The sequence below is a fragment of the Solanum lycopersicum genome, chromosome 7 (genome assembly GCF_036512215.1).
Source record: "Solanum lycopersicum chromosome 7, SLM_r2.1".
Lineage (NCBI taxonomy): Eukaryota > Viridiplantae > Streptophyta > Magnoliopsida > Solanales > Solanaceae > Solanum > Solanum lycopersicum.
In genome coordinates, this window is record NC_090806.1 from 19371170 (window position 1) to 19443258 (window position 72089).

A 72089-nucleotide genomic window follows, 5' to 3' on the forward strand; every position below is an offset into this window, starting at 1 on the left:
ACGGCCCGTCAAGGGTCTTCGTTCCAAAACACTTCAACTCTGAAATCTGGGCACTGGGATCGACTCTCTGAACTTTGTGAAGGACATGCAAGACGGACCGTCGTAGATACGACGGACCGTCACAAGCTTCACTACTGAACTTAACTCTCTGAACTTTGTGACGGAACTGCAGCACGAACCGTCGTAGACACGACGGACCGTCACAATCTGCGTAACCCCGACTGGATCGGATTTCTGCTAAAAGTTTTAAAGGGGTGTTTTAGACTATTCATGATTATAATGATGGAATTAGTGGGGTAAGTTTAATAATTTATTTACTTTGGGGTTAAAGAAGTTAATAAGGGAGCAAATAATGGGTTACATTATCATCTTTTATAATTGATTATAAGATAATTAGAGTAAAAGAAAAAGAATCTGGAGAAGAAAAATAAAAAGAACAGAGAGGGAGAACGCGCGAGAAAGAGAGAACGAAGAGGAAAGCAAAGGCATTGAGAAGGTAGCGTGCTTGATCAAGATTCTTTGATAGAGGTAGGTTATGGTTTATTTCTATGTGATAGATAAACTCTAAATAGCGATCGATATGTATTGGGTAGTATTGTAAAGTGTTCTATATGCTTGATTGTGTGTTTGTATTTTGTGATTATGTAATTGAGGTGGTCAGAATGATGAGACTGTTGAATCTTTAATCTTAAATCCTCTCTATTAAGATGGCTCCTTGACATAAAGAAGGCTTGATGAACTAAATAAGGAGATAAATGGATCGGGCGTCACGTTTCGACATGGTAGTATTAGGGGATCGGGTGTCACGTTCCGACACGGTAGTATTAGGGGATCAGGTGTCACGTTCCGACATGGTAGTATTAGGGGATCGGGTGTCATATTCCGACACGGTAGTATCAGGGGATCGGAGTGTCACGTTCTGACTCAGTAGTATTAAAGGATCGGAGTGTCATGTTCCGACACGATAATGATAAAAAGAATGAATCTTGAATTATGTTAATATACTCAAATATAAAGAACCTAATTCCCATATGGGTATGGTGTGGAGGCTTGAGTTCTCATATGTGTGCTTGGTGTTGTTGTCAATGGTTCTTATACTTGTTGATTGTCACCTGTTAAGTATTATGGTTGATTATATATTATTGTTAGTATATATTGTTTTCTATTTTGAGTTGGCCGATGATACCTACTCAGTACGTGTTCCTTGTACTGACCCCTACTTGTGATTTTCTTCTTTATTATTTGTGGAGTGTAGCAAGCATGCCATCGACTTCGACTCGTCCTCAACTCTTGCCATTCTTAAGCACATCAGATTTCAGGGTGAGCTATTATTCCTAGCTCGTGCTGGATTCTCTCCTTCACGTCGTGATGTCTTGAAGTTCGGATATGGACCATCTTTTTACTATTTTTATCTTCTTAAATACTCTTAGATTTAGAAATTCGAGGATAGATGTTCTTGGTGTGATGACTTCCAGATTTTGGGAATAATAAGTATTTAACTTTAGAAGTTGATTTAATTGGTTTCCGTTAATGAGTTTTGGAGCTTCCGCATTATCTTAACTATTTATAAATGTTTTACTGGTAAATGTTGGGGTTTAGATTTGTTGGTGTGCTCACCTAGGAGAATAAGTGTGGGTGCCACTCGCGGCTCGTTTTGGGTCGTGACAATATAACTACAGTTACTTAGTTTACATGTATTTATTAAATAATTTCTTTTAATTTAATTGTGGTTAATGAATCAAGTTCATAATTTACTTTAGAAAATATATTAAAAATAAGTTACTAGGGTTTTCACTTTTAATACATAATTATTATAGAGAAAAAAAGGGAGACAGAAAACGTATCTACATTTCATCGAGTGAAGAGGAATCGCGTGGTGAATTAGGTAAACCATACCTCAACCTATAAATTTGAATGTATAACTATATGTATATTTACCTATTATTATAATAATTATACTTGGAAAAGAGAGGAAATAATTTGAATGTTTTGAATTTAAATATGTAAATTTTCGTTGTAGCTGTGTGATTTGAAAAAAGAAAAGGACATTGGTGTTCAATGATTAAATAATGGCTGCATAAATATTAAGGATGATTATTAGCAAATCACTGGTATTGTTTGGGAGTATATGACGAATGCCTATTTTAGCTTTTTCGAGTTCATGTGGTATTTGGTAATTTTATATTCCTTTCTCCTTTCTTTATTTATCGTTACTAATAAAACAATAATCAAGTTATAATTTAAGTCTTGACCAATTGATATAGGTAATTAAATATTAAGTGTAATATACTATATGAAATAAATAGATTCCTGATATTGGAGATATTTAAACTTGTCTCTAGACTTGAAATTAAAAAATTGTGAGAATTGACATGTTAATTGGTATCAAGATTAGGAGGTTGATTATACATTAGAGTGAGTTTTTGGGTCTAGGTTAAACACATAGTAATGTATGTGTTGTTAGTTTCAAAATATTATCATGATTACGTATTTTGATAGATTGCATTGGTTTAGAAGCTCAACGAAAAGAGGAAGACTCGAGTTTCGAAGTGAATTGTTGACTAATTGAGGCAAGTGAATTTCTAAACTCTTGTTAAGTGTAAGAAATGTGTGTATTTTCCTTATGGTATATATTTGGGAGTAATGATACTTGGTGATGGTTGAATGTCAATATTGATTAATTCTAATGATGAAAAAGGAATAACAAAAGGCAACGTGATTAATTGTTTATGTGTGATGTGTTGAGAAAGGTTTGAAAGCTTGTTGAATCATTGTTGATGTGATATCATGTTTGTGTTGTTGTGAATTGTGCAATGCTATGAAAATGGTCATCTCCTCATTATTTGTGTGAACATGTCATTTGTATTATTATGAGACATGGTTGTGAAAAGTATTATGTGCATTGAGAAAGAATGAGAACTGAAAGAGGATGTATCATTTCGAGGGACGTATCGCGCACCGCGATGGATACTATATTTCGAGGGACGTATCGAGCGCCGTGATGGTTACTATTATCAAGGGTCATGTCGTGCACCGCAACAGATGCATGGACAGATATGTCCCCCATGGGTCCCGGACTGAGAGACAGCGGGTGTGTATCACTAGGTCAAACATGCACCATTATACTTGACATTGAATTCCATTGCATTGCACATATTTGTCATAAGTGAACTTTATATTGTGTTTTGTTGATCATGTGAATGCCTTTCTATGGAACTTGTGATTGATGAATACTGAGTTTGTTGTTGAGGATATGTAATTTGTCAAAGTGTTGTTGTTGAGGATATGCAACTTGTCTAAGTGTTGTTGTTGAGTTATGTAATTTATCTAAGTGTTGTTGTTAAGTTATGTAATTTGTCTAAGTGATATTGTTGAGTTATATAATTTGTCTAAGTGTTGTTGTTGAGTTATGTGCTATTTAAACTGCGAGCTATTAGGTTGGACTGAATTTTATGCAGGTTGTAGTTGTGGAGGTTCGGTTGGGGTGGTAGGAGTACCCGTATTTCATCCCCTTAGCTTGTGTTTATAGGTGTACTTGTTGAGTACCTTGTGGTTTGGTACTCACCATTGCTTCTACAATTATTTTTGTAGGTTACTATGCCCAGACCTTTGTGATGTATTCTCTTCTTTTCCGAGGCTTCTTGGAGATTTGTGAGGTAGTTGTTTGTTATCTCAGCAAACCTTCTTAATCCTGTTTATAATTTTGCTCTACTCTAGAAACAATATCATATGAGACTTGAGTTTTTCATTTGATTCGATTGAAATACTTTAGAGGTTTGTACACGTGACAATTAGTTTTTTGGGGTATTTTTGAGTTTATTATAGATTTTTCGCATTTTATTGTAATGGTTGAGTTTTAGGCTGATTTGTCTTGATGGATAAGAAGAGTGTGATCACGTTTATTTTTGGGTCATGACAATAGTTTGCTTTGTCGGTGAATTTTGTGACACATTTTATTATTGTCATCGATAATAGAATACTTTTTAATGTGGTATTAATATCGAAAAGTATTTATTAAAAAACTTGATTTCTAACTTCCACAACAATAAAAACAATCATGAAATCAAATTTATTTCTATATACAATAACAATTATCATAATGTTATATTCTAAATATTAAAAATATTTATTAATACATTGATTTTTAACTCCACAAAAATAAAAAATAATCATGAAAGCAATTTTTTTCTATACACGATAACAATTGACATAATGTTATATTCTAAATTACATTAATAATTATCTTTGATATTACACTTTGAATATCACATTGTAAAAGAAAACTTTGAATCTCACCCCCCACAAAATAACCAATATACTTGGATTTTTTTTCAAGTTATTATTTATTTTTTAATTTTTTTTCTTCCTCTATATTTCTCAAGCCCTTTTCTATTGACATTTTTATTTTTTATTATTTTTTTTATTTTTTAACTAAACATATTTCTTTCGTTTGTAATTTTAATATTCCTTAAAATTTGAATATTAATTTTTTTATTGTCAAATTTTTCCTGTCAAATAGTTTATCATATTTGATACTAAGAATATATTCTATATAATTTTTCTCTGTTAAATAGTCAAACATTGTTCATTCTTTTAGTCACGTAATTTTATATATCTTCAAATTAATTTAAAAATAATGATACATCATTTTAAAGATTATTTTAATAATCAAGATACGAATTTAATGATCATATTCTGTAACAAATATTAAAAATATGTTTACGCAATAATTCTTTAAAGTATTTTTAGGAACAAAAATAGTAACTATTCAAACTCATTTTATTTTAAATTGGTTCAAAATTTTCTTTCAAAAACATGTCAGAACAAGCTTAGCATTTATGACTATTTGAAAAAAGTTAACTAATAGAAACTCTTCATTTTAATACAATTATAAGAATATCTTTATGGGCCTATTTTAAAAGTAAAGACAGCATGAATTCTTCTAGATTTTCATTTTGGTCATTAATTATACAATTATCATTTCACCCTTAAATAATATTAAAATTACTAAAATATCCTTATTTAATAGATATTTTTGGTTTAATGAGAATTTCACACTGTAAAAAAAATCTATAAAAAATGTAGGTTCATATTAAATATCACATCATTATTAGGGTACATATGTCATTTAAGAAAATATATTTGATTGTACTGTTATTATAAATCTTTTATCACTTTTTTTTATGCTTTTTTTGTTTCATTTTATGATACTAGTGATTTTAGGAAAATCAACGAAATTTTTCATATGGTTCTCACATATTTTTAGTTGTTATTTTACTGTGACTCATTGTACTTCTTAGTTTTTAACATTTTTTCAAATAATATGTAACTTTTTTTTGTTTCGATAAAAATAAGGGAGTCAACCAAATTTCATTATGTTTTTTAACTATGTTTTTTATAAAAATGTCTTAAATTGTCACGTTGCGTTTTTAAGCTTTATTTTTATGTAATTTTTGAATATGTAACAAATTAGAAATTAATATAAAGAATTGTAGTTTTCAAATCATTATATTTCGTTTTTAACATACAACTCCCTCCTTTTCGATTTATATGAACTTATTTTTTAATTTCATTTCAAAAAGAAAATAACTTTTGAATTTTAATTTTTTTTATATAGCATATTTAAGATTACAAAATTAAAGCATTTCAATAAACTAAATATAAATATACATATAAATTTTAGTTTTAATTTTCATTGATTTTACCTATATTATACTTGATATATAATTATTAAGAGTTAAGTGTAATCATAATTTATATACTTTTATATAATAAATAGATATTGCAATCGCAATGACCCGGACAAACAAAAGTATTCTTTTATAATTTTAAATAGTCATTTGACTATAATTAATTAATTTGTGGATAATTTATTTATTGTTAATGATAATGAATCAAGTCGCAAATATTAAAATAGGTTAAGAAGAATTACTACTTTTAATACATATTCATTTAGAAAAGAAAATAAAGGGAAGGAAGAAAAATAACCTGTAAATCGGCAGCACAAAATGAAAAACATAAATTTATCAGGTAATCGTCTAAACTTTGTACTATTTATATAGGATGGATATCATATCATTATATTATTAATGTTAGTATAGTTGATTGTTAGTGAAAAAAAAAAGGGAAACAATTAAGTGGGTTTTTAGTTTGAACAATTGAAAAATAGTTTACTGCATATGCCTTTTTATTTAAAGAAAAAAAGGACTTTACAAATCATTACGTAATGATTAGTCAATGATGACTAAAGTAGAACATGGAATATGTGTCATATCAAAGTAAGGTTTGAAACAGATTTTGTTTATAATTTAGTTTGCTGAAAAACATTGTTTGTAATTTAGTTCGCTGCTTTTTTTTTCCTTCTCAGTATTACCATATTATGATTTAAGTGTTGATATATTGGTAAGGAAATTAAATATTAAAGGTAGTGTATTATGTGAATATAATCAGATTTAGGATATTGAAAAACTTGGAACTTAATCTTAGGCTTGAAGCTTAAGAACTTGATTTTAGATTTGGGTGACTTTTGGGTTTAGGCTAGACTTATAGTAATATGTGTAACGACCTCTTAGTTGTTTTGAGCAGTAGAGTTTATTTCTGGTAATTACAGTCTGAGTCGACGGATCCCACGACGGACCGTCATGGGTACGACGGACCGTCGAGAGGGTCTCGTTCCAAAACACTTAGATTTCTGAAATTTGGGTACTGAAATCTACTCTCTGAACTTCGTGACGGAATGTCAGGACGGACCGTCACAGGCGTGACGGGCCGTCACAGGCGTGACGGGCCGTCACAAATCCTTTAGTAAAATTTAGTCTCTGAACTTTGTGACAGAAGCAGCAGGACGGACCGTCGCAGGCACGACGGGCCGTCACAGACTGCGTTATCCCAGGGTGGGTCGGATTCCTGTTAAATATTTTAAGGGGCGTTTTGGACTATTCCTGCTTATAATTATAAAGTTAGTGGTTTAATGTTAATAATTTAATTATTTGGGGGTTAAAGGAGAGAACCTTGAAACAAGTAGTGGGGTATTTTATCATCTTTTATACTTAATTATACGCTAATTAGCTTAAAAGAAAGAGGGTTTGAATAAGAAAAAAAAAGAACAGAGAGAGAGGGAGAAACGATCGATTGAGAGAGAGGAAGAACACATCTTTGGGAAAGTAGATTACTTTACTTCAATTTTTCGGTGGAGGTAGGTTATGGTTTTTATGTTATTGCATAGTAAACTCTTAATAGTGAATGATATGTATTGGGTAGTATTGTAAACCCTTCTATATGCTTAATTGTGTGTTTGCATGATGTGATGATATAATGGTGATGAAATAAGCATGATGAAGCTATTGACTCCTAAATCTTGAAAACCTCTTGTTAATGATGATGCTTTGGTATAAGAGAAGGGTTGATGAACTAAAAGAAAGAGGTTAGGGGATCGGGTGTCACGAACCGACACGTAGTATTAAGGGGATCGGGTGTCACGAACCGACACATAGTATTAGGGGGATCGGGTGTCACGAACCGACACGTAGTATTAGGGGGATCGGGTGTCACGAACCGACACGTAGTATTAGGGGGATCGGGTGTCACGAACCGACACGTAGTATTAGGGGGATCGGGTGTCACGAACCTATATGTAGTATTAAGGGATCGGAGTGTGACACAAGAGGAATAAAGAGAATGAATCTTGAATTACCTTAATATACTCAAAATTTAATGAACCTATTTCCCAAATGAGCATGGTATGGAGGCTTGAGTCCTCATGGGTATACTTGGCGTTATTATCAATGATCTTTGTACTTGTTGTTACTACCTGCTGAGTATTGTAGTTGATTTTATGATATTATCTGATATATATTGCTTTCTATTTTGAGTTGGCCGATGATATCTACTCAGTACTCGTGTTTTGTACTGACCCCTACTTGTATGTTTTCCTTTTGTTCATTGTGGAGTGCAGCAAACGTACCATCGTCTTCAATTCAATCGCAACTCTAGCCAGTCTTCATCACGTCAGATTTCAAGGTGAGCTAAAGTTTCTAGCTTAGACTGGATCTTCTTCTTCATGTCTTGATGCCTTGAAGTTCTGGCATAGACTAGCTATTATTTATGTTTAGTTTCTTAGATACTCTTAGCTTTAGTAATTTGAGGATAGATGTTCTTGTGATGACGACTTCCAGATTTTGGGGATAATAATAAGTATTTGAGTTTTAGAAGTTATTAATCTATTTCTATTAATTAGTTTTAAGTCTTCCGCATTGTATTCTGTTTATTATGGTTAAATGTTGGGGTTTAGATTGGTTGGTTCGCTCACATAGGAGGATAAATGTGGGTGTCACTCACGGCTCAATTTGGGTCGTGACAAACTTGGTATCAGACCATTAGGTTCGTTGGTCTCATCACACAAGAACGAGTCTAGTAGAGTCTTAAGGAACGGTAGGGGGACGCCTTTACTTTTCTTTGAGAGGCTATAAGACTTTAGGAAAATTCCATTCTTTCTTTCTTTCGTGCTATTACTTGGATCCAATTGGTATATAGGTGATACAAATTGGTATCTGACCATCTTCACTCTATTTCGCAGATGGTTAGAACTAGAGCAACAACTACGCCAACACCAACACCGGCAAGACAAGATGCGTCTGAGCCAGCCACTGGGGCTGTAGCTCGAGGAGGAGTAGTGGCAAGAGGCCGTGGAAGAGGTTGTTGGAGGACGTCCTCTAGAGGAAGAGGACAAATACCTGGCCCATCTAGTACTAGGGCGGTGACTCCTCCGCCGACTGAGGAAGTAGAAAGAGAGGGGGAGGAAGGAGAAAATGAGCAAGTGCAGAATGAGGAATTACCACCCCAACCTACCCCAGAGATGATTAATCAGGTTCTTGCTTATCTTAGCGGGTTATCTGATCAGGGCCAGACCCCTCCAGTGTTTTCTTCCACAGCACCTCAGGTTTTGGGAGTACAACATGCAGCTGATGTGGCTCCCCGCATGGATGCCTCATTGGATATAGGCACGTTTCCTCGGTTGAGTACGGGTCCTATAATGACAAGTGATCAGCACGAACTTTACAGTAAGTTCTTGAAATTGAAACCTCCAGCCTTCAAGGGTACTGAATCTGAGGATGCTTATGATTTTCTGGTTGATTGTCATGAGCTACTACACAAGATGGGCATAGTAGAACGATTTGGCGCCGAGTTTGTGACCTATCAATTTCAGGGGAACGCCAAAATGTGGTGGCGGTCACATGTTCATTGTCAACAAACAGAGCATCATTCTCTAGTTTATTCATGGAGAAGTATATACCCCGTACTTTGAGGGATAGAAGGAGAGATGAGTTTCTAAGCCTAGAGCAAGGCAGGATGTCGGTTATTGCTTATGAGGCTAAATTTCGTGCACTCTCAAGATATGCCACCCAGCTTTGCTTCAGTCCACAAGAGCGGACTCGCCGTTTTGTGAAGGGGTTGAGGTCAGATTTGCGGATTTCAGCCTTACAGGTATCTGCTACAGCAAAATCCTTTCAGGAAGTGGTAGACTTTCTGATAGAGGTGGAGGGAGTGAAGCCAGATGATTTCACCATGGCATCAACTACTAAGAAGTTTCGTAAGGGAGGTGAGCTTAGTGGTTCTTACTCCAGAGGGCAGAGTTCTGGAGGTTATACAGCCCGACCTATTCAGTCTTCACTGCAGGCTGTAGCTGCGGGTCCACCGCAGACCGGCCAATAATTCTCTAAGTTTGGAGGTTATCCCAGACTCTGTAATTCTCACAAAGACCTATGCTTGAATCCAGAGAATGTTATGGATGTGGAGAGACTGGACATATTAGGAGAAATTGTCCAAAACAGAGTTACAGACCCCCAATGATCAGAGGTAGAGGTGGTCATGGAAGAGGCCGTCATTCGGGAGGAAGTGGTGGCCGAGGTAATGGTGCTCATCAAAACGGCCAGGGTGACGGGAAAACTGGGCTTCTGCAGCACAACATGGTAGGGGCAACAGGCAGACAGGTGATAGGGCCCATTGTTATGCTTTCCCTAGGAGGTCTGAAGCGGAGACATCTGATGCTGTCATCACAGGTAATCTTTTGGTTTGTGATTGCATGGCTTTTGTATTGTTTGATACTGGATCCACATTTTCTTATGTATCTTCCTCATTTGCTAATGGTCTTAATTTACATTGTGAATTGCTTAACATGCCTATTCGTGTTTCTACTCCGGTGGGTGAGTCTGTGATAGTTGAAAAGGTGTATAGGTCTTGTCTTGTGACTTTTGTGGGGAGCAATACTCATGTAGACTTGGTTATCTTAGAAATAGTTGACTTCGATGTAATTCTGGGTATGACTTGGCTTTCTCCAAATTTTTTAATCTTGGATTGTAATGCTAAAACTGTGACGTTAGCCAAGCCTGGGACAGATCCGTTAGTGTGGGAGGGTGACTACACTTCAAATCCGGTTCATATCGTCTCCTTTCTTCGTGCTATGAGAATGGTTAGTAAGGGTTGTTTAGCTTTCTTGGCAAACCTCACGGATGATACTATCCAAGTACCTTCAATTGAGTCGGTTTCGATAATCCGCGAGTTTTTAGATTTGTTTCCGGCAGACCTTCCTGGTATGCCACCAGATAGAAATATTGACTTCTGCATCGATCTTGAACTGGGTACTCGCCCCATTTCTATACACCCTTATCGAATGGCTCCCGCTGAGTTAAGGGAGTTAAAGGCCCAACTTCAAGAGTTGTTGAGCAAAGGCTTCATTAGACCAAGTGCATCCCCTTCGGGTGCTCCTGTTTTGTTTGTGAAGAAGAAGGATGGAAGCTTTCGGATGTGCATAGACTACAGACAACTGAATAAGCTAATGGTTAAGAACAAGTATCCTCTTCCTCGCATTGATGATTTGTTCTATCAGTTACAAGGCGCTTGTACCTTCTCAAAAATCAACTTGAGATATGGTTATCATCAATTGAAAATACGGGCAGCAGATGTGCCCAAGACTGCTTTTTGGACCAGGTATGGGCATTATGAGTTCCTAGTAATGTCTTTTGGGCTTACGAATGCTCCTGCTGCTTTCATGAGCTTGATGAATGGAATTTTTAAGCCATATCTGGATCTCTTTGTCATTGTATTCATTGATGATATACTGGTATACTCAAAGAGCAAGAAAGAACATGAGGAGCACTTGAGAATTGTGTTGTAAATGTTGAGGGAGAGAAAGCTTTATGCCAAATTCTCTAAGTGTGAGTTTTGGCTAGATTAAGTGTCCTTCTTAGGGCACGTAGTTTCTAAGGATGGAGTGATGGTAGATCCATCTAAGGTTGAAACAGTGAGGATTGGGTAAGACCTACTAATGTGTCAAAAGTAAGGAGCTTTGTTGGTTTAGCTAGCTACTACCGCCAATTTGTCAAGGGGTTCTCTTCTATTGCTTCCCAATTGACAAGCTTGACTAAGAAGAATGTTCCATTTGTATGGTCGGACGAGTGCGAAGAAAGCTTTCACAAACTCAAGACTTTGTTGACTACTGCACCCATTCTCACCTTGCCAGTGGAAGGTAAGAACTTCATTGTTTATTGTGATGCATCTTATTCGGGTTTGGGTGCAGTGCTAATGCCAGAGAAGAACGTAATTTCATATGCTTCGAGGCAATTAAAGATGCACGAACGCAATTACCCGACCCATGATTTGGAGTTGACCGCGGTAGTATTTGCATTAAAGCAATGGAGGCACTATCTATATGGGGTTAAGTGTGAACTCTATACGGATCATCGTAGCCTACAGTATGTTTTAACTCAAAAGGATTTGAACTTGAGACAGTGGAGATGGATGGAATTACTGAAGGACTACGATATCACTATCTTGTTTCATCCGGGAAAAGCTAATGTTGTGGCAGATGCTTTAAGTAGAAAGTCAGGGAGCATGGGAAGTCTAGCCCACTTACAAGCTTCTAGACGCCCATTGGCTAGAGCGGTTCAGACTCTGGCTAAAAACTTTATGAGGTTAGAAGTAAATGAGAAGGGAGGATTTTTTGCCAGTGTGGAGGCAAGATCTTCTTTTCTTGACAAGATCAAGGGAAAATAGTTTAATGATGAGAAGCTGATTCTGATTCGAGATAAGGTCTTGCTAGGAGAGTCTAAAGAAGCAAAAATCGATGAGGAAGGTGTTTTAAAAATTAAGGGAAGGGTATGTGTACCCCGCGTCGATGATTTGATTCACACTATTATTACAAAGGATCATAGATCAAGGTATTCTATACATCCGGGTGCAACTAAGATGTATCGTGATCTAAAGCAACATTTTTGGTGGAGTAGGATGAACCGTGACATTGTTGAGTTTGCTGCTCAATGCCCGAATTGTCAGCAAGTAAAGTATGAACATCACATGCCCGGAGGAACACTTCAGAGAATGCCCATTCCTGAATGGAAGTGTGAGAGAATTGCAATGGACTTCGTGGTTGGTCTTCCAAAGACATTGGGGAAGTTTGACTTTATTTGGGTAATTGTGGACAGATTAACTAAGTCTGCTCACTTCATCCCGGTCAAGGTGACCTACAATGCAGAGATGTTAGCCAGACTCTACATCTCAAAAATTGTTCGATTGCATGGAGTTCCACTTTCTATTATATCAGATAGAGGTACGCAGTTTACTTCTAAGTTTTGGAGAACATTGCATGCTGAATTAGGTACTAGGTTGGACGTTAGCACTGCATTTCACCCTCAGACCGATGGTCAGTTTGAGCGAACAATTCAGGTGCTAGAAGATATGCTTCGTGCATGTGTGATAGAATTTGGTGGTCATTGGTATAACTTCTTACCCTTAGCGGAGTTTTCATACAATAATAGCTACCACTCAAGTATTTATATGGCTCCTTTCGAAGCATTGTATGGGAGGAGATGTAGGTCTCCCATTGGTTAGTTTGATGCATTTGAGGTTAGACCCTGGGGTACTGATATTTTGAGGGATTCATTAGAGAAGGTGAAATCTATTTAAGAAAAGCTTTTAGCGGCTTAAAGCAGGCAGAAGGAATATGCAGATCGAAAGGTTAGAGACTTGGAGTTCATGGAGGGTGAGCAAATCTTGCTGAAGGTTTCGCCCATGAAAGGGGTGATGAGGTTTGGAAAAAGAGATAAGCTAAGCCCGAGGTATATTGGACCATTTGAAGAACTTAAGCGAGTAGGGGAGGTGGCTTATGAATTAGCCTTGCCCCCAGCACTCTCAGGAGTGCACCCGGTATTTCATGTGTCTATGCTGAAAAGGTACCATGGGGATGGAAACTACATCATTCGTTAGGATTCAGTTCTGCTTGATGAGAATTTGTCTTATTAGGAGGAGCCTGTTGCTATTTTACATAGAGAAGTCCGCAAGTCGAGGTCGGGAGATTGCATCCATTAAGGTTCAATGGAAGAATCGGCCGGTTGACGAGTCCACTTGGGAGAAGGAGGCTGATATGCAAGAAAGATACCCACATCTGTTTACAGATTCAGGTACTCCTTTTCGCCTTTGTTTTTCTTCTCGTGATCGTTCGGGGATGAACGATGGGTAAATTGGTATCTATTGTAACGACCTGTTAGTCGTTTTGAGCAGTAGAGTTTATTTCTGGTAATTACAGTCTGAGTCGACGGATCCCATGACGGACCGTCATGGGCACGACGGACCGTCAAGGGGGTCTCGTTCCAAAACACTTAGATTTCTGAAATTTGGGTACAGAAATCGACTCTCTGAACTTCGTGATGGAATGGCAGGACGGACCGTCACAGGCGTGACGGGCCGTCACAGATCCTTTTGTGATATTTAGTCTCTGAACTTTGTGACGAAAGCAGCAGGATGGACCGTCGCAGGCACGACGGGCCATCACAGGCACGACGAGCCGTCACAGACTGCATAATCCCAGGCTGGGTCGGATTCCTGTTAAATATTTTAAGGGGCATTTTGGACTATTCCTGCTTATAATTATAAAGTTAGTGGTTTAATGTTAATAATTTAATTACTTGGGGGTTAAAAGAGAGAACCTTGAAACATGTAGTGGGGTATTTTATAATCTTTTATACTTAATTATATGCTAATTAGGGTAAAAGAAAGAGGGTTTGAATAATAAAAAGAAAAAGAACAGAGAGGGAGGGAGAAACGATCGATTGAGAGAGAGGAAGAACGCAGCTTTGGGAAAGTAGATTGCTTGACTTCAATTCTTTGGTGGAGGTAGGTTATGGTTTTTATGCTATTGCATAGTAAACTCTTGATAGCGAATGATATGTATAGGGTAGTATTTTAAGCCCTTTTATCTGCTTAATTGTGTGTTTGCATGATGTGATGATATAATGGTGATGAAATAAGCATGATGAAGCTATTGAATCATAAATCTTGAAAATCTCTTGTTAATGATGATGTCTTGGTATAAGAGAAGGCTTGATGAACTAAAAGAATGAGGTTAGGGGATCGGGTGTCACGAACCGACACGTAGTATTAAGGGGATCGGGTGTCACGAACCGACACGTAGTATCAGGGGGATCGGGTGTCACGAACCGACACATAGTATTAGGGGGATCGGGTGTCATAAACCGACACGTAGTATTAGGGGGATCGGGTGTCACGAACCGACACGTAGTATTAGGGGGATCGGGTGTCACGAATCGACACGTAGTATTAGGGGATAAGAGTGTCACGTTCCGACACAAGAGAAATAAAGAGAATGAATCTTGAATTACCTTAATATACTCAAAATTTAAAGAACCTATTTCCCAAATGAACATGGTATGGAGGCTTGAGTCCTCATGGGTGTACTTGGCGTTATTATCAATGATCCTTGTACTTGTTGTTGCTACCTGCTGAGTATTGTAGTTGATTTTATGATATTATCTGATATATATTGCTTTCTATTTTGAGTTGGCCGATGATATCTACTCAGTACTCGTGTTTTGTACTGAACCCTACTTGTATGCTTTCCTTTTGTTCATTGTGGAGTGTAGCAAACATACCGTCGTCTTCAATTCAACCGCAACTCTAGCCAATCTTCATCACGTCAGATTTCAGGGTGAGCTAAAGCTTCTAGCTTGGACTGGATCTTCTTCTTCATGTCTTGATGCCTTGAATTTCTGGCATAGACTAGCTATTATTTATGTTTATTTTCTTAGATACTCTTAGCTTTAGTAATTTGAGGATAGATGTTCTTGTGATGATGACTTCCAGATTTTGGGGATAATAATAAGTTTTTGAGTTTTAGATGTTATTAATCTATTTTTATTAATGAGTTTTAAGTCTTCCGCATTGTATTCTGTTTATTATGGTTAACTGTTGGGGTTTAGATTAGATTGGTTGGTTCGCTCACATAGGAGGATAAATGTGGATGCCACTCATGGCTCAATTTGGGTCGTGACAATATGGGTATTGTTAGTTTTGAATACTTATTGTAATCATTAATGTGAATAGATTGCTATGAGTTGGAAGTTCATCGAAAGGGGAAGACTCAAGTCCCAGAGTGAATGATTGATTAATTGAGGAAAGTGAATTTCTAAACTCTTGCTAAGTATATGGAATGCATATATTTCCTTGTGGTATATATCTGGGAGTAATGGGACTTCGTGATAGGTTGACTTGTCCACCTTGATTAATTTTAATGATAACAAAAGTGTAATGAAAGACAATGAGATTATTTGTTTGTATGTGATGTGTTGAGAATGATGTGAGTTCCGTTGTTTTAATGGGAAGGTTTATTATTATAGAATGTGTATTGTAATCCGAGAATGCCAAAGCGTATAAGCGATATATTATTGATTTGATTTATTATGTGTGATTGTTCTTTACTGAACTCGTATAATTGTGATAATTGAGGTTATTATATGTCATAGCGACATTTGTATTTATTGAGATATTGCATCATTTCCTTATTTGATATCATATTGTGCATATGCATTGACATGATATTGTGTATAAGTAAAGGTCTAACACGTGGAAATCGTCTGTGTTGAGATCGAGTATTGATTATTTGGGCACGTGGAGATCGTCTGTGCGATAGAAATGTTATGATTATGATTTGGGCACGTGGAGATGGTCCGTAAAATTTTTTTTAATTATGATAGTGTGCTTATATCGTCCACACAGACACGTGGAGATCGTACTTGTCGGTATATGGACCTTGCGAGTCCCCCATGGGTCATGAAATATCAATGAATTTCCAAGGAATATCATATATGAACGGTTGAGAGAGAAATTGGTATTCTGAGGCAAATTATTTCATAGTATCATATTGCATTGCATCCCATGACATCCTTCATTTTTTATGATTATATGTTTTACTGGTGGTTGGAAAGTACTTCATAATCAATTACCTCTATTTGACGAACTTGATCTTGTGTATTGCTAATATTGTGAGTGACTTTTCGTGCAAGTTTCAAATGTTGAATATTGAGTTTGTAATTGAGGATGTGCAAATTTGTGGAAATGATTTTTGATAAGATGGGTGCTACGAAAACTGTGAACAATTGGGATGGGTTTTATGAAGATTGTAGTTGTGGAGGTTCGGTTGGTGTGTAAGGGATACCTATATTTTATCCCCTTAGCTTGTGTTCAGAATTTTACTCGCTGGATACTGTGTGATTTGTAACTCACCCCTTGCTATTACAATTTTTTTTGTAGGTTACTATCCCGGACTTTGTGATATTTTCTCTTCGCCTTGTCTGAGCCTTCTTGTGGAGAATTGTGAGGTAGTTGCTTGTTATCTCAGCAGACCTTCATACTCCTATTTATGATCTTTTTCTATTAAAGAAACAATGTCATTTGATACTAAAAAAATTTTCCTGAATCAGTTGTAATACATTAGAGACTTGTATACGTGACAACCAGATTTTGGGGTACTTTTGAGTAACTTATGAAATTTTTGCATTTTATTGTAATGGTCGAGTCTTAGGCTTATTTGTTTTGGTGAAACAAGACGAGTGTCATCATATCTATTTTTGGATCGTGGCAGCAATAACTCATAAAAAATGAAGAAATACATAAAATGAGGTAATAACTAGTAAGAATAATTAAAGATATGTCTAGAACTATTTAATTTTCTTGTTATCATTCTTCGTACATTTTTATTTTTGCATGAATTTACATTTTTACCTTTGGTCATTATTTAATGCATATATCGAAAGATGTTTCTACAATTACTTATTCTTGTTAGATTTTTGTTATTATGAAATTAAATTTTTATTCTTGGTCATCTTTAATACAAATATATCATGCTATTCATTTTTATTTGTAAAGTTACTTTTTAACATTTTTTTAAAAATTAAACCAAATATATTTTATTAATTATATCACACTTATTTATTTTCAAATATATTAATTAGAAACAAAATAAAAGATGAAAATAATTAATTCATGATAAATTTTTGTATAAAAAGTAACATTTGTTATAAGCATAATGAATTGAAAAAGCATTATGAATTAAATTAAAGTAATATTAAAATAGAGTAATAATAAAATAGATACCACAATAACTCACAAAAAAAAGTGAAGTAATAACAAAATAAGTTACTGGTAATAATAATAACTTGAGATGTTTCTAGAACTATTCAATTTTCTTGTTATCATTCTTGGTAGATTTTTGTTAGTGTGAAATTAAATTTTTGCCCTTAGTCATTATTCATTTCATATATAAAATGATGTTTCTAGAACTATTTATTATTTTTCTTAATATGTTTTTATTTGCATTAAATAACATTTATGCCCTTGATCGTCCTCCACTTCACTCTTCTATATAATAGATAAAAAAAATACTTATTTCATGATAAATTAGGAAACATTTCTATAAGCATAATGAATAGAAAAAATATTAAGAATTCAATAAACATAATATGAAATTAGAGTAATAATAAAATAGATATCACAATTACTTACAAAAAAAAGTGAAATAATAACAAAATAAGTTAATGGTAATAACAATAACTTAGGATGTTTCTAGAATTATTTAATTTTCCTATTTAATGGTAATAATAATAACTTAATATGTTTCTAGAATTACTTAATTTTCTTGTTATCATTCTTGGTGAATTTTTGTTAGTGTGAAATTACATTTTTATCCTTGATCATTATTCACTTCATATATAATTAGATGTTTCTAGCATTATATAATTTTTTTTGTCATCATTCTTGGTAGATTTTTGTTTGCAAGAAGTTAAATTTTACCTTTGATTGTCATTCACCTCATATATAGAAAGATGCTTATCCAATTATTTATACTTGATAGATTTTTGTTAGAATGAAATTACATTTTTATTCTTGGTCGTCTTTAATCCAAACATATCATCCTATTGATTTTTATTTGTAAAGTTACTTTTTAACATTTTTTAATTAATTTCAATCTAATATATATTATTAATATAATCACACTAATTTATTTTCAAGTGTATTATGTAGAACCAAAATAAAGATGGAAATAACTAATTAATGATAAATTAGTAAACATTTTTTATAAGCATAATAAATAGAAAAAATATTAAGAATTAAATAAATGTAATAGTAAAATAGAGTAATAATGAAATAGATATCACAATGACTCACAAAAAAAAGTGAAATAATAACAAAATAAGTTAATGGTAATAACAATAACATAAGATGTGTCTAGAACAATTCAATATACTTGTTATCATTATTGGTAGATTTTTGTTAGTGTTATATTAATACATTTTTGCCCTTGATCATTATTCACTTCATATATAAAAAGATACTTATAGAATTTTTTAGTATTTTTCTTAATAGATTTTTGTTCGCGTAAAATTATATTTTTGCCATTGGTCGTCCTCCCACTTCACCTCTTCTATATAATATACTAGATAAGTATTGTCCGTGCTAAGCACGGACCCACCATGTAATCTTATTCGTGATCTACAATTGATTAATATATATTTGACAATCACATATAGAAATATAAAATAAATAAAAATAGGCTAAATACATAAAATAGATTCCTAAACTTGTTGTATTTTTCCCCTTACGTACCTCAACTATGCCATTTTCTTATTCAATCATTGAACCGCTTGTTCCTTTTAAACATCGTTAGTTGATTTTGATCAGCTTTTCTATTGTAAATGCCTTCGTCTGTGTTCTAATTGTAATGACAAAAGATCTACCTACAATACTCATAAATTCAGTTCCTCTAGATTCTTTGAAAGAAAAGGAGGCAGACTACAATCCCGGGAATGAGAAGGGTAAACTATAAGCAAACCTTACTACTAACTCACTACTAACTCGTGAAACAAAAGATTGTGTCATATTTGTGCAAGTATGAGTCTTCAAATCAAAGGGAATCTCTTAAGTCCTGCACAGTTATATCTGTTAGTGACTCATGTAGAACAGAATACACTGGCCTCACACCAGTTAACTATAACCATAATATACACTTTATCCAAAAATTTGTAACAATTGACTTACAACAGTGTATTACCTAAATATGTGGTGTATTGGAGTGTTAAAAGTAATTTTCTATTTTAATCATACTAGTGAGATCTAAAATTGGATATATTAAAGTCACGATGGAGAGGATCAATAAAGAAAGCAACAAATAACTGACCAACGAAGAAGGTTGAAGAGCTTATAGGTGTCAAGGCTTGACAATATTACTACTATCCTCTCTCATGAACTCTTTTATTCATTGTAGAAAACCAACACTGTCAAATACAACATCTAACAAACATTTTCATTGTTTGAACTAGAACTATTATAAAGTGGACATGTCACACACTTATCGTCGAAAACCTTTGATGACATCTCTGTCAACTATTTCCTCTTTTCTTGAATCAATTTTTTTAAAATTCTTTCAAATGATCAATACAGTAATAGATATTACAACTATATAACATATATATCCAACATATATATATATTATTAGGCAAGAACTTCAAAAATCAATCCAACACTCACAACTTTAATCTTGAATTTTGGAGAATGTAAGATGACATGACTACAGAGGAACAGAAAATTATGCTGCAATCAATATAATATTTATTGTACTTAATTATACATAGTTCTACCAAAGTAAAGACAAATAAAATGATTTAGTTTTACCAAAGTAAGGACAAATTAAAAGTAAGATATGATAAGTTTGTCCCTGTTTACACTCCCTCCGTTCGTTTTCACTTTGGTAGAGTTTATGTATGATTACATTCCCTCCGTTCAAATAAGAACTATCTGCTAATAAGAACAATGTGCCAATAGAAGTGTAATTATACATAGTTCTATCAAAGTAAAGACAAATAAAATAATAAAACAAAAATTTGGTTCTTAAAAATGCAAGAAATCCATAAATCTCACCATTGATTGATCTAATTTATCTAAAGCTTGATCATTACATCAAAAATACAAATCATGAAGGCAAGACTATACAAAATATATCGACAATTTTTTGAATAAACTATTTTTATCTATATTTTTTAATTACTGATAAACTGAGGTCGAAAAGGCTGTCAACTTACTTCTTTTTAATTAATATAGTCATCTTTTCGTAACAACAACTTGATATAATGATATCCTTAAGGTTTAAAACTGTGGCTAGCTATTTATGAATTTCTCCTTGAACTTTTAATGAATTTGTTATATGGCTTTTTATATTCATGAAATAAATTGTTACTTTAAGCAAAAAACTCCAACTACATCTAAGAAATTTTAGTCCCTTGCGATTGAGAAAGTGTGTTGATAGTCTTGGAACTCACATTTCATTCTATCCAAAGTAGGCCCATTTATCTGTGTGATGATGCCCCTTGGTTCCACATATTTCACACACAATATGTTGGTCTCCATGTGGACACTCAAACAACTTCCTCTGCTGCTGCAAGAGATGTTACGTCAAGTAATCCTTTCCATAGCAGTTGGATTGACATTCCTCTACATGAAAAATAAATAACCTTTGTTTATGCAAAATATCAAGAGTACAATATTTTAAGCACGTTCTAATTTTTGGAGGTCCAAGAGTAAAGTGCATGTATGCTAATGAACATAAAGGATTGTTCTTTTTATTAAATCAAAAGAGCGGTGTGTGAGCAACCTTACCCCTACTTTGTGAAGGTAGAGAGTTGTTTTTCGATAGACTCACATCACTATTTTTGGATATGCTTCCGAAAAAAATATATTTACATAAATTTTCAACAACAATTACTAGATGCAATATATAGAATTGACTGAGCCGAAGAACAATCAAGTTCATTTATTCTTTCTTATAAGTATAAAGTTTATACCTATTACAACATAAAATAAATTTGATTCTTTATTCAATTCACTTAAACAACATTCCTAGTGATTCAATATACTCAAAAATAGAACATAAAAGTGATTTAAAAAATACAATAAACATACAACTTTAAAGATAAAATATAGGCAAGAAATACAATAATTTTCTTTATTTTCGTAATTGCTACAAATACAAGATATGAAATATTTTTCACACTTTAAACTGCACTGCTATAGTATAACTTCATAATATTAGTTTGTCCATATTGTTGTGTGTACCCTTTTTTATGCAATTTCATAAACCTGGCATAGGCTTTGACCCAACCACATTTATTTAAATCTTCAAATTTCATTAACTTCTCAATTTTTGTTAATTCACAAATATATCAAAAAACATACACCTACTAATTGTATGATAAAAGTGCATCCCTTCAGAAAGAGCAATAAACATGTTCCCAAATGAAATCTATAATCTATCCAAATCAACTTGAAAAATGAAGTAAAATACTATAACGGAAATTGAGAAAACAAGAATAAAAAAGAGGATATATCTTAAAATAATTAATAAAAAATAATAGAGTATAATTTATACATATCTCAAGAACACATGAGAAATTTAAATCCTGGGCAAAAATCCTATGTGTATTTGATGACTTTTTTTATTGCTTGATCAGCCATTGTAATGAGAGAATATAATTTTACTCTTCAACCCCCAATTTTCATTCAAACCTTAAAATAAAAATCTACAACTCCTAAGGAAACAAACATACATATAATTACAACAATATAACCTTAGAACATAGAGTCATGATAACACACAATCAAAAGAAAAATATGAGAGTTTGAAAATGTCACGAATCAAAACGAGCCGCGAGTGGCACCCACACTTATCCTACTATGTGAGCGAACCAACCAATCTAAACCCCAACATTTCAACCATACTAAACAGAAAATAATGCGGAAGACTTAAAACTCATTAACGAAATCAATTAACAACTTCTAAAATTTATCAATTACTATTATCCCCAAAATCTGGAAGTCATCATCACAAGAACATCTATCCTCAAATTACTAAATCTAAGAGTATCTAAGAAGCTAAAATAAATAAAAGAGATGGTCCATGTCCGAACTTCAAGACATCAAGACGCGAAGGAAATAATCTAGTCCGAGCTACGAGCAATACCTCACCCTGAAGTCTGATTATGCTGAAGTCTGGCAAGAGTTGCGGTTAAGTCGAAGTCGACGGTACGTTTGCTGCACTCCACAAATAACAAAGAGAAAACATACAAGTAGGGGTTAGTACAAGGCACAAGTACTGAGTAGATATCATCGGCCAACTCAAAATTGAAAGCAATATATATCAGATAAAAACATAAAATCGACTACCATACTCAACAGATAACAACAACAAGTACCATAACCATTGGTCATAACTCAAGCACATCTATGAGGACTCACGCCTCCACACTATACTCGTTTGGGAAATAGGTTCTTTAAATTGAGTATATTAACATAATTATAGATTCATTCTTTTTACTATCCTGGTGTCAGAACGTGACACTCTGATCCTCTACTATCCTGGTGTCGGAACGTGACACTCCGATCCTCTACTATCCTGGTGTCGGAACATGACACCCGATCCACTACTACTATCCTGGTGTCGGAACGTGACACCCGATCCACTAATACTATCCTGGTGTCGGAACGTGACACCCGATCCACTACTGCTATGCTGGTGTCGGAACGTGATACCCGATCCACTACTACTATCCTGGTGTTAGAACGTGACACCCGATCTATTAATATTATCCTGGTGTCAAAACGTGACACCCGATCCATTAACCTTATTCTTTTAGTTCATCAAGCCTTATTTTATACCAAGGCATCATCATTAAAAGAGAGGGTTTTAGGTTTAAGCTTCAAAACCTCATCTTTCCAACCCATTTCAATTACATAATTACATCATGCAAGCATACGATTAAGCATATAGAAGACTTACAATACTACCAATACATATCATTCTCTATTAAGAGTTTACTATGAAATAGCATAAACCATAACCTACCTCCACCGAAGAATTCGCGATCAAGCAAGCTATCCCCCAAAACCTTTGCTTTCCTCTTTGTTTCTCTCTTCTCTCGATCGTTCTCCCTCTCTTTCTCTGTTCTTTCTATTTTTCCTTCTTCTAACACTTTTTCTATTACCCTAATTACCATATTATTAAGTATAAAAGATGGTAAAAGTAACCCACTATTTATTCCAAGGTTGTCTCCTTTAACCCCCAAGTAATTGAATTATTAACATTAAACCACTAACTTTATAATTATAAGCAGGAATAGTCCAAAACGCCTCTGAAAACATTTAACAGAAATCCGACCCAGTCAGGGTTACGTAGACTGTGACGGCCCGTCGTGCCTGCAAAGGTCCGTCCTGCTGCTTCCGTCACAAAGTTCAGAGACTAAATTTCACTAGAGGGTCTGTGACGGTCCGTCGTGCCTACGACGGTCCGTCCTGCCATGTCGTCGCGAAGTTCAGAGAGTTGTTCTCAGTATCGAATTTTTCCAGAGTCTAAGTGTTTTGGAACGAGACACCCTCGACGGTCCATTGTGAGATCCGTCGACTCAGACAGTTATTACCAAAAATAAACTCTACTGCTCAAAACGACTAAATAGGTCATTACAATAGATACCAATTTACCCATCGTTCGTCCCCGAATGATCACAAGAATAAAAACAAGGAGGAAAAGGAGTACCTTAATCTGTAAACAGGTGTGGATATCTTTCTTGCATACCGGCCTCCTTCTCTGTAATAACCTGTTTAGTCGTTTGAGCAGCAGATTTTATTTCTGGAAAAACAGGCTGAGGCGACGAACCCAACGACGGACCGTCGCAGGGTCTTGTTTCAAAACACTTAGAAAATCTGAAATTGGGTACTGAAAATCGACTCTCTGAACTTCGTGACGGAATGGCAGGACAGACCGTCACAGGCGTGACGGACCGTCATAGATTGTTCAGTGGAAATTGACTCTCTGACCCTTGCGACGACGTGCAGGACGGACCGTCGCAGGCACGACGACCCGTCACAGCTTGTGTAATCCCAGTTGGAGTCGGATTTCTGGTTAAGTTTTAAGTAGATGTTCTTGTGATGAAGACTTTCAGGTTTTGGGAATAATAGATGTTGAATATTGATAGTTATTGAATTGGTTTTTATTAATGAGTTTAAGTCTTCCGCATTACCTTCTGTTGTTATTACATTAAAATTTTAAGGTTTAGATCGGTTGGTTCGCTCACATAGGAGGGTAAGTGTGGGTTCCAGTCGCAACCCGGATTTTGGGTCGAGACAAACTTGGTATCAGAGCATTAGGTTCGTTGGTCTCATCACACAAGAACAGGTCTAGTAGAGTCTTAAGGAACGGTAGGGGGACGCCTTTACTTTTCCTTGAGAGGCTGTAAGACTTTAGGAAAAATTTCACTCTTTCATTCTTTCTTTCGTGCTACTACTTGAGTCCAATTGGTATCTAGGCGATACGAATTGGTATATGACCATATTCAATCTCTTTCGCAGATGGTTAGAACTAGAGCAACGACTACGTCAACACCAACACCGGCCAGACAAGAAACAACTGAGCCAGCCACTGGGGCTGTGGCTCGAGGAAGAACAGCGGCAAGGGGCCGTGGTAGAGGTCATGGGAGGACGTCCTTTAGAGGAAGAGGACGAGCACCGAGCCCATCTGGTACTAGGGCGGTGATTCCTCCACCGACTGAGGAAGTAGTAAGAGAGGGGGAGGATGGGGTGAATGAGCAAGTACAGAATGAGGAAATGCCACCCCAACCTACCCCAGAGATGATCAATCAGGTTCTGGCTTATCTTAGCGGGTTATCTGATCAGGGCTAGACACCCCCAGTGTTTTCTGCACCAGCACCTCAGGCTCCGGAGGTACAACATGCGGCTACTATGGCTTCCCACATGGATGTTCCATTGGAAATAGGCATGTTTCCACGTCTGACTGCTGGGCCTATAATGACAAATGATCAGCATGAACTTTTCAGTAAGTTCTTGAAATTGAAACCTCCAGTCTTCAAGGGTGCGGAATCTGAGGATGCTTATGATTTTCTGGTTGACTGTCACGAGCTACTACACAAGATGGGAATAGTAGAACGGTTTGGTGTGGAGTTTGTGACTTATCAGTTTCAAGGGAACGCCAAAATGTGGTGGCGGTCACATATCGAGTGTCAACCAATAGAGGCACCACCTATGACTTGGGCCTCATTCTCTAGCCTGTTTATGGAGAAGTATATCCCCCGAACTTTGAGGGATAGGAAAAGGGAAGAGTTCTTCAGCCTAGAGCAAGGTAGGATGTCGGTCAATGCATATGAGGCTAAGTTTCGTGCATTATCCCGGTATGCCACTCAACTCTGTTTCAGTCCTCAAGAGCGGATTCGCCGGTTTGTGAAGGGGTTGAGGTCAGAATTGCGGATTTCATCCTTACAGATAGCGGCAACGGCAAAATCCTTCCAAGAAGTGGTAGACTTTGTGATAGAAGTGGAAGGAGTGAAGCCAGACGACTTCACCACAACATCGACATCAAAATGGTTTCGAAAGGGAGGTGAGTTTAATGGTTCTTACACTAGAGGACAGGGTTTGGGAAGTTACTCAGTCCGACCAATTCAGTCTTCACTACAGATTGTAGTTGGGGGACCACCTCAGACCGGTCAACACTTCTCCGAGGGGCATATGCTTGCCTCCAGAGAATGTTATGGATGTGGGGAGATTGGACATATTAGGAAAAATTGTCCCAGACAAAGTTATAGACCCCCAATAGCTAGAGGTAGAGGTGGTCATGGTAGAGGCCGTTAATCTGAAGGACGTGGTGGTCGAGGTAATGGTGGTCACCAAAACGACAGAGGTAATGGGAACACTGGGGCCACTACATCACAACATGGTAGGGGCAACGGACAGACGAACGATAGGGCCCATTGTTACGCTTTCCCTGGGCGGTCTGAAGCGGAGGCATCTGATGCTGTCATCACATGTAATCTTTTGGTTTGTGATTGCATGGCTTCTGTATTATTTGATCCCGGATCCACATTTTCTTATGTATCTTCCGCATTTGCTAATGGTCTTAATTTACATTGTGAATTGCTTGACATACCTATTCGTGTTTCTACTCCGGTGGGTGAGTCTGTGGTAGTTGAAAAGGTATATAGGTCTTGTTTGGTGAACTTTGTGGGGAGACACACTTATGTAGATTTGGTTATCTTAGAAATGGATGATTTTGATGTAATTCTGGGTATGACTTGCCTTTCTCCGCAATTTGCGATCTTTGATTGTAATGCTAAAACGGTGACGTTAGCCAAGCCTGGGAAAGATCCGTTAGTGTGGGAGGGTGACTACACTTCCAATCCGGTGCGTATCATCTCTTTTCTTCGTACTAAGAAAATGGTTAGTAAAGGGTGTTTAGCTTTCTTGGCACATCTCAAGGATGACACTACCCAAGTACCTTCGATTGAGTCGGTTTCAGTAGTCCGTGAGTTTCTGGATGTGTTCCCTGCAGATCTTCCTGGTATGCCACCAGATAGGGATATTGATTTCTGTATTGATCTTGAACCGGGCACACGCCCCATTTCTATACCCCCTTATAGAATGGATCCCGCGGAGTTAAGAGAGTTAAAAGCCCAACTTCAAGAGTTGTTAAACAAAGGCTTTATTGGACCAAGTGCATCTCGTTGGGGTGCTCCGGTTTTGTTTGTGAAGAAGAAGGATGGGAGTTTTCGAATGTGCATAGACTACAGATAACTGAATAAGGTAACCATAAAGAACAAGTATCCTCTTCCTCGCATTGATGACTTGTTCGATCAGTTACAAGGTGCTTGTGTCTTCTCTAAGATTGACTTGAGATCCGGTTATCATCAGTTGAAAATACGGGCAACGGATGTGCCAAAGACTGCTTTTCGAACAAGGTATGGGCATTACAAACTTGTAGTGATGTCTTTTGGTCTTACGAATGCCCCTGCTGCGTTCATGAGCTTGATGAACGGGATTTTTAAGTCATATTTGGACCTCTTCGTGATCGTATTTATTGATTATATATTGGTATACTCAAAGAGCAAGAAGGAACATGAAGAGCATTTGAGAATGGTACTGGAAATGTTGAGGGAGAAAAAGCTTTATGCCAAGTTCTCTATGTGTGAGTTTTGGCTAGATTCAGTGTCCTTCTTGGGACACGTGGTTTCTAAGGATGGACTAATGGTGGATCCTTCTAAGATTGAGACAGTGAAGAATTGGGTAAGACCTACTAATGTGTCAGAAATAAGGAGCTTTGTTGGGTTAGCTAGCTACTACCGCCGATTCGTCAAGGGATTCTCTTCTATTGCTTCCCAACTGACGAACTTGACTAAGCAAAATGTTCCATTTGTATGGTCGGATGAGTGTGAGGAAAGCTTTCAGAAGCTCAAGACTTTGTTGACTACCGCACCTATCCTTACCTTGCCAGTAGAGGGTAAGAACTTCATTGTTTATTGTGATGCATCCTATTCTGGTTTGGGTGCAGTACTAATGCAAGAGAAGAGTGTGATTGCTTATGCTTCAAGGCAATTAAAGGTGTATGAACGTAACTATCCGACCCACGATTTGGAATTGGCTGCGGTGGTGTTTGCATTAAAGCAATGGAGACACGACGAACCCAACGACGGACCCAACGACGGACCGTCATGGGCACGACGGACCGTCGCAGGGTCTCGTTTCAAAACACTTAGAAAATCTAAAATTAAGTACTGAAAATCGACTCTCTGAACTTCGTGACGGAATGGCAGGACGGACCGTCACAGGCGTGACGGACCGTCATAGATTGTTCACTGGAAATTGACTCTCTAACCCTTGCGACGACCTGCAGGACGGACCGTCGCAGGCACGACGGCCCATCACAGCTTGCGTAATCCCAGTTGGAGTCGAATTTCTGGTTAAGTTTTAAGGGACGTTTTTGACTATTCTTGCCTTAATTATAAAGTTCGTGGGTTTATATTAATAACTCAAATTCTTGGGGGTTAAAAGAGGTAACCCTAAGTTAATTAGTGGGGTATTATTGTCATCTTTTATTCTTCATTATATACTAATTAGGGTAAAAGAAAGAGGGTTTGAATCAGAAAATAGAAAGAACAAGAAGGGAGAGAGAGAAACGATCGAGAAGAAGAGGAAAACACCAAGCTTTGAGGATTAACTTGCTTGATTTCAATTCTTCGGTGGAGGTAGGTTATGGTTTCATGCTTTCATAAGTAAACTCTTAATAGTGAATGATATGTATTGGTAGTATTGTAAACCCTACTATATGCTTAATGGTATGTTTGCATGAATATGATTATGTGATTGTGATAAGATAAGCATGATGAAAATATTGAATCCCAAATCTTGAAAAGAAACTTTAATATACATTATTAATGATGAGGCCTTGGTATAGAAGAAGGCTTGATGAATTAAAGTAATGGGATTGATGATGCCTTGGTATAGAGAAGGCTTGATAATTTACAGAATGATATTAGTGGATCGGAGTGTCACGTTCCGACACATAGTATTAGTGGATCAGAGTGTCACGTTCCGACACATAGTATTAGTGGATCAGAGTGTCACGTTCCGACACATAGTATTAGTGGATCGGAGTGTCACGTTCCGACACATAGTATTAGTGGATCAGAGTGTCACGTTCCGACACGTAGAATTAGGGGATCGGAGTGTCACGTACCGACACATATAGGGGATCGGAGTGTCACGTACCGACACATATAGGGGATCGGGTGTCACGAACCGACACGTAGAATTAGGGGATCGGAGTGTCACATACCGAGACATAGCAGTAGGGGATCGGAGTGTCACGTACCGACACAAGAGGAAGAAATATAATGAATCTTGAAAGATGATAATATACTCAACTTAATAAACTTAATTCCCAAATGAGTATGGTGTTGAGGCTTGAGCCCTCATGGATGAACTTGATTGTACTTATTGATGATTATAGTACTTGTTGTTGCTACATGTTGAGTTTTATAGTATATTTACGATATTATTTGATATATATTGTTCCCTATTTTGAGTTGGCCGATGATATCTACTCAGTACCCGTGTTTTGTACTGACCCTTACTTTTATGTTTTTCTTCTTGTTATTTGTGGAGTGCAGCAAACGTGCCGTCATCTTCGACTAAACAGTAACTCAAGCCAGTCTTCGTCACACCGGATCTTCAGGGTGAGCTAACGCTTCTAGCTTGGACTGGATCTTCTCCTTCATGTCTTGATGCCTTGAACTTCCAGCATGGACTAGCTTCTTATGTATTTTTAGCTTCTTAGAAACTCTTAAAATTAGTAGTTTAAAGTAAATGTTCTTGTGATGATGACTTCCAGGTTTTGGGAATAATAGATGTTGAATATTGATAGTTATTGAATTGGTTTTTATTAATGAGTTTAAGTCTTCCGCATTACCTTCTGTTGTTATTACATTGAAATATTAAGGTTTAGATCGGTTGGTTCGCTCACATAGGAGGGTAAGTGTGGGTGCCAGTCGCAACCCGGATTTTGGGTCGTGACATTCTCCCAAGTGAACTCTTCAACGGGTCGATTCTTCCATTGAACTTTGATGGATGCAATCTCCCTTGATCTCAACTTGCGAACTTCTCTATCTAAAATGGCAATAGGCTCCTCCTCATAAGACAAATTTTCATCAAGGAGGACTGAATCCCAATGAATGATGTAGTTTCCATCCCCATGGTATCTTTTCAACATAGACACATGAAATACCGGGTGCACTCCTGACAGTCCTGGGGGTAAGGCTAATTGATAAAATACCTCCCCCACGCGCTTCAGAACTTCAAATGGACCAAGGTACCTCGGACTAAGCTTACCTCGCTTACCGAACCGCATCACCCCTTTCATGGGCGACACCTTCAGCAAGACTTGCTCACCCTCCATAAACTCCAAGTCTCTAACTTTTCGATCTGCATACTCTTTCTGTCTACTTTGAGCCGCTAAAAGCTTTTCTTGAATGCATTTTACTTTATCTAATGATTCCCTCAAAAGGTCAGTACCCCAAGGTCTAACCTCAAATGCATCAAACCACCCAATGGGAGACCTACATCTTCTCGCATACAATGCCTCAAATGGGGCAATATCAATACTTGAGTGATAGCAATTGTTGTATGAGAACTCTGCTAAGGGAAAGAAGTTATCCCAATGACTACCAAACTCTATCACACATGCACGAAGCATATCCTCCAAAACCTGAATCGTTTGCTCAGACTGACCATCGGTCTGAGGGTGAAATGCAGTACTAAGATCCAACCTAGTACCCAATTCAGCATGCAATGTTTTCTAAAATCTAGAAGTAAACTGTGTACCTCTATTTGATATGATGGACAGTGGAACCCCATGCAATCGAACAATTTCTGAGATGTAGAGTTTGGCTAACTCCTCTGCATTGTAAGTTACCTTAACCGGAATGAAGTGAGCAAACTTAGTTAATCTGTCAACAATTACCCAAGTGGAGTCATACTTACCCATTGTCTTTGGAAGACCAACCACGAAGTCCATTGCAATTCTCTCCCACTTCCATTCAGTAATGGGAATTTTCTGAAGTGTCCCTCCAGGCCTCTGGTGTTCATACTTTACCTGCTGACAATTCGGGCATTGAGCAACAAAATCCACAATGTCACGCTTCATGCTACTCCATTAAAAATGTTGCTTTAGGTCACGACACATCTTTGGTGCACCAGGATGTATAGAATACCTTGAGCTATGAGCCTCTGTAAGAATAGTGTGAATCAAATCATCTACGCGGGGCACACATACCCTTCCCTTAATTCTCAAAACACCTTCCTCATCAATTTTTGCTTCTTTAGCCTCTCTTCGCAATACCTTATCTCGAATCCGGTTCAGTTTCTCATCAGTGAACTGCTTTCCCTTAATCTTGTCAAGAAAGGAAGATCTTGCCTCCACACAGGCCAAAAATCCACCCTTCTCATTTACTTCTAGCCTCATGAGTTCATTAGCTAGAGTATGAACCTCTCTAGCCAATGGGCGTCTGGAAATCTGTAAGTGAGCTAGGCTTCCCATGCTCCCTACTTTTCTACTTAACGCATCTGCCACAACGTTAGCTTTTCCCGGATGATACAAGATAGTGATATTGTAGTCCTTCAGTAGTTCCATTCATCTCCTCTGTCTCTGATTAAAATCTCTCTGAGTAAAGACATACTGTAGACTACGATGATCCGTATAGACTTCACACTTAACCCCATATAGATAATGTCTCCATTGCTTTAATGCAAACATTACTGCAGCCAACTCCAAATCATGGGTCGGATAATTATGTTCATGCACCTTTAATTACCTTGAAGCATAAGCAATTACATTCTTCTCTTGCATTAGCACTGCACCCAAACCAGAATAGGATGCATCACAGCAAACGGTGAAATTCTTACCTTCCACTGGTAGGGTAAGAATTGGTGCAGTGGTCAACAAAGTCTTGAGCTTCTGAAAGCTTTCTTCACACTCATCCGACCATACAAATGGAACACTCTGCTTAGTCAAATTTGTCAGTTGGGAAGCAACAGAAGAAAATCCCTTGACGAATCGACGGTAGTAGCTAGCTAAACCAACAAAGCTCCTTACTTCCGTGACATTAGTAGGTCTTACCCAACTCCTCACTACTTCAATATTAGAAGGATCCACCATCACTCCATCCTTAGAAACCACATGCCCCAAGAAGGACACTGAATCTAGCCAAAACTCACACATGGAGAATTTGACATAAAGATTTTTCTCCCTCAATACTTCCAATATAATTCTCAAGTGCTCCTTATGTTCTTTCCTGCTCTTTGGGTATACCAGTATATCATCAATGAATACAATAACAAAGAGGTCCAGATATGCCTTAAAAATCTCGTTCATCAAGCTCATGAAAGCAGCAGGGGCATTCGTAAGCCCAAAAGACATTAATAAGAACTCATAATGCCCATATCTGGTCCGAAAAGCAGTCTTGGGCACATCCGTTGCCCGTATTTTCAATTGATGATAACTAGATCTCATGTCGATTTTTGAGAACGTACAAGCACCTTGTAACTGATCGAACAAATCATCGATGAGAGGAAGAGGATACTTGTTCTTAATAGTTACCTTATTCAGTTGCCTTTAGTCTATGCACATCCTAAAACTTTCATCCTTCTTCTTCATAAACAAAACAGAAGCACCCCAAGGGGATGCACTTGGTCTAATGAAGCCTTTGCTTAACAACTCTTGATGTTGGGCCTTTAACTCTCTTAACTCACAAGGCGCCATCCTATAAGGGGGTATGGAAATGGGGCGAGTACCCGGTTCAAAATCAATGCAAAAGTCAATATCCCTATCCGGTGGCATACCAAGAAGGTCTGCAGGAAACACATCCAAAAACTCACGGACTATCGAAACCGACTCAATTGAAGGTATTTGAGTAGCATCATCCCTGAGGTATACCAAGAAAGCTAAACAACCCTTACTAACCATTCTATTAGCACGAAGAAAGGAGATAATGCGAACTAGAGTGGAAGTTTAGTCACCCTCCAACACTAATGGATCTGTCCCAGGCATGGCCAACGTTACAGTTTTAGCATTGCAATCTAAGATTGCAAAATTTGGAGAAAGCTAAGTCATACCCAGAATTACAGCGAAGTCAACCATTTCTAGGATAACCAAGTCTAAATGAGTATTTCTCCCCAGAAAAGTCACAAGACAAGACCTATACACCTTTTCAACTATCACAGACTCACCCACCGGAGTAGAAACACGAATAGGCATGTCAAGCAAATCACAATGTAAATCAAAACCAGTAGCAAATGAGGAAGATACATAAGAAAATGTGGATCCAGGATCAAACAGTACAGAAGCAATGCAATCACAAACCAAAAGATTACTTGTGATAACAGCATCAGATGTCTCCGCTTCAGATCTCCCAGGGAAAGCATATCAATGGGCCCTATCACCTGTTTGTCCGTTGCCCCTACCATGTTGTGCTGCAGAAGTTCCAGTTTGCCCGCCACCCCGGTTGATTTGGTGACCACCAATACCTCGGCCACCACGTTCTCCAGAATAGCAGCCTCTTCCATGACCACCTCTACCTCTGACTATGGGGGCCTGTAACTCTGTTTTGGACAATATCTCTTAATATGTCCAATTTCCCCACATCCATAACACTCTCTGGGTTTAAGCATAGGTCTCTGTGAGAACGACGCAGTCTGGGTATAACCTCCAAACTCAGAGAAATGTTGATTGGTCTGCGGTGGACCCCCAGCTACAGCCTACAGTGAAGACTGAATAGGTCGGGCTGGGTAACCTCCTACACCCTGTCCTCTAGAGTAAGAACCATTAAACTCACCTCCCTTAAGAAACTTCTTAGTTGTTGATGCCATGGTGAAGTCATCTTCCTTCACTCCCTCCACCTCTATCACAAAGTCTACCACTTCCTGAAAGGATTTGGCTGTAGTAGATAGCTGTAAGGCTGGAATCTGCAAATCTGACCTCAATCCCTTCACAAATCGGCGAATATGCTCTTGTGGACTGAAGAAAAGTTGGGTGGCATACCTAGATAATGCACGAAACTTAGCCTCATATGCAGTAACCGACATCCTGCCTTGCTCTATGCTCAGGAACTCATCTCTCCTCCTATCCCTCAAAGTCAAGGGTATATACTTCTACATAAACAAGCTAGAGAATGATGCCCAAGTCATAGGTGGTGCTTGTGCTGGTTGACACTCAACATACGATCGCCACCACATTTTGGCATTCCCTTAAAATTGATAGGTCACAAACTCGACGCCAAATCGTTCTACTATACCCATTTTGTGTAGTAGCTCATGACAATCAACCTGAAAATCATAGGCATCCTCAGATTCAGCACCCTTGAAGACAGGAGGTTTCAATTTCAAGAACTTACTGAAAAAGTTCATGCTGATCACTTGTCATTATAGGCCCTGTAGTCAATACAGGAAACGTGCCTATTTCCAATGAGGCATCCATGCGGGGAGCCACAGCAGCTGCATGCTGTACTCCCGGAACCTGAGGTGATGGTGCAGAAAACACTGTAGGTGTCAGGCCTCGATCATATAACCCACTAAGATAGGAAAGAACCTGATTAATCATCTCTGGGGTAGGTTGGGGTGGTAATTCCTCACTCTGCACTTTTCCATTCTCCCCTTCCTCACCCTCTCTTACTACTTCCTCAGTCGGTGGAGGAGTCACCGCCCTAGCACTAGATCGGCCAGGTGCTTGTCCTCTTCCTCCAGAAGACGTCCTCCCGCGACCTCTACCGCGGGCTCTTGCCACTACTCCTCTTCGAGCTACAGCCCCAGTGGCTGGCTCAGACGCATCTTGTCTTGCCGGTGTTGGTGTTGGCGCAGTTGTTGCTCTAGTTCTAACCATCTGCGAAATAGAGTGAAGATGGTCAGATACCAATTTGTATCACCTAGATACCAATTGGATCCAAGTAATAGCACGAAATAAAGAAAGAATGGAATTTTCCTAAAGTCCTATAGTCCCTCAAGGAAAAGTAAAGGCGTCCCCCTACCGTTCCTGAAGACTCTACTAGACTCGTTCTTGTGTGATGAGACCAACGAACCTAATGCTGTGATACCAAGTTTGTCACGATCCAAAACGAGCCGCGAGTGGCACCCACACTTATCCTACTATGTGAGCGAACCAACCAATCTAAACCCCAACATTTCAACCATAATAAACAGAAAATAATGCGGAAGACTTAAAACTCATTAACGAAATCAATTAACAACTTCTAAAATTTATAAATTACTATTATCCCCAAAATTTGGAAGTCATCATCACAAGAACATCTATCCTCAAATTACTAAATCTAAGAGTATCTAAGAAGCTAAAATAAATAAAAGAGATGGTCCATGTTCAAACTTCAAGACATCAAGACGTGAAGGAAAGAATGCAGTCCGAGCTAGGAACAATAGCTCACCCTGAAGTCTGATTATGTTGAAGTCTGGCTAGAGTTGCGGTTGAGTCGAAGTCGACAGTATGTTTGCTGCACTCCACAAATAACAAAGAGAAAACATACAAGTAGGGGTCAGTACAAGGCACAAGTACTAAGTAGATATCATCGGCCAACTCAAAATAGAAAGCAATATATATCAGATAATAACATAAAATAGACTACCATACTCAACACATAACAACAACAAGTACCATAACCATTGGTCACAACTCAAGCACATCTATGAGGACTCACGCCTCCACACTATACTCGTTTGGGAAATAGGTTCTTTAAATTGAGTATATTAACATAATTCAAGATTCATTCTTTTTACTATCCTGGTGTCGGAACGTGACACTCCGATCCTCTACTGTCCTGGTGTCGGAACGTGACACTCCGATCCTCTACTATCCTGGTGTCGGAACGTGACACACGATCTACTACTACTATCCTAGTGTCGGAACGTGACACCCGATCCACTAATACTATCCTGGTGTCTGAACGTGGCACCCGATCCACTACTACTATCCTGGTGTCGGAACGTGACACCCGATCCATTACTACTATCCTGATGTCGGAATGTCACACCCGATCCACTACTACTATCCTGGTGTCGGAATGTGACACCCGATACATTAATACTATCTTGGTGTCGGAACGTGACAACCGATCCATTAACCTCATTCTTTTAGTTCATCAAGCCTTCTTTTATACCAAGGCATCATCATTAACAGAGAGGGTTTTAGGTTTAAGCTTCACAACCTCATCTTTCCAACCCATTACAATTACATAATCACATCATGCAAGCATACAATTAAGCATATAGAAGACTTTACAATACTACCAATACATATCATTCTCTATTAAGAGTTTACTATGAAATAGCATAAACCATAACCTACCTCCACCGAAGAATTCGCGATCAAGCAAGCTATCCCCCAAAATCTTTGCTTTCCTCTTCGTTTCTCTCTTCTCTCAATCGTTCTCCCTCTCTTTATCTGTTCTTTCTATTTTTCCTTCTTCAAACTCTTTTTCTTTTACCCTAATTACCATATAATTAAGTATAAAAGATGGTAAAAGTAACCCACTATTTATTCCAAGGTTGTCTACTTTAGCCCCCAAGTAATTGAATTATTAACATTAAACCACTAACTTTATTATTATAAGCAGGAATAGTCCAAAACACCCCTTAAAACATTTAACAGAAATCTGACCCAGTTAGGGTTACACAGACTGTGACGGACCATCGTGCCTGCGAAGGTCCGTCCTGCTGCTTCTATCACAAAGTTCAGAGACTAAATTTCAGTAAAGGGTCTGTGACGGTCCGTCGTGCCCACGACGGTCCGTCCTGCCATGTCCTCGCGAAGTTCAGAGAGTTGTTCTCAGTACCCAAATTTTCCAGAGTCTAAGTGTTTTGGAACGAGACACCCTCGATGGTCCGTCGTGCCCATGACGATCCGTCGTGGGATCCGTCGACTTAGACAATTATTACCTTAAATAAACTCTACTGCTCAAAACGACTAAACAGGTCATTACAGAAAAAGTCATAGACAAGAAATTGAAAGTGATAAAATATAGAGACGATAAACCTCAGAAAAGGATGTGTAATTCCCCTCAAACTAACGAAAAGAGGACTCATTTGAAGGATCCACAATTCTCCCCTGCCATGAAATTACACAGCTATACCTGGACAACAATATCAGAAATCAGAAATTACATAGCATATAATAAAATAAATCAAGGATCTAAAGAACCAAAATTGTATCATATTGCTCTTCACCAAACATGGATAAATTTCATAAATATTTGGCATTTATGCTTTATCAATTTTCTTCCTCTTCCATGTCATGTGTTTCCAATTGGAATATTTAACAGTATAACTATTTAACTCGTAATCCATAAGCTTTGAACCGTTAGGAGAAGAAGAGATTTGAGGGAGATGATCCATCATTTTGTCTATGAGGCGTTGGCAATTGTTTATATTATAATAATCTAGAAGTTGAGGAAAAAGATCTAGAACAATTGGAAATGAAAAGAAAAAGTAATTTGGTTTGCTAAAATATCAATCATGTGTAATTACTATTTTACCCTTGTATCATAACATAATTATAAAATTGTCGTTGATCATCCTACTTCATCATGCTTCTATGTAATACTAGAAATATAAGACTTTTGAGGTAACAAAGTATTGTTCTAATTATTGTGTAGCCATATAATTATAATTATTATTTTAATGTTGGAGTCAAAAATAAAATAGGAAAAAGTGATTTTGAAATTTAGAAAAAAAAGAAGAAAATTAATAGTATGGATTAAGTATTATATGTGGGTTTGCGTGCAGCATGAAGAGTCACATTTATTAGGCTCAATTTTTATTTATTTGGGTGGCATGATGATTGCAATGTCATTAGGGAATATGTTATATTATAAGATAAATCCAACAGTCATACGTATAGGAAATTTTGAGGGATTAGTTTTAGGGTTCCTGTGATTTAGATTTAATATGTTTACATCACTTAATTAACTTTGATTTGAATTCCTTTTTATAGTTATCACATTATGAATTAAGTTTTGATATATTAAGATATACAATTAACTTTATATTATTTGTATATTAAGACAAAACCTTAGGCTTGAAATTTGGAAAAGAGCCTCGTAGAGTTTACCTATTAGTTAGTGTCCAGATTAGGATAACTTGATTATAAATTCGATGTTATTTTTTAGGTCTAGTATGGACCTGTAGTGGTATGGGTCTTGTTAGTTTTGAAATCTTATTATGGACAATTATTTGAATAGATTTCTTTGAATTGGAACTTAAATGAAAGGGGAAGACTCATATCTCAGAGTGATTGTTCGACTATTTTAGGCAAGTGAATTTCTAAACTCTTGCTAAGTGTATAGAATGCATGTATTTCCTTGTGGTATGTGTTTCGGAGTAATAGGAATTTGTGGAGTTGACTTTTCAACCTTTATTAATTCTAACGATGAAAAGGGATTTTAAAAAAAAGGCAATGTGATTGATTGTTTGTGTGTGATGGGTTGAAAATGGTAGGAGTACCTCCGTTATAAAGGCAAGGATTATTACTATAGAATGAGGATTGTAATACTAGAATGTCAAAGCATATGGGTATTAATTGATATATTGCTGACTTGATTTTTATGTGTGATTATGTTTCTTATTGAACCCGTATAATTGTGATAATTGAGGTGATTATATGTCATAGATACATTTGATTTATTGAGATGTTACATCATCTCCTTTATTTGACATCATTTGTGCACATGCATTGATATGAGATTGGGTGTGAGTAAAGGTATAACACGTGAAGATCGTCTGTGTTGAGATCGAGTTATGATTATATAGGCACGTGGAGATCGTCTGCGATAGAAATGTTATGATTATGATTGGGCATGTGGAGATCATCCGTGCAAAATTTATTTGATTATGATAGTGCGTTGAGATTGTCAGCACAAACACATGGAGATCGTCCATATCGGTATATGGACCACGCGAGTCCCCCATGGGCCATGAATTCTAGGTGTATTTCCGAGAAGTATCATGTATATACGTTTGAGACAGAAATTGATATTATGGGGCATATTATTTCATGGTATCATATTGCATTGCATCCCATGACATCCTTCATTCTTGATGATTATATGTTTTACTGGTGGTTGTAAAGTACTTGATATTTGATTACCTCTTTTTGACAAACTTGATATTGTATATTGCTGATATTGTGAGTGACTTTTTGTGAAAGTTGTAATTGTTGAATATTGAGTTTGTACTTGAGAATGTGCAAATTTGTTGAAATGATTTTTGATAAGTTGGGTGCTATGAAAACTGTAAACAGTTGGGCTGAGTTTTATGCATGTTGTAGTTGTGAAGGTTCGGTTGGTGTGTAAGGAGTATCCGTATTTGTAACGACCTGTTTAGTCGTTTTGAGCAGTAGAGTTTATTTCTGATAATAACTATCTGAGTCGACGGATCCCACGATGGACCATCATGGGCCCGACGGACCGTCAAGAGTGTCTCGTTCCAAAACACTTATACTCTGGAAAAATTGGGTACTGAGAAAAACTCTCTGAACTTCGCGACGGAAGAGCAGGACGGACCGTCGTAGGCATGATGGACTGTCACAGACTCTTTAATGAATTGAGTCTCTGAACATTGTGACGGAAGAAGCAGGACGGACCGTCGTAGGCACGACGGGCCGTCACAGGCTGCGTAACCCTGACTGGGTCAGATTTCTGCTAAATGTTTTTTAGGGGCGTTTTGGACTATTCCTTCTTATTATTCTAAAGTTAGTGGTTCAATGTTAATAATTCAATTACTTGGGGGTTAAAGGAGACAACGTTGGAATAAATAGTGGGTTACTTTTAACATCGTTTATACTTAATTATATGGTAATTAGGGTAAAAGAAAAAGAGTTTGAATAAGGAAAAATAGAAAGAACAGAGAAAAGAGGGGAGAACGAACGAGAAGAGGGGAGAAACGAAGAGGAAAGCAAAGCATTGGAGAAGTAGATTTCTTGATCACGATTCTTCGGTGGAGGTAGGTTATGGTCTATGTTATTTCATAGTAAACTCTTAATAGCGAATGATATGTATTGGTCGTATTGTAAAGTCTTCTATATGCTTAATTGTATGCTTGCATGATGTGATTATGTAATTGTAATGGGTTGGAAAGATGAGGTTGTGAAGCTTAAACCTAAAACCCTCTCTGTTAATGATGATACCTTGGTATAAAAGAAGGCTTGATGAACTAAAAGAATAAGGTTAATGGATCGGGTGTCACGTTCCGACACCAGGATAGTAGTAATGGATCGGGTGTCACGTTCCTACACCAGGATAGTATTAGTGGATCGGGTGTCACGTTCCGACACCAGGATAGTAGTAGTGGATCGGGTGTCACGTTCCGACACCAGGATAGTAGAGGATCGGAGTTTCACGTTCCGACACCAGGATAGTATGAGGAGGATCGGAGTGTCACGTTCCGACACCAGGATAGTAAAAGGAATGAATCTTGAATTATGTTAATATACTCAATTTAAAGAACCTATTTCACAAACGAGTATAGTGTGGAGGCGTGAGTCCTCATAGATGTGCTTGAGTTGTGGCCAATGGTTATGGTACTTGTTGTTGTTATCTGTTGAGTATGGTAGTAGATTTTATGTTATTATCTGATATATATTTCTTTCTATTTTGAGTTGGCCGATGATATCTACTTAGTACTTGTGCCTTATATTGACCCCCTACTTGTATGTTTCTTTCTTTGTTATTTGCGGAGTGCAGCGAACATGTCATCGACTTCGACTCAACCGCAACTCTAGCCAGACTTCAGCATAATCAGACTTCAGGGTGAGCTATTGTTCCTAGCTCGTACTGGATTCTTCCCTTCACGTCTTGATGTATTGAAGTTCGGACATGGACCATTTCTTTTACTTATTTTAGCTTCTTAGATAATCTTAGATTTAGTAATTTGAGGATAGATGTTCTTGTGATGTTGACTTCAAGATTTTGGGGATAATAATAAGTTTTGAATTTTAGAAGTTATTTATTGGTTATATTATTGAGTTTTAAGTCTTCCGCATTATTTTCTGCTTATTATGGTTGAAATGTTGGGGTTTAGATTGGTTGGTTCGCTCACATAGTAGGATAAGTGTGGGTGCCCCTCGCAGCTCATTTTGGGTCGTGACAGTATTTTATCCCCTTAGCTTTGTTTAGAAGTTTACTTATTGAGTACCGTGTGGTTTGGTACTCACCCTTTGCTTCTACAATTTTTTGTAGGTTATTAGCCTGGACCTTTGTAATATTTCTCGTCTTTGTCCAAGGCTTCTTGTGGAGAATTGTGAGGTAGATGCTTGTTATATCATCAAACCTAATTACTCCTATTTATGATGTTGTTCTACTCCATAAACAATGTCATTTGAGACTTATTTTTTTCTTTGAATCAATTATTAATATTTTAGAGGCTTGTACATGTGACAACCAGATTTTGGGGGATATTTTGAGTAAATTATGAAACTTTCGCATTTTATTGTCCTGGTTGAGTATTAAGCTGACTAGTCTTGGTGGGATAAGAAGAGTGTCATCAGGTTCATTTTTGGGTCATGACCACTATCTCATTAAAATAAGTCTATATTATTAAAGTATGATTGAAAATGTGGGTTCATATTAATGTCACATCATTAGGATACACATGCCCTTAAGAAAAATATATTTGGTTGTTTTGTCATTATAAATCGGGATAATGCACAAGTACCCCCTCAACCTATGCCCGAAATTCCAGAGACACACTTATACTATACTAAGGTCCTATTACCCCACCTAAACTTATTTTATAAGTAATTTTCTACCCCTTTTTAGCCTACGTGGCACTAGTTTGAAAAAAAAAAGTCAACAATCATTGGGCCCACAAGATAGTGCCACGTAGGTCGAAAAGGGGTAAAAAAATTATTAATAAAAAAGTTCAGGGGGGTAATATGACCTTAGTATAGTATAAGTGTGTCTCTGAGATTTCAGACATAGGCTGAGGGGGTACTTGGGCATTTTCCCTTATAAATATATTACAACTTACTTGATATCATAACATAGAAAGAAACATTCTAGAATCTTAATGAATTGACAATTACTTTCATATACAAAGAAATGTTTCTAAAATTATTTATTTCTGTTGCTATCTTTATTAAAAGATTTTTATTAGTATAAAATTACATTTTTACCCTTAATCAATATAAAAATATTAGGAATTAATTAAAATAATAATTAGATAGTGTAATGAATAGATATCACAATAACTCATAAAAAATGTGAAGTGATAACAAAATGTGTTGATAAAAATAACATTAATCAAAGATGTCACTAAAACTACTTATTTTCTTATTATTATTCTTGTTCGATTTTTACAAGTATGAAATTACATTTTTACCCTTGATCACCATTTACTTTCATATACAAAGAGATGTTTCTAGAATTATTTATTTCTCTAGCTATCTTTATTAAAAGATTTTGGGAAAATGCACAAGTACCCCCTCAACCTATGCCCGAAATCTCAGAGACACACTTATACTATACTAAGGTCCTATTACCCCCCCCCCCCTGAACTTATTTTATAAGTAATTTTTTACCCCTTTTTAGCCTACGTGGCACTAGTTTGAAAAAAAACGGTCAACCATCGTTGGGCCCACAAGATAGTGCCACGTAGGCTAAAAAGGGGTAAAAAATTATTAATAAAATAAGTTCAGGGCGGTAATAGGACCTTAGTATAGTATAAGTGTGTCTCTGAGATTTCGGGCATAGGTAGAGGGGGTACTTGAGCATTATCCCAAAGATTTTTTATGAGTATATAATTACATTTTTACCCATAGTCGTCCTACCACTTCACTCTTCTATATAATAGAAAAATAATAATAAATAACTAGATAACTGAAGGTCCGTTCATGGGTCCAATTTAATTAATAATCTTTACAATTTTAATTTTTTACACAAATTCACATATATATTATTATAATTTCTAAAAAAGTTAGCATTTTAAAAAAATTACAAAAATCCCCTATCAGGCACATCTCTATCCACTGTCAGATATATAACTATCTCCACTCGGATACATACATATCCTCTCTCAAATACATTTGACATTTTTGACATCGGAATCTGGATCACCCAAAAAATGATTTGCTATAGATCACAAAAATCATCTAAATGGGGGGGGTATGCACGCTTCAGGGCTCGTTGACCTTTAAAATGGGTCGAATTTGCCGTGATGGCCAACCGGTTGCATAGGGAAGGTCTTCACAAACGTCCACAAAAAATTTGGCATGTGACTTTAAAGGTGTACTTGTTAAAATTTGAACTTCAGACGGACATAAGCGCGCATCCGATGTCTGATCGAGCCGATTTTTTTCAACCTGATAATTTTTTTGATATCTATGCAAAACACACCACGCACTGCCTTTGGACTTATAGTTTAACGTTTATCGGATTTTGACCATATATATGAAAAAATTATAATGAAAAACGGAAAGTCAAATCAGTCAAAGGGATTGGGTCTATATCGTCGATCTCAAAAAAATAAGAACATAATCACCCCCAAAAGATGCTCGATGAAAAATCTACGGTCATTTGAAGTTTCACGAAATGTGACTTTATAGGGGTACATCTTCATCCCCTCTTCAATACATCTCTATCGTCTCTTGGATACATCTCTCTCCTCTCGGGTACATCCATATTCCCTCTCAAATATAGCTCTCTACTCTCGGATTCATCCGTGAGCTATGTGTCTGCATGTTTTCTGAATGGCAATGTATCATGACCGATGTATTTGTATGTCTGCTGATAAATTTAAATTTTTTAATTCTAAGACTTTTTTTATAATTTGAAAAAAGAGTAGAGATATCATGTAATTAACTCTTAAAACTATGAAAAATTATTTCTTTTAACTTTAATTTATGAGACATATTTTTCTCAGTAGTGAATTTCAAAAGAATGATGCATTAGTCTATTAAGTAACATTTTGACTTTTAGATGTACATTTTATTCTTAGTAAGAAGATTTTTAGTCATATCACATATGAACATCTATGGTTTTTTTTAGACCACAAATTTTAAAAGTATTTTTTTAAAAAAAAACTTCTTTTTAAGTAAAATAAACATTAAATAAATCGAAATGGAGTGAGTACAAACTTTAGTTAAGTTTTTTAAAAAAAATTATTTTGCTGTTTAATAAAATTTAAAATGAAAATGTTAAACCTTTTTCGCAATTATGTTTTATATTTGTTTTTATCAATATCTAGTCAATAATAACCAAAATTTTTATATAAATAAGGTAATAAAATAACTTAATTCTAAAATTCAAGTATTGTTATTAATAGAGAAAATGTTTATTCATAAATTGTAAAGCATTCATAATGTAATATTTGATATGGTTCTTACTCTAAACGAATGACACTAATTTATAGTAATCCAAGATTGTAAGAAGTAGAAATCAATACTAAAAAGTGCAAATCACTAATATATAAAGGTCAATCTGTAGTTTACTATTGTGGAAGTTTTCTAAGTATATGGTATATAATTTCGTGATAAATTAATTTCACAGTAAACAACTTCAATATATTACTTAATAATTTTTTTCAAATGTTCATACGACATAAATGCGTCATTTACAATCCAAATTGAGAAAGTTGAATTCCAAAAAATCTATGCAGCAAAGAAATAGGGAATTGCATTAGATTATGAGTTACATCTCGCATTCGAGGAATATATAACATGTTGATATATTTGAAAAAGTTCATCGATCTTCATATATAGTGGTATCTATTTTCTACAATGTTACCATCTTCTTTTTGTAATATTTTTATCATAAGCTTTTATATGATAAAATACTAATCATTGATCAATCAATTCATAAAGATTGATTCAAAGTCTTTCAAATCTCTACTGCTTCAACTTATTTATAATGTATTTTTAGTTTGCTTTGTCGGTAAATTTTGTATTACATTTCATTATTTGTCTCCGATAGTAGAAATACTTGCTATTTGTTTTGGTATTAATATTAAAAGTATTTATTAAAAACTTGATTTCTAACTTCCACACCAATAAAAATAATTATAAAATCAAATTTATTTCTATATACAATAACAATTCCCATAATGTTATATTCTAAATATTGAAAACATTGATTAATATATTGATTTCTAACTCCACAAAAATAACAATTGTCATAAAGTTATATTTTAAATTACATTAATAATTTTTTTGATACACTCTAAATATCATATCGTAAAAGAAACTTTGAATCTTACCCCCTCAAAATAACCAAAACACTTGTTTTTTTCAAGTTATTATTTATTTTTTAATTTTTTTCTTACACTATATTTCTCAAGCCCTTTTCTATTGATATTTATATTTTTTGTTTTTTCTTTATTTTTTTAACTACTCATTTTTCTTTAATTTGTTTTTAATATTCCTTAAAATTTGAATATTAATTTTTTCTACTGTCAAATTTTTCCTGTCAAATAGTTTATCATATTTGATATAAGAAAATATTTTATATAAATTTTTCTTGTTAAATAGTTAAACATTGTTTATTATTTTAGTCACATACTCAAAATTAATTAAAAATAATTGATACGTCATTTTAAAGATTATTTTAATAATTAAGATAAGAATTTAGTGATCATATTCTGTAACAAATATTAAAAATATGTTTACTCAATAATTCTTTAAAGTATTTTTAGGAACAAAAATATTAACTATTCAAACATATATTATTTTAAATTAGTTCAAAATTTTCTTTCAAAAACAGGTCATACCAAGCTTAGTATTTATTATTGTTTGTAAAAAGTTAATTAATAGAAACTCTTCATTTTAACACAATTACAGAAATATCTTTATGGGTCAATTTTAAAAGTAAAGACATGTATGAATTCTTCTAGATTTTCATTTTGGTCATTAATTATACAATTATTATTTCACTCTTATATAGTATAAAATTACTAAAATACCATTGTTAAATAGATATTTTCACAAACAAAAAAAACAAAGAAAAAAATATATAGAAAATGTGGATCCAAATTAAACGTCAAATCATTAGGATACACATGTCATTTAAGAACATATATTTGGTTGTATTGTTATTATAAATATATTACCACTTTTTTTGGTGCCATAACATAAAAAAACATTCTCAAATGAAATGACAAAATTGCCCTTGGTCTTCCTCAACTTGGCTCTCGACCAAAAAAAGTGGTAATATATATATATATATATATATACACTAGATATAAGGTGCCCGTCCTAGCGCAAGCCCAACGTATGTTGATTTTTTTTTCTTCCAATTTATATGATAAAAATGAAATTTGAAAAAGCAAACTAAATTTTTTATGTGTTTCTAAAAAATATTTTAATTATTAATTTATATACCTTTTGTATCATTTTGAAATAATATATGTTATTACATCTGTTTTATTTTATGTGAGACAAGTGATTTTAGGAAAGTCAATGAAATTTCCTATGTAAGTCTCACATATTTTTAGTTGTCATGTTACTGTAATTCAAAGTACTTTTCAGTTCTTACTTTATTTTCAAACAATATATGCAACTTTTGTTGTTTCGATAAGAATAAGGAATCAACCAAATTGCATTATGTTTTTAACTAAAAATATCTTTAATTGTTATATTAAGTTTTTGAGCTTTTTATTGTAATTTTCAAATCTATAACAAATTAGAAATTAGAACGAAGATTAAAGTTTTCAAATCATTATATTTCTATATTAAAATGTTCAAATCTTTAAAACTTTACATATATGCACAAATTAAAGAAGGAAGCCAAACGATTTTTTTGAAAAAAAATATGTGAAATCTTATTTTAATAATAACACATATATATATTTCATTTTTAATATATTCATCCCTCCTTTTCGATTCATATGAAATTATTATTTTTTCTTTCAAAAATAAAATAACTTCTGAATTTTAATTTTTCTTATATAGCATATTTGAGATAACAAAATTTAAAAAATATTTCAATACACAAAACTTAAATAAATATAAATTTTAATTTAATTTTGATTGATTCCACCTAATATTATACTTGATATATAATTATTAAGAGCTAAGCATAATCAATATTTATTTACTTTCATATAATAAATAGATAGATATCACAATGACTCATAAAACTAAAGAAATAACAAAAATGAGGTAATACTAATAATAATACCTGAAGATGTTTCTAGAACTATTTAATTTTCTTGTTATCATTCGTGGTAGATTTTTGCTTGCATGAAATTACATTTTACCTCTGATCATCATTCACTTCATATATAGAAAGATGTTTCTAGAATTATTTATTCTCGATAGATTTTTGTTAGGATGAAATAACATTTTTATATATAGTCATCTTTACTACAAATATATCATCCTCTTCATTTTTATTTGTAAAGTTATTTTTTAACATCTTTTTCTTTAATTTCAACCTAATATATTTTATTAATTTTATCACACTTATTTATTTTCAAATATATTAATTAGAGCCAATATAAAGATGAAAAATAATTACTTCATGATATATTGTTATATAAAAAGTAGGCATTTTAATAGGCATAATTCTCACGACCCAAAGCGGGCTGCGAGTGGCACCCACACTTACCGTCCTCTGTGAGCGAACCAACCAATCTAAACCCCAACATTTCAACCATAATAAACAGAATATAATGCGGGAGACTTAAACTCATTAATGAAAATCGGTTAAGTAACTTCTAAAAACTCAATACTTATTATTCCCAAAATCTAGAAGTCATCATCACAAGAACATCTATCCTCAAATTACTAATTCTAAGAGTATCTAGAAAGCTAGAATAAATAAAAAGCTAGTCAATGCCGGAACTTCAAGGCATCAAGACATGAAGAAGAAGATCCAATCCAAGCTAGAAGCATTAGCTCACCCTGAAATCCGGTATAATGAAGACTGGCTAGAGTTGCGGTTGAGTTGAAGACGACGGTACGTTTGCTGCACTCCACAAATAACAAAGAAAAACAATTACAAGTAGGGGTCAGTACAAAACACGAGTACTGAGTAGATATCATCGGCCAACTCAAAAGAGGAAACAATATATATCAGATAATATCATAAAATCAACTACAGTACTCAACATACGGCATTTACAATTACCATAACCCTTGGTCACAACACCAAGCACATCAATGAGGGCTTACCTCTTTTTCCAGACCTCATCACCCCTTTCATGGGCGAAACCTTCAGCAAGACTTGCTCACCCTCCATGAACTCCAAGTCTCTAACCTGTCGAACTGCATATTCCTTTTGCCTGCTTTGAGCCGCTAATAGCTTTTCTTGAATAGATTTCACCTTCTCTAATGAATACCTCAAAATATCAGTACCCCAAGGTCTAACCTCAAATGCATCAAACCAACCAATGGGAGACCTACATCTCCTCCCATACAATGCTTCGAAAGGAGCCATATCAATACTTGAGTGATAGCTATTATTGTATGGAAACTCCGCTAAGGGTAAGAAGTTATTCCAATGACCCCCAAATTCTATCACACATGCACGAAGCATATCTTCCAACACCTTAATTGTTCGCTCAGACTAACCATCGGTCTGAGGGTGAAATGCAGTACTAAGGTCCAACCTAGTACCTAATTCAGCATGCAATGTTCTCCAAAACTTAGAAGTAAACTGCGTACCTCTATCTGATATGATGGAAAGTGGAACTCCATGCAATCGAACAATTTCTGACACGTAGAGTCTGGCTAACTTATCTACATTGTAGGTCACCTTGACCGGGATGAAGTGAGCAGACTTAGTTAATCTGTCCATAATTACCCAAATAGAGTCAAACTTCCACAATGTCTTTGGAAGACCCACAACGAAGTCCATTGCAATTCTCTCCCACTTCCATTCAGGAATGGGTATTCTCTGAAGTTTTCCTCAGGGCCTCTGGTGTTCATACTTTACTTGCTAACAATTTGGACATTTGGCAACAAAATTAACAATGTCACGCTTCATTCTACTCCACCAAAAGTGTTGTTTTAGTTCACGGTACATCTTGGTTGAACCAGGATGTCTAGAATATCCGGAACTATGAGCCTCTGTAAGAAAAGTGTGGATCAAATCATCAACACGGGGCACACATACCCTTCCCTTAATTCTCAAAACACCTTCTTCATCCATTATTGCTTCTTTAGCCTCACCTCGCAACATCATATCCCGAATTCGGCTTAGTTTCTGGTCATCAAACTGTTTTCCCTTGATCTTGTCAAGAAAAGAAGATCTCGCCACCACACTGACCAAAAATCCTCCATTTTCATTTACTTCTAACCTCATAAAGTCGTCAGCCAGAGTCTGAACCTCTCTAGCCAATGGGCATCTAGAAACTTGTAAGTGGGCTAAACTACCCATGCTCTCTGCTTTTCTACTTAAGGCGTCTGCCACAACATTATCCTTTCCTGGGTGATACGAGATGGTAACATCATAATCCTTCAGTAGTTCCATCAACCTCCTTTGTCTCAAATTCAAATTCCTCTGAGTAAAGACATACTGTAGGCTACGATGATCTGTATAGACTTCACACTTGACCCCATATAGATAATGTCTCCATTGTTTTAATGCAAACACAACTGCGGCCAATTCCAAATCGTGGGTCGGATAGTTACGTTCATGCACCTTTAATTGCCTCGAAGCATAAGCAATTACATTCTTCTCTTGCATTAGCAGTGTACCCAAACCAGAATAGGATGCATCACAATAAACAATGAAGTTCTTACCCTCTACTGGCAAGGTAAGGATAGGTGCAGTAGTCAGCAAGGTCTTGAGTTTCTGAAAGCTTTCTTCACATTTGTCCGACCATACAAATGGAACATTCTGTTTAGTCAAGTTCGTCAATTGGGAATCAATAGAAGAGAATCCCTTGACAAATCGACGGTAGTAGCTGGCTAAACCAACAAAGCTCCTTATTTCTGACACATTAGTAGGCCTTACCCAATTTCTCACCGTTTCAATCTTAGAAGGATCCACCATCACTCCATCCTTAGAAACCACGTGCCCAAAGAAGGACACTGAATCTAGCCAAAACTCACACTTGGAGAATTTGGCATAAAGCCTTTTCTCCCTTAACACTTCCAACACAATTCTAAAATGCTTCTCATGTTCCTTCTTACTCTTGGAGTATATCAGTATATCATCAATAAATACGATCACAAAGAGATCCAGATATGGCTAAAAAATCCCGTTCATCAAGCTCATGAAAGCAGCAGGGGCATTCGTAAGACGAAAAGACATTACTACAAATTCGTAATGCCCATACCTAATTCGAAAAGTAGTCTTTGGCACATCCGTTGCCCGTATTTTCAATTTATGATAACCGGATCTCAAGTCAATCTTAGAGAAGACACAAGCACCTTGTAACTGATCGAACAAGTCATCAATGCGAGGAATGGGATACTTGTTCTTAATAGTTACCTTGTTCAACTGCCGGTAGTCTATGCACATCCGAAAACTCCCATCCTTCTTCTTCACAAATAAAACCTGAGCACCCCAAGGGGATGCACTTGGTCTAATGAAACCTTTACTTAACAACTCTTGAAGTTGGTCCTTTAACTCCCTTAACTCCGCTGGAACCATTCTATAAGGAGGTATGGAAATGGGGCGAGTACCCGGCTCGAGATCAATGCAAAAGTCAATGTCTCTATCCGGTGGCATACCAGGAAGGTCTGCAGGAAACACATCCAGAAACTCACGGACTACCAGAACCGTTTCAATGGAGGGTACTTGGGTAGTATCATCCCTAAGGTGTGCCAAGAAAGCTAAACAAACCTTTCTAACCATTCTCTTAGCACGAATGAAGGAGATGATACGAACTGGAGTGGATGTGTAGTCACCCTCCCACACTAACAGATCTTTCTCAGGCTTCGCCAATGTCACAGTTTTTGCATTGCAGTCTAGGATTGCGAAGTTTTGAGAAAGCCAAGTCATACCTAGAATTACATCGAAGTCAACCATTTCTAAGATAACCAAGTCTGCATGAGTATTTCTCTCTATAAAAGTCACGGGACAAGACCTATACACCTTTTCAACTATCACAGACTCACCCACCGGAGTAGAAACATGAATAGGCATGTCAAGTAATTCACAATGTAAATTGCGACTAGTAGCAAATGAGGAAGATACATATGAAAATGTGGATCCAGGATCAAATAATACAAAATCCATGCAATCACAAACCAAAAGTATCACTTGTGATGATAGCATCAGATGGCTCCGCTTCAGATCTCCCAGGGAAAGCATAATAATGGGCCCTATCACCGGTCTGTCCATTGCCCCTACCATGTTGCATTGCAGTATTTCCAGTTTGTCCGTCACCCCGGCCGTTTTGGTGACCACCATTACCTCGGCCACCACCTCCTCCAGAATGACGGCCTCTTCCATGACCACCTCTACCTCTAACTATTTGAGGTCTGTAACTCTGTTTTGGACAGTACCTCTTAATGTGTCCAGTCTCCCCACATCCATAACACTCTTTGGATTCAAGCATAGGTCTCTATGAGAATGACGATGTCTGGGGATAACATCCAAACTCGTGGAAGTGTTGACCGGTCTGCGGTGGACCCCCAACTACAGTCTGCAGTGAAGACTGAATAGGTCGGGCTGGATAACCTCCTGAACCCTGCCCTCTGGAGTAAGAACCATTAAACTCACCTCCCTTACGAAACCTTTTAGATGTCGATGCCATGGTGAAGTCATCTGGATTCACTCCCTCAACCTCTATCACGAAGTCTACCACTTCCTGAAAGGATTTCGCTGTAGCCACTACCTGTAAGGCTGAAATCCGCAAATCTGACCTCAACCCCTTCACAAAACGGCGAATCCACTCTTTTGGAATGAAGCAAAGCTAGGTGGCATACCTGGATAATGCACGAAACTTAGCTTCATACGCAGTAACCGAGATCCTACCTTGCTCTAGGCTCAAGAACTCATCTCTCCTCCTATCCCTCAAGGTCCAGGGGATATACTTCTCCATAAATAAGCTAGAGAATGACGCCCAAGTCATAGGTGGTGCTTGTGCGGGTTTACACTCCACATGTGACCGCCACCACATTTTGGCATTTCCCTGAAACTGATAGGTTACAAACTCAACGCCAAATCGTTCCACTATGCCCATTTTATGTAGTAAGTCATGAAAATCAACCAAAAAATCGTAGGCATCCTCAGATTCAGCACCTTTGAAGACGGGAGGTTTCAATTTCAAGAACTTACTGAAAAGTTCATGCTGATCGCTTGTCATTATATGCCCTGTAGTCAAACGAGGAAACGTGCCTATTTCCAATGAGGCATCCATGCGGGGAGCCTCAGCAGCGGCCTGTCGTACTTCCGGAACCTGAGGTGCTGGTGCAGAAAACACTGGAGGTGTCTGGGCTTGATTAGTTAACCTGCTAATATAAACAAGAACCTGATTAATCATCTCTGGGGTAGGTTGGGGTGGTAATTCCTCAATCTGCATTTGCTCATTCTCCCCTTCTTCCCCCTCTCTTACTACTTCCTCAGTCGGTGGAGGAGTCACCGCCCTAGTACTAGATGGGCCAGGTGCTTGTCCTCTTCCTCTAGAGGACATCCTCCCGCAGCCTCTACCACGGCCTCTTGGTACTGCTCCTCTTTGAGCTACATTCTCAGTGGCTGGCTCAGACGCCTCTGTCTTGCCGGTGCTGGTGTTGGCGCGGTTGTTGCTCTAGTTCTAACCATCTACGAAATAGAGTGAAATTGGTCAGATACCAATTTGTATCACCTAGATACCAATTGGACCTAAGTAATAGCACGAAAGAAAGAAAAAATGGAATTTTCCTAAAGTCTTGTAGCCTCTCAAAAAAATTAAAGGCGTCCCCTTACCGTTCCTCAAGACTCTACTAGACACGTTCTTGTGTGATGAGACCAACGAACCTAATGTTGTGATACCAAGTTTGTCACGAACCAAAGCGGGCCGCGAGTGGCACCCACACTTACCCTCCTATGTGAGCGAACCAACCAATCTAAACTCCAACATTTCAACCATAATGAACAGAAGATAATGCGGAAGACTTAAACTCATTAATGAAAATCGGTTAAATAACTTCTAAAAACTCAATACTTATTATTCCCAAAATCTGGAAGTTATCATCACAAGAACATCTATCCTCAAATTACTAATACTAAGAGTATCAAGAAAGCTAGAATAAATAAAAAGCTAGTCTATGCCGGAACTTCAAGGCATCAAGACATGAAGAAGAAGATCCAGTCCAAGCTAGAAGCATTAGATCACCCTGAAATCCGGTGTAATGAAGACTGGCTAGAGTTGCGGTTGAGTTGAAGACGATGGTATGTTTGCTGCACTCCACAAATAACAAAGAAAAACAATTACTAGTAGGGGTCAGTTTAAAAAACGAGTACTGAGTAGATATAATCGGCCAACTCAAAATAGGAAACAGTATATATCAGATAATATCATAAAATCAACTACAATACTCAACATACGGCATTTACAATTACCATAACTCTTGGTCACAACACCAAGCACATCAATGAGGACTCATGCCTCCCCATCATACTCATTTGGGAATTAGGTTCATAAAATTGAGTATATTAACATCTTTCAAGATTCATTATCTTTATTTCTCTCGTGTCGGTACATGACACTCCACTCCATATACTATTCTGGTGTCGGAACGTGACACTCCGATCCCCAACATACTATCTTGGTGTCGGAACGTGACACCTGATCCATATTCTATCCTGGTGTCGGAATGTGGCACTCCGATCCATTTACTATCCTGGTACCGGAACGTGGCACCTGATCCATATACTATCCTGGTGTCTGAATGTGACACTCCGATCCTCATATACCATCCTGGTATCGGAACTTGGCACCCGATCCATATACTATCCTGGTGTCGGAATGTGACACTCCGATCCTCATCATACTATCCTGGTGCCGGAACGTGACACCCGATCCCCTAATCTCACTACTTTTGTTCATCAAGCCTTCTTTTATACCAAGGCATCATCATTAACAAAGTATATTTAGGGTTTTCAAGATTTATGATTCAATAGCTTCATCATGCTTATTTTATCACAATTATATAATCACATTATTGCAAGCATACAATTAAGAATATAGAAGGGTTTACAACACTACCCAATACATATAATTCGTTATTAAGAGTTTACTGCGAATAGCATAAACCATAACCTACCTCCACCGAAGAATTGAAGTCAAGAAATCTACTTTCCCAAAGCTGCATTCTTCCTCTCTCTCAATCGTTCATTTCTCCCTCTCTCTCTCTCTCTGTTCTTTTACCCTAATTAGCATATAATTAAGTATAAAAGATGATAAAATACCCCACTACTTGTTTCAAGGTTCTCTCTTTTAACCCCCAAGTAATTAAATTATTAACATTAAACCACTAACATTATAATTATAAGCAGGAATAGTCCAAAACGCCCCTTAAAATATTTAACAGGAATCTGACCCAGTCAGGGTCACGCAGTCTGTGACGGGCCATCGTGCCTGCGACGGTCCGTCCTGCTGAGTCGTCACAGAGTTCAAAGACAGAAATTTACTGAAGGGCCTGTGACGGTCCGTCGTGCCCACGACGGTCCATCCTGCCATGTCGTCGCGAACTTCAGAGAGTTGTTCTCAGTACCCAATTTTTCAGAATTCTAAGTGTTTTGGAACGACACACCCTCGACGGTCCGCCGTGCCCATGACGGTCCATCGTGGGATCCATCGACTCAGAGTGTAATTACCAGAAATAAACTCTACTACTCAAAACGACTAACAGGTCGTTACAATAATGAATAGAAAAAATATTAAGAGTTAAATTAAAGTTATAATAAAATAGAGTAATAATAAAATACGTATATCATAATAACTCACAAAACAAAGAAAGTGACGTAATAACATAATAAGTTAAAGATAACAACAATAACTTAAATGTTTCTAGAACTATTGAATTTTTTTATTATCATTCTTGATAGATTTTTATTAGCGTGAAATTACATTTTTGTCCTTGATCATTATTCACTTAATATATAGAAGATGTTTCTAAAATTATTAATTATCTTTCTTATTAGGTTTTTGTTAGCGTGAAATTATATTTTTGCCCTTGGTCATCCTCCCACTTTACTATTCTATATATATATATATATATATATATATTTATATATTTAGTACATTGAATTTTTTTTGGGATAATGCACAAGTACCCCCTCAACCTATGCCCCAAATCTCAAAGACAAACTTATACAATACTAAGGTCCTATTACACCCTTTAACTTATTTTATTAATAATTTTCTACCCCTTTTCGGCCTACGTGACACTATCTTGTTGGCCCAATGCTGATTGTCTTTTTTTAAGCTAGTGCCACGCAGGCCGAAAAGGGGTAGCCAAATTAGTTATAGAATATGTTCATAGGGATAATAGGACTTTAGTATAGTATAAGTGTGCGTCTGTGTAATGACCTGTTTAGTTGTTTTGAGCAGTAGAGTATTTCTGGTAATAAATGTCTGAGTCGACGGATCCCACGACGGACAGTCATGGGCACGACGGACCGTCGAGGGTGTCTCGTTCCAAAACACTTAGAATTATGAAATTTAGGTACTGATATCGACTCTCTCAACTTCGCGACGAAATGGCAGGACAGACCGTCACAGGCATGACAGGCCGTCACAGACTCTTCAAGGAATTGAGTCTCTGAAATTTGTGACAGAAGCAGCAGGACGGACCGTTCCAGGCACGTCGGGCCGTCACAGTCTGTGTAACCGTGCCTGGGTCGGATTTCTGTTAAATGTTTTAAGGGGCGTTTTTGACTATTCCTGCTTATAATTATGAAGTTAGTGGTTTAATGTTAATAATTCAATTACTTGGGGGTTAAAGGAGATAACCTTGAATTAATTAGTGGGTTACTTTTGTCATCTTTTATACTTCATTATATGCTAATTAGGGTAAAAGAAAAAGGGTTTGAATAACAAAAATAGAAAGAACAAGGAGAGGGAGAACGAACGAACGAGAGAGAGGAGGAACGAAGAGGAAAGCAAAGCTTTGGAAAAGTAGATTTCTTGATCACGAATTCTTTGGTTGAGGTAGGTTATGGTTTATGTTGTTTCATAGTAAACTCTTAATAGCGAATGATATGTATTGGGTAGTATTGTAAACCCTTCTATATGCTTAATTGTGTGCTTGCATGATGTGAATATATAATTGTGATAAAATAAGCATGATGAGGCTATTAAATCCTAAACTTTGAAACCTCTTTGTTAATGATGATGCCTTGGTATAAAAGAAGGCTTGATGAACTAAAAGAATAAGGTTAGTGGATCGGGTGTCACGTTCCGACACCAGGATAGTATTACTGGATCAGGTGTCACGTTCCGACACCAGGATAGTATTAATGGATCGGGTGTCACGTTCCGACAGCAGGATAGTATTAATGGATCGGGTGTCACAGTCCAACACCAAGATAGTATAATAAGGATCAGAGTGTCACGTTCCAACACAAGGATAGTATGATGAGGATCGGAGTGTCACGTTCCGACAACAGGGTAGTAAAGAGAATGAATCTTGAAATATGTTAATATACTCAATTTAATGAACCTTTTCCCAAATGAGTATGGTATGGAGGCTTGAGTCCTCATGGGTGTACTTGACGTTATTTATCAATGATTCTTGCACATTGTTGTTGATACCTGTTGAGTATTGTAGTTGATTTTATGATATTATCTGATATATATTGCTTTCTATTTTGAGTTGGCCGATGATACCTACTCAGTACTTGTGTTTGTACTGACCCCTACTTGTATGTTTTCTTGTTGTTAATTGTGGGGTGCAGCAAACGTACCGTCGTCTTCAACTTAACCGCAACTCTAGTCAGTCTTAATCATTCCAGGTTTCAGGGTGAGCTAATGCTTCTAGCTTGGATTGGATCTTCTTCTTTATATCTTGATGCCTTGAAGTTCCGGCATGGACTAGCTTTTTAATTATTTTAGCTTCTTAGATACTCTTATATTTAGTAAGTTGAGGATAGATGTTCTTCTGGTGATGACTTCCAAATTTTGGGGAATGATAAGTTTTGAGTTTAGAAGTTATTAATTTATTTCGTTAATGAGTTTTAAGTCTTCCGCATTTTTTTCTGTTTATTATGGTTGAAATGTTGGGGTTTGGATTGGTTGGTTCGCTCACATAGTAGGATAAGTGTGGGTGCCACTCGCGGCTCGATTTGGGTCGTGACAAACTTGGTATCAGAGCATTAGGTTCGTTGGTCTCATCACACAAGAACGAGTCTAGTAGAGTCTTGAGGAACGGTAGGGGGACGCCTTTACTTTTCTTTGAGAGGCTATAAGACTTTAGGAAAATTCCATTCTTTCTTTCTTTCGTGCTATTACTTGGATCCAATTGGTATCTAGGTGATACAAATTGGTATCTGACCATCTTCACTCTATTTCGCAGATGGTTAGAACTAGAGCAACAACTGCGCTAACACCAACACCGGCAAGACAAGATGCGTCTAAGCCAGCCACTGGGGTTGTAGCTCGAAGAGGAGTAGTGGCAAGAGGCCGTGGTAGAGGTCGCGGGAGGACGTCCTCTAGAGAAAGAGGACAAGCACCTAGCCCATCTAGTACTAGGGTGGTGACTCCTCCACCGACTGAGGAAGTATTAAGAGAGGGTGAGGAAGGGGAGAATGAACAAGTAAAGAATGAGGAATTACCACCCCAACCTACCCCAGAGATGATCAATCAGGTTCTTGCCTATCTTAGCGGGTTATCTGATCAAGGCCAGACACCTCTAGTGTTTTCTGCACCAGCACCCCAGGTTCCAAAGGTACAACATGCAGCTACTGTGTCTCCCCGCATAGATGCCTCATTGGAGATAGGCACGTTTCCTCGGTTGACTACAGGGCCTATAATGACAAGTGATCAGCATGAACTTTTCAGTAAGTTCTTGAAATTGAAACCCCCAGTCTTCAAGGGTGCTGAATCTGAGGATGCCTACGATTCTCTGGTTGAATTTCATAAGTTATTACATAAAATGGGCATAGTGGAACGATTTGGCATTGAGTTTGTAACCTATCAGTTTCAAGGAAATGCCAAAATATGGTGGCGGTCACATGTTGAGTGTCAACCCGCACAAGCACCACCTATGACTTGGGCGTCATTCTCCAGTTTATTTAAGGAGAAGTATATCCCCCGGACCTTGAGAGATAGGAGGAGAGATGAGTTCTTAAGCCTAGAGCAAGGCAGAATGTCGGTTACTGTGTACGAGGCTAAGTTCCGTGCATTTTCCAGGTATGCCACCCAGCTTTGTTTCAGTCCACAAGAGCGGATTCGCCGTTTTGTGAAGGGGTTGAGGTCAGATTGTGAATTTCAGTCTTACAGGTAGCGGTTACAGCGAAATCCTTTCAGGAAGTGGTAGACTTCGTGATAGAGGTGGAGGGAGTAAAGCCAGATGACTTCACCATGGCATCGACATCTAAAGGGTTTTATAAGGGAGGTTAGTTTAACGGTTCTTACTCCAGAGGATAAGGTTCAGGAGGTTACCCAGTCCGACCAATTCAGTCCTCACTACAGGCTGTAGCTTGGGGTCCACCGCAGACCGTTCAACATTTCTCTGAGTTTGGAGGTTATCCCCAGACTTCGTCCTTCTAACAGAGACCTATGCTTGAATCTAGAGAGTGTTATGGATGTGGGGAGACTGGACATATTAAGAGGTATTGTCCAAAACAGAGTTACAGAACCCCAATAGTCAGAGGTAGAGGTGGTCATGGAAGAGGCCGCTATTCTGGAGGACGTGGTGGCCGAGGTAATGGTGGTCACCAAAACGGCCGGGGTGACGGGCAAACTGGAGCCACTACGGCACAACATGGTAGGGGCAACGGGCAGACAGGTGATAGGGCCCATTGTTATGCTTTCCCTGGGAGATCTGAAGCGGAGACATCGGATGTTGTTATCACAGGTAATGTTTTGGTTTGTGATTGCATGAATTCTGTATTATTTGATCCTGGATCCACATTTTCATATGTATCTTCCTCATTTGCTACTGGTCTTAATTTACATTGTGAACTGCTTGACATGCCTATTCGTGTTTCTACTCCGGTGGGTGAGTCTGTAATAGTTGAAAAGGTGTATAGGTCCTGTCTTGTAACTTTTGTGGGGAGCAATACTCATGTAGACTTGGTTATCTTAGGAATGGTTGATTTCAATGTAATACTGTGTATGACTTGGCTTTCTCCAAATTTTACAATCTTAGATTGTAATGCTAAAACTGTAACGTGGGCCAAGCCTGGGACAGATCCGTTAGTATGGGAGGCTGAATACACTTTCACTCCAGTTCGTATTATCTCCTTTCTTCGTGCTAAGAGAATGGTTGGTAAGGTTTGTTTAGCTTTCTTGGCACACCTCAGGGATGATACTACTCATGTACCTTCAATTGAGTCGGTTTCGATAGTCCGTGAGTTTCTTGATGTGTTTCCTGTAGACTTTCCTGGTATGCCACCGGATAGAGATATTGATTTCTGTATTGATCTGGAGCCGGGTACCCGCCCCATTTCCATACCCCCTTATAGGATGGCTCCCGCTGAGTTAAGAGAGTTAAAGGCCCAACTTCAAGAATCGTTAAGCAAAGGCTTCGTTAGACCAAGTGCATCCCCTTGGGGTGCTCCGGTTTTGTTTGTGAAGAAGAAGGATGGAAGTTTTAGGATGTGCATAGACTACAGACAACTAAATGAAGTAACTGTTAAGAACAAGTATCCTCTTCCTCGCATCGATGATTTGTTCGATCAATTACAAGGTGCTTGTACCTTCTCGAAAATCGATTTGAGATCTGTTTATCACCAATTGAAAATACGAGTAACGGATGTACCCAAGACTGCTTTTCGGACCAGGTATGGGCATTATGAGTTCTTAGTAATGTCTTTTGGGCTTATGAATGCCCCTGCCGCTTTCATGAGCTTGATGAATGGGATTTTTAAGCCATATCTGAATCTCTTTGTCACCATGTTCATTGATGATATACTGGTATACTCAAAGAGCAAGAAAGAACACGAGGAGCACTTGAGAATGGTATTGGAAATGTTGAGGGAGAAAAAGCTTTATGCCAAATTCTCCAAGTGTGAGTTTTGGCTAGATTCAGTGTCCTTCTTGGGACACGTGGTTTCTAAGGATGGAGTAATGGTGGATCCATCTAAGATTGAAGCAGTGAAGAGTTGGGAAAGACCTACTAATGTTACGGAGGTAATGAGCTTTGTTGGTTTAGCTAGCTACTACCGCCGATTTGTCAGGGAATTTTCTTCCGTTGCTTCCCAATTGACAAACTTGACTAAGCAGAGTGTTCCATTTGTATGGTCGGACGAGTGTGAAGAAAGCTTTCAGAAGCTCAAGACTTTGTTGACTACCGCACCAATCCTTTCCCTGCCAGTGGAAGGAAAGAACTTCATTGTTTATTGTGATGCATCCTATTCTAGGTTGGATGCAGTGCTAATGCAAGAGAATAATGTAATTGCTTATGCCTCGAGGCAATTAAAGGTGCACGAACGTAATTATCCGACCCACGATTTAAATTTAGCGACAGTAGTGTTTGCATTAAAGCAATGGAGACATTATCTATATGGGGTTAAGTGTGAAGTCTATGCGGATCATCGTAGTTTACAGTATTTCTTTACTCAGAAAGATTTGAATTTGAGACAGAGGAGGTGGATGGAACTACTGAAAGACTATGACATCACTATCTTGTATCATCCGGGAAAAGATAATGTTGTGGCAGATGCGTTAAGTAGAAAAGCAGAGAGCATGGGAAGCCTAGCTCACTTACAGGTTTCCAGACGCCCGTTGGCTAGGGAGGTTCAGACTCTGGCTAATGACCTCATGAGGCTAGAAGTAAATGAGAAGGGAGGGTTTTTGGCCTGTGTGGAGGCAAGATATTCCTTTCTTGACAATATTAAGGGAAAGCAGTTTAATGATGAGAAGTTGATTCAGATTCGAGATAAGGTGTTGCGAGGAGAGGCTAAAGAAGCAAAAATCGACGAGGAAGGTGTTTTGAGAATTATGGGAAGGGTATGTGTACCCCGCTTCGATGATTTGATTCACATTATTCTTACAGAGGCTCATAGTTCAAGGTATTCTATACACCCTGGTGAAACCAAGATATATCGTGACCTGAAACAACATTTTTGGTGGAGTAGGATGAAGCGTGACATTGTTGAGTTTGTTGCTCAATGCCCGAATTGTCATCAAGTAAAGTATGAACACCAGAGGCCTGGAGGGACACTTCAGAGAATGCCATTCCTGAATGAAAGTGGGATAGAATTGCAATGGACTTCATGGTTGGTCTTCCCAAGACAATGGGTAAGTATGACTCCATTTGGGTGATTGTTGATAGATTAACTAAGTTTCCTCACTTCATTCCGGTCAAGGTGACTTACAATGCAGAGTAGTTAGCCAAACTTTACATCTCGGAAGTTGTTCGATTGCATGGGGTTCCACTCTCTATCATATCAGATAGAGGTACGCAGTTTACTTCTATGTTTTGGAAAACATGGCATGCGTAATTGGATACTAGGTTGGACCTTAGTACTGTTTTCCATCCTCAGACCGATGGTCAGTCTGAGCGAATGATTCAAGTGTTGGAGGATATGCTTCGTGCATATGTGATAGAATTTGGTGGCCATTGGGACAACTTCTTACCCTTAGCAAAGTTTTCATAAAATAATAGCTATCACTCAAGTATTGATATGGCCCCATTTGAGGCACTGTATCGAAGAAGATGTAGATTTCCCATTGGGTGGTTTGATGCATTTGAGGTTAGACCTTGGGGTACTGACCTTCTGAGGGAATCGTTAGATAAAGTGAAATGCATTCAGGAAAAGCTTGTAGCGGCTCAAAGTAGGCAGAAGGAATATGGAGATCAGAAGGTTAGAGACTTGGAGTTTATGGAGGGTGAGCAAGTCTTGCTGAAGGTTTCGCCCATGAAAGGGGTGATGCGGTTTGGTAAGCGAGGTAAGCTTAGTCAAAGGTACATTGGTCCATTTGAAGTTCTGAAGCGCGTGAGGGAGGTAGCTTATGAATTGGCCTTACCCCCAGGACTGTAAGGAGTGCATCCTGTATTTCATGTGTCTATGTTGAAAAGATACCATGGGGATGGAAACCACATCATTCGTTGGGATTCAGTCCTGCTTGATGATAATTTGTCTTATGAGGGGGAGCTTTTTGCTATTTTAGATAGAGCAGTCCGCAAGTTAAGGTCAAGAGAGATTGCATCCATCAAGGTTCAATGGAAGAATTGGCCGGTTGAAGAATCCACTTGGGAGAAAGAGGCTGATATGCAAGAAAGATACCCACATCTGTTTAAAGATTCAGGTACTCCTTTTCTCCCTTGTTTTTCTTCTTGTGATCATTCGAGGACGAACGATGGGTAAAATGGTATCTATTGTAACGACATGTTTAGTCGTTTTAAGCAGTAGAGTATTTCTGGTAATAAATGTATGAGTCGACGGATCCCACGACGGACCGTCATGGGCACGACGAACCATCGAGGGTGTCTCGTTCCAAAACACTTAGAAATCTGAAAATTGGGTACTGAGATCGATTCTCTGAACTTCGCGACGAAATGGCAAGACGGACCGTCACAGGCATGACGGGCCGTCATGGACTCTTCAAGGAATTGAATATCTGAACTTTGTGACGGGAGCAGCAGGACGGACCGTCGCAGGCACGACGGGCCGTCAAAGTCTGTGTAACCCTGCCTGGGTCGGATTTCTGTTAAATGTTTTAAGGGGCGTTTTGGACTATTCCTGCTTATAACTATGAAGTTAGTGGTTTAATGATAATAATTCAATTACTTGGGGGTTAAAGGAAATAATCTTGAATTAATTTGTGGGTTACTTTTGTCATCTTTTATACTTAACTATATGCTAATTAGCGTAAAAGAAAAAGGGTTTGAATAAAAAAATAGAAAGAACAAGGAGAAGGAGAATGAACGAACGAGAGAGAGGAGGAACGAAGAGGAAAGTAAAGCTTTGGAAAAGTAGATTTCTTGATCACGAATTCTTCGGTGGAGGTAGGTTATGGTTTATGCTGTTTTATAGTAAACTCTTAATAGCGAATGATATGTATTGGGTAGTATTGTAAACCCTTCTATATGCTTAATTGTGTGCTTGCATGATGTGCATATATAATTGTGATAAAATAAGCATGATGAGGCTGTTGAATCCTAAACTCTGAAACCTTTTTGTTAATGATGATGCCTTGGTATAAAAGAAGGCTTGATGAACTAAAAGAATGAGGTTAGTGGATCGGGTGTCACGTTCCGACACCAGGATAGTATTAATGGATCGGGTGCCACATTCCAACACCAGGATAGTATTAATGGATCGGGTGTTACGTTCCGACACCAGGATAGTATTAGTGGATCGGGTGTCACGTTCCGATACCAGGATAGTATGATGAGGATCGGAGTGTCACGTTCCGACACCAGGATAGTATGATGAGGATCGGAGTGTCACGTTCCGACACCAGGGTAGTAAAGAGAATGAATCTTAAAATATGTTAATATACTCAATTTAATGAACCTTTTCCCAAATGAGTATGGTATGGACGCTTGAGTCCTCATGGGTGTACTTGACGTTATTTATCAATGATTCTTGCACATTGTTGTTGCTACCTGCTGAGTATTGTAGTTGATTTTATGATATTATCTGATATATATTGCTTTCTATTTTGAGTTGGCCGATGATGCCTACTCACTACTTGTGTTTGTACTGACCCCTACTTGTATGTTTTCTTTCTGTTAATTGTGGTGTGCAAGAAACGTACCGTCGTCTTCAACTCAACCGCAACTCTAGCCAGTCTTCATCATACCAGGTTTCAGGGTGAGCTAATGCTTCTAGCTTGGACTGGATCTTCTTCTTCATATCTTGATGCCTTGAAGATCCGGCATGGACTAGCTTTTTAATTATTTTAGCTTCTTAGATACTCTTAGATTTAATAAGTTGAGGATAGATATTCTTGTGGTGATGACTTCCAGATTTTGGGGAATAATAAGTTTTGAGTTTATAAGTTATTAATTGATTTCGTTACTGAGTTTTAAGTCTTCCGCATTATTTTCTGTTTATTATGGTTGAAATGTTGGGGTTTGGATTGGTTGGTTCGCTCTTATAGTAGGATAAGTGTGGATGCCACTCGCGGCTCGATTTGGGTCGTGACACTCTGAGATTCCAAGCATAGGTTGAGGGGGTACTTTTGTATTTTCCTTTTTTTTAAGAAACATAATTTTATTTTTATTCATAAATATATGAAAAATAAATTTTGAATTTTTTTAAAGAAACATAATTTTAGTTTTATTCATTAATATATAAAAAATAAATTAACCATACAAATAAAATTTTAAAAGAAACATAATTTTACTTTTATTCATCAAGATTTTGAGTACACATAGATATCCCCTCCTGGATACATTCCTGGCGTGAAGTAATAAATATATCATTAGTAATGTTGATAAATATATGAAAATTTTATGCTTTATACTTCTTCTCTTTTTTTTTTTACAGTAAACAACTTCAATATATTACTTAATAATATTTTTTTAAATGTTCATATGACATAACTGTGTTGTTCACAATCCAAATTGAGAAAGTTGAATTCCAAAAAAATCTATGCAGCAAGGAAATAGAGAATTGCATTTGATTATGAGTTAAAACATTTCGCATTCGGGGAATATATAAAATATTGATATCTTTGAAAAAGTTCATCGATCTTCATATATTTTCGCAAGTGGTATCTATTTATTACAAAATTGTCATCTTCTTTTTGTAATATTTGTACTATAAGCTTTGTATGATAAAATACTAATCATTGTTCAAACAATTCGTAAAGATCGATTCAAAGCATTTCAAATCTCTACTGCTTCAACTTATGTATAATGTGTATGTAGTTTACTTTGTCGGTGAATTTTATGATACATTCCATTATTGTCTTCGATAATAAAAATACTTCTATTCATTTTGATATTAATATTGAAAATAATTACTAAAAACTTGATTTCTAACTTTCACAACAATAAAAACAATCATGAAATAAAATTTATTTCTATATACAATAACAATTATCTTAATATTATATTCTAAATATTGACAATATTTATTAATATATTGATTTTTGACCTCACAAAAATAACAACGATCATGAAAGCAATTTTATTTCTATATACGATAACAATTGACATAATGTTATATAATAAATTACATTAATAATTTTTTTGATAGTACAATCTTAAATATATTATCATCAAAGAAACTTTGAATCTTACCCCCCACAAAATAACCATTATACTTGTTTTTTCAAGTTATTTTTTTTCTATTTTTTTCTTCCTTTATATTTCTCAAGCCTTTTTCTATTGACATTTTTATTTTTTGTCTTTTCTTTATTTTTTAACTACTCATTTTTCTTTAGTTTGTATTTTAATTTCCTCAGAATTTGAATATTATTTTTTTATTGTCAAATTTTTTCTGTCAAATAGTTTATCATATTTGATATAAAAAAATATTCTATATATTTTTTTCTTGTTAAATTATCAAACATTGTTTATTCTTTTAGTCACGTAACTTTCTATATCTTCAAATTTATTAAAAAATATTGATACATCATTTTAAAGATTATAATAATAATCAAGATACAAATTTAGTGATCATATTCTGTAACAAATATTATTTTACGCAATAATTCTTTAAAGTAATTTTAGGAACAAAAATATTAACTATTTAAACACATTTTATTTTAATTTAGTTCAAAATTTTCTTTCAAAAAGCATGTCAAAACAAGCTTAAAATTTATTATTGTTTGTAAACATTTAATTAATAGAAACTCTTCATTTTAACAAATTATGAAAATATCTTTATGGATCAATTTTAAAAAGTAAAGACATGTATGAGTTCTTTTAAATTGTCATTTTGTTCATTAATTATACAATTATTATTCCACCCTTAAATAATATAAAAATTAGTAAAATGCCATTGTTTAATAAATACTTTTGGTTTAATGAAAAATTCACACACAAAAAATAAAAAAGAATTTTTTTTATAGAAAATGTGGGTCCAAATTAAATGTCGCATAATTAAAATACACATGTCATTTAAGAAAAGATATTTGATTGTATTGTTATTATAAATCTATTACCATTTTTTTGATGCCATAACAAAAAACAAACATTCTAGACATTTGTGAAATGACAAAATTACCCTTAGTTGTCCTCAACTTGGCTCTTCTCTTATATATATATATATATAGTACTTTGAATGTTTTTTTAAGAAACAAAATTTTATTTTTATTCATAAACATATCAAAAATAAATTAACCACACAAATAAATTTTAAAAGAAACATAATTTTTACTTTTATTCATCAAAATTTTGAGTACAATTTTGCTCCTCTCTTGGTTACAATTATTTTTTCCCGTTGATTCTTCTCTCATAAGATTTATTTATGATTCGAGGAACTAGGATGATTATACTTGATATCCCTAATTTGAAATCTTTTAGTCACGTATTTTTCAAACAACGATGATTGATTTAGATCTCTCTACAAATATTTCACAATTTTGAGAAATATTCGAGATTAGTACTGATATTTATCACGGAAAAGAGTCTAAAATACCTCAAAGTATTGGAAATGGTACAAAATTAACCTCCATCCACCTATTGGCTCCAAAATACCCTTCTCACCCACCTATTGGGTCCAAAATACCCTTGTCATCCTCCTTTTGGTTCAAAATTGACCACTTAATTAACGGTTTTATATTTAAACTATTTAAATATTTTTTTAAATACGTGGCGCTCAACTATTTGTTATAATTTAACTTATTAGTATAATTTATAAATCAATCCACTACCCATCCATTACTAATTAAACCCTCCAAATTAATAAATCACTCATATTATTAATGCAACAATAGAAAAGCTACTGCCAATTGAGTGTTTTGAAAAATTTGAGACGAAAATATCTATAGAAGTAAATTATCATACATTCAATTATCTAAATAAAAATTACCGATAAACTTAAAAGTCTGACTATGTTCATCTTAATTATTCTTACATCTCAATTATGTGATGTTACTTCATAGGTAACTTTTTTTTCAAAATAATATATTAAAAGTTTTAAAACAAATCATAAATATTTATAAAATTATATTTTAAAAAAGTGCATGAATTGATTCCGGATGTATCACTTCTTTTACCTTTAATCATAAATTTCTAATTGAATCTTGAAAGAGAATCAAAATGAAAGTGTCCTCCTAAATAAGTGGCTCAACATAAATTTAATTGGGGCTTCAATTCGGACTCAAATAATTTGATGTCATTTTCATTAATCTATAATTTCATCATGTTTTAGTAGTGTTTATAACGATTCTGATATCATAGTTGGATTATTAATTGGGTGGGGTTTAGTTAGTAATGGGTGGGTAGTGGGTTGGTTTATAAATAATACAAACAAATTAAATTAAAACCAATAGTTGAACATCAAGTATTTTAAAAATATTTAAATAGTTTAAATATAAAATTATTAAATATGTGGTCAATTTTGAATTCAAAAGTTGATGACAAGGGTATTTTGGAGCCAATAGGTGGATGAAAAGGGCGTTTTGGAGCCAATAGGCGGATAAAGGGTAATTTTATACAATTTTCAATACTTTAAAGATATTTTAGACCCTTTTCGGTATTTATTATGAGAATTTTTGTGGTTTAACTACCTTCCTAAGCTTTATCTGGCTGGATCTTATTATTAATCATGTGAGGAACGGAATATAAATTGGTATCCCAAAGATAAATTGGAGTTTATTTCTTTACTTTTTGTCTTACAATATTTCAATTTTCTTTACTTTAAGTACCAATAAGAATTAGTACACTGTCAAATAGACATGGTTGAATTAAAATTGGGTGAATTAAATAACCTGAAAATACAGGTTATAACCCAACATACTCTATTCTTATTAAGCGTACTTTGTACTTTTCAAAATATAAAATCACTACATCTAACAAAATTTAGGAAAATAGTAAAATAAAAAACTAGAAGAATACATAATTGATTTTTTAAAATTGAAAATACGCTTTTTGGATGGGTGGCTAATTTTCAAATTTTCATGGAAGATAGGGTGATTTATGGATGAGTAGTTAGATTCTTTTTAAGAAAAAGAGTTAAAATATTTCTTGAACTTTGATTTATTAATTGACTATGTTCTTATACATAAAAAGATAGGCACGTGCCATTACTAAGTTTTACTTCTTCAATTGTTCCACATTTCTCGAAATATCTTCTAAACTCTTTATATGATAAATTAAGAGGCAATCCACCAACAATTTCTTTTTTAATTACTTTTTCTAATTTCACTATTTTGTCTGTGAAGTTGTTGGCCACAAAAAAATGCTTAATTTGTGGCGATTAATTAGTGTGAATTTTTTAAAATTTCACTAATAATTCATTTGTGACGTTTTATTTTAACCCCCACAATATAAAATTTTTTGTGGTGATTTTATTAAGGATGTTACATAATTTCTATCATATACACACCTTCCTCCTCCATTTAAACTTTTATTTTTTTGATCCTTTATTTCCTTTATGTATTAAAACACTTTTTGAATTTCCTTTTTTACTTTGTAGATGAAATTTCACTTCAACATTTTATTTTATATAGTAATACTTTATTTTGTATTATTTAGTGATTTTGGTTATCTCATAACAAAAATATATATTTATTTATTTATTTATTTTGTTTGAATCTTAAGTTTATTTAAGCTTTTATAGTGTTTTTTTTAAGGTGAAACATTTTAATTATTCGTTATTACAAATTAATAAAAATTTAAAATAACTGATTGTTCTATGTACTAAAAAAATTCTTTTATCTTATATTTGGAGCCAACTCAACCAAATTTTAATGCATCTCCTTCTAAATTTTATAAAAGCCTAAAAACAACTAGTTTCCCCCTAAAACTTTTCAAATCCAATCACATATGAAATAACCACCCCTCCTTCCTATACATTCCCACTAAAACACAACACACAACCCATTTCTTTTTTCCCTTTAGGGTGTGTTTGGTATGATGGAAAATGTTTTTCATGGAAAATATTTTTCTAGAAAATGTTTTCCATGGAAAATGTTTTCCATGGAAAATATTTTCCTAGAAAATGTTTTCCAGGAAAACAAGTAGATTTTGGACTTATTTTCTCATGTTTGGTTGGTGAGTAGAAAATATTTACCGGGAATGATTTTGTGTTTGACATATGTATAAAAAATGTTTTTGAGAGACAACTTTTATTTTTACTAGAGTAGAAAATAATTTATGAAATTGAAAATATTTTTTAAAAATATTTTTTTTGGGTGGTGGTGGTGGGGCCGAGAGGGTAGGAGTGAAAAAATAAAAATTTAAAGTTTATAGTATTTTTAAAAAACAAAATTAATTTTTTTGGGGTTTGAGGTGGGTGGGGGATGGCGGGGGGAGGGGGGAGGGAGGGAGGAATTTAAAAATAAAAATTTGAAGTTGAAAATATTTTTAAAAAGCAAAATTATTTTTTTGGGGAGGGGTGGGGTTGGGGAGCGGGGGGGGGGGTTGACAGATTCTGGGTGGGTGGGGGTCAGGATCGGGTAAAAAATAAAATTTTAAAATTGAAAATATTTTTTTTAAAATTGTTGTTTTTCCTTTAAAAAAATGTAATTTAAATGGATGAGAGTTTTGAAAAATGTTTTCCTTAATTTTTGAAAGGAAGTCATTTTCCTTAGTTTTGAGGAAAATGAGTTGATTTGGAAAACAATTTCCAAAATTTTTGTCCCAATCAAACATGAGAAAATTGAAAAACATTTTTCAGAAAATATTTTCCTTCGTACCAAACACACTCTTAATCCATTTCTTTTTCCTATTAACCTGTTTCTTTTTTCTTATACATTCCCTAGTAAAACACAACACACAACCTCCCTTCCCCTTTTTGCCTTTGCTTCTCACTCTTCTTTACTTTATTTTTGGTTTCATTATATGAGTGTGAATTAGCTAATTACTTTTACATTTAATATAGGCTTTGCAAAGTGAAACAAATGGTAAATAATTATTTTCAATATAAAGATAATTCTCTATTAGGTTTGAGTTTGATGATTCATATTATAGTTTAAATTTTATATTATTATTATTTAATTTATAGGTATTTGTATTTTGGACGATGTTAAACTTAGTATGTTAAATATATTTTTACATATTGCAAGATTTGTTTAAAATTTCACTACACCGCAACGTCATCCGTACCTAATCTTTTACTGATTTATGGTAAGCCTCAATTTTATTTTTGTTTAGTTTAGTTAAGGATCATGCAATCCTTTTATTTTTTATTGTATTTGACTATTACAAATTAAAGGATAATTTTACATACTTCATTGTGATCTATATCAATATTACTTATTTAATACGATAAATTGTTGAAAATATAATTATTTTTTTGGTAAATGAAAAAAAGAAATAAGGTCAAATAGGAAAGTCTAACTTAATAATTATAAAAAATGTGAAATATTTTAACTGAACTTTATATGATTTTGAAAAATAAAAATTTGATTCGTGCTTACGTAGGAATAATCACGAAGTCATTACTATTCGCATTATCAAGGTATATGAGAGAACATCAAATGCATAATCTTATAATTTGCTTTCAAATCGAAGATCTATATGAATTTGTGTTTGGAATGAATTGAATTTTTTTTAATTAAGATGTATGAAGATATATGTTTCAAACATATATTTACCTAGCTATGCATGATATTTTCATTGTTTCAGCCTGAAACGGAGATTGATCTTATTTAACTTTAGATTAAAAGATTGGATGACAAAAACGTATATCACAAAACAAATGCAAGCTATAGAATAATATTAGTAATTGATATGCTAAAAATAATATTAACTCTATCCAATTTTATGTTAGGTAGTTTGACTCGGCACTGAATTTAAGAAAGAAATAAAGACTTTCAAAACTTATGGTCCAAAATGAATAATATAAATTTGTGTAGTTTGACTCAACATGGAGTTTAAGAAAGAAATGAAGACTTTCAAAATTTGTGGTCCGAAATGCATGACATAAATTTGTGTAACTTAAATTATTTCATTAAGAGTAAAATAGAAATTTTATAGTTGAACTGTTACGTAATATTTCAAATATATCATTTATTTTGAGACCGACTAAAAATAAAAGTAAGTCACATAAATTGACACTAGCGAGTATAATTATATTTTTAATCAAATGGGATAGCATAAAAAGGTCGAAAAGGTCTCTCTGTAATTATCTTTAAATAACCAACTTAAACATAAAATCAGTCAAATTTAAAATTCAAAAATCCTAAAATATCTCAACATAGCTAACAAAAACTTTGTGATTTGTTAGTATACACACATATAGTATATATTTATTGTATATTATACAATATATGTATTGGCAAATAGTGCACGTCTTTGTATCATAAGATAGTAGCTAGCTAGAGTAACCTTTTTGACTCTAATTTGTGATTTGATTGCCGCAAACAATAGGTACTCAATCATGAAGTGCTTTATATATATATTTTTGTATATATAGAATGAAATGAAATGCATAAAATGGAGCACTAATCTTAATACACTTGATTAATTAGGAAAATGGCTGCCACTTTGTTTCTGGCTTTTCTTTGTTTTTCTCAAGTTCTACTTGAATGCCATCCCAATTACAAGTAATCATATATCAACTTAATTAATATCAATAAATATATATATTTTTGTAATGGTTATGTTGAATATACTTATTTTCATTGTAAGGATGCAATAGTTTGGTGTACAAAACTCAATAACAGGAGAAAACACAAATAACTACTTGTCTATCTTCTTTCTTTCTTTCAAACAAACAATATTACCCCTTAATTTTATTTTTTTTGTCAAATATTTATTAGGAGAATATAGAGGTCGAGTGTATGAAACTGGGTGATGTTGTCATTAGAAGAATGGATGTTGAGGCCAATGACTATCCAGGTTCGGGTGCGAATAATCGCCACACTCCGGGCCACCCCTAGAGATATGATGAATGTATTTAGAGGCGAATTTGGAATGTTAATGTGTTTAAATATATATATATATATATATATATATATATATATATATATATATATATATATGCATATATAGTTCGAGCTGAGAGCAATGGTTTCACCATAATCCAATTTCAGGCTAAATATGTTGAGTGTGTTAGTAATTAGTAGTGATAGATATGTGTGCTTTAGATGTTTAGGAGTATTGTGTTATTATGTAAAGCTAATAATTAGATTGCTTCATCTTTCTTATATACATAGTATTTGTATTTTTTTTGTAAGAAACACAATTTTATTTTTATTTATAA